The following is a 51,331-nucleotide window of genomic DNA, read 5'->3' as shown; positions in this document are numbered from 1 at the left end:
TTGCGTTGCGCTAACCCATCCAATTCATTAACTTAAGGAAAACTTGACGGTTAATTTAAGCGGACCTAATTAACCCGGGGTGATGAGTTTCATAATTTATTGAAATGCAATTGGAAATCTTTTTATTATGTAAGTGTAACATGTGTGGAGAAGAACCCCTTAGCTATTCTATCATCCATTCATTCCATTTCATCAATTTCGTTTTTATAATCTGTTTTAATTAGAATCTGTCCATTTAGTTTATTTTCGTCCAAACCTCAATCCCCATTTATTTTAAAGTGTTAGATTAGTTAGAAATACTTTTAGTTTGTGTTTATAAGTGTTTTGATTCAATTTGTTAAACAAATTCGTCCAAATTTGTGTTTGTGCTCAAATCTGCCCAGAAAGTGGTTTTTAGGCAGATTTGAGTGTGTTTGTGTTGTTTTGAGTCTTTTGGTTTGTTTGAGTGTTTTAAAGTTTAGTTTTGCATTCTTTGAGTCTAGTTTAGTGTTTTATATTGTGTTTTTACGTTTTTGAGTCAAATCCAAGTGATTAACAATCCCTCATAATCCCCGGTCTAGAACGATCCCTACTTATACATATACTACAATTTGACGAAAAGAGGGTTTAATTTGTGTGCGTATAAATCACGCATCATATAGTTAGTTTTTTTCTTTTTCTTCATAAAAAATGGATTAGTGTTGCGAAAATTAGATAACCAAAATTAACCTTATTAAGTCTCGAATTTTAGTTCTCGCAAGTATACAAATCAAATGATAGTATAGCTTTGAAGCACGAATATTCTAAAAATCTTACTAACTAAATTGAAACAAATTATAATGGAGATTAACCGAAACAAATAAAACTTGTTAATTTAATTATAATGAATATGCAATTGTGGAACATGTTCATAACATACAACTAATCTGAGACACTAAAAAGGAATAATATAAAATTGAATGAACAAGGAGGTGAGATTGTACGCCGAGAGGACTCGAAGATGCCGATGCGGGAATGTCTTGACGTCGGGATTGTACATTTTGATTCTAAGTCCTGAGGGAGCGCAAAATAAAACATGAGTGGACCAAGTTGATGTATATATAAGTAATACTAAAACAGATAATCTTTAACGTACTAACCTCAGGTTTAGAAAACTCGTATAACATAATATGTAATAGGTTTTTCGAAAACCCCAGCATGCCATAAAATTTCATTAAACTATATCGTATATAATGTGCTTAATAATAGCACAAAAGTATGTCAGCACGTGACTATCTTGGTGTTTGAAGAATATTACGTGTCAAGCCACCTCTGCCAAGTTCCAGTCAAGTTTCCCACTTCTGCAACTCCCCAAAATGCCCCTCAAATATAAGACTAATTACTTCCTCCTCCAACTCTTCTCTCTTCTCCTGTTGGTTTGGTTCTGTTGAAGGAAGGAGATGATGGGCTCTGAGAACCGGGGCTCCGACGAAGCCCACCTCCACGCGCCGAAAGAAGAAATGGAAAATCTCGTCCTCGACGATCAATCGAATGGCAATAAATCGTACTCGAATTATCGTAGCGCCATGTCGTCGCTCTCCGATACGACACACCCTCTCTCGTCGTCGCCGTCCTCCTCCCAGATCGTATCCGAAGTCCACGCCACCACCGCCAATACAACGCCACCTGCCGACGCCGATCCCCTGTTCGTTCCCGCACCGTACCGCGACCCCCGAAACCCTAGCTCGGCCCCGGACAACACCACTTACATCGACCCGCCTTCTTACGCCGACGTGATCTACAGCCCCTACGATGCCGAAACCGCCGCCGAAATCCATGGCATCGAGAGTCCTGGTAAGAGCTCCGACAACTCGAGCTCGTACTCTCTCTCGCGATCTCCGTCTTCCACATCCGAGTACATCAAAATCACGGTCTCGAATCCGCAGAAGGAGCCGGAAAGCGGGAATTCGATCGTTCCGGGAGCTAACAATTACGTCACGTACCTGATCACGACTCGGACGAACATTCCGGATTTCGGCGGATCGGAATTCGGAGTCCGGCGGCGGTTTCGGGACGTGGTAACGTTATCAGACCGGTTGGCGGAGTCGTACAGAGGGTTCTTTATACCGCCGAGGCCAGACAAGAGCGTGGTGGAGAGTCAGGTGATGCAGAAACAGGAGTTTGTGGAGCAGAGAAGAGTGGCATTGGAGAAGTACTTGAGGCGATTGGCTTCGCACCCGGTGATCAAGAGAAGCGACGAATTGAAGGTGTTTTTGCAGGTGCAGGGGAAGCTACCCCTGAAATTGACCACTGATGTGGCGTCTAGGATGCTCGATGGGGCCGTGAAGCTTCCGAATCAGTTGTTTGGGGAGAGTGCTCCGCCACTGGCGCTTCACGAGGTGGTTCAGCCTGCGAAAGGGGGCAGGGATTTGTTGAGGTTGTTCAAGGAGTTGAAGCAGTCTGTGGCTAATGATTGGGGAGCTTCGAGGCCGCTGGTGGGGGAGGAGGATAAGGAGTTTTTAGAAAAGAAAGAGAAGATGAATGAGCTGGAGCAACATCTCATTCATGCATCTCAGCAGGTAATGTGTACTGAAGTGATCATATCTGTGTGGTTTGTGAGTATATGTTTCACTTTAGAGTGATTGATTGCTTTGATTTATAGGCCGAATCACTCGTTAAAGCTCAACAGGACATGGGAGAGACGATGGGAGAGTTAGGACTAGCGTTTATTAAGCTGACCAAGTTTGAGAACGAGGAGGCCTTGTTCAACTCTCAGAGAGTGCGGGCCGCCGACATGAAGAATGTGGCAACTGCTGCAGTCAAAGCCAGCAGATTCTATCGGGAGTTAAATGCTCAAACCGTCAAGCATTTCGTAATTTTGTCACCTTTTTGTTTTTCATTGCATTTTGAACTATAAGATTGGTTTGGTTAGTAATGTTTATGTATGTAGTACATTTTCTTCAGCTGTTTTTCATTGTTACTTTAGAAGGAAACCCATCAATTGTATTAATGATTGTTCATACTATGCGTATTGCAGGATACATTTCATGAATATCTTGGGCTAATGTTAGCTGTCAACGGTGCATTCTCGGATAGGTCAAGTGCTCTATTGACAGTGCAGACTCTTCTATCAGAACTGGGTTCACTGCAATCACGGGCTGAAAAACTTGAAGTTCAATCCAATAAAATTTTTGGTGGTGACAAATCAAGGAATCGAAAACTAGACGAGTTAAATGAAACCATAAGAGCCACCGAGGATGCTAAAAATGTAGCAATCAGAGAATATGAGCGGATCAAGGTACCATTGTACTTTTGAAATTATTTTTAATATACTACTGACATCTGTAATCTTTCCAATTCACGGTAATTAAATATGTTAGTAGTTAAGAAATCTCGTAAACTTTGTATGAACTTTTATGTGAAGGGATTTGCATCCCAAATGCTCGAGTGTTTGGTCTTGTGGTTCCTGCCCCTGTTTTAGATCCACAAGGAGTCATTTCTTTTGTTAAATCACAGGTTTCATGTTTGTTTCCCTGTTTTTCTTCCATGTTATGTGTAGCTGTCCCTTTTTTATGCTTTGCGTTAGTGACCTTAAAATGTGTCTAGCCTCACTCCTTTCAAGGAATTTACTCACTCTGATTGTAAATGTGATAATCTCGCAGCATTCAAGCTCACAACATTTTTTATGTGCATGATTCACTTAGTGTTTGATGATCATATTATTTGGCCATTTCGTTCACTAGTTGAGATGGGTTATAAAAAGCTGTGGGAGTGGAGTGCTCCTTATTCGTTTGTGGACTAATATTATGGTTGTCGAAATTGCATTTACGTAACTTTTAAATCCTTGCATCTCTTGGCTTGCCTCCCTGGTCTTGTAATGTGAGGTCTAGCCAGAGCTTTGCACCTCTATGAGGGCTTAGTTAATCTTGTGTGCCAATTCCATCAAAGCTTGCAAGTTGTGGCAGCCAAACTGGGTGTTTGAGGTGAACATTGATGTTAAGTAGTTTAGGTCTCGGATGTTATTCGTTGTTGCATGTACAGGAAGAACTATATGCTTATGGAAGCCTGAGTTTCTCTCTTTGAAAACCATGTTTTGGGAACATGAAACTGATCTTTGTGTTATTACACCATGTCATGATGTGTGTGTATTTCAGTTTTCTATCATGAATTTTTGCATCTTTTCTCTCTTAAAATTGCCGTTTTTTCGTCTATGATAAAGGCTATTCAAAATTTCTCTTGTTTTGAATTCTCTCTTCTAGGGAAACTTGAAATTGTAAACTTGTTTCCCTGTCCAGCTAAAATATATCTGCCCAGTTGTTAGTATCCTCACGAGAACTTAGAATAATTTGATTTTGATGAATGCAGGAAAATAACAGGAGTGAACTTGAAAGACTTGACAACGAGAGGCATGCTGACTTCTTAAACATGTTGAAGGGATTTGTGCATAATCAGGTACTTACTGCTTGCGTTCTTGTTCACCTAGGATCGTTATAGCTCTCTAGAAGAGTCTTCATGTAAACTAATTTCGTTCTTAGGTTGAGTTCATCTGGGTGTTATGAGATGGATAATCTGAAAAATGTTAGACATAATTGCGTCTACTAATGGCTTGTCATATGCAAGTCTTCGGTGTAACATATTGTTCTGTATCATGAACAGGTAGGATACGCTGAAAAGATAGCAAATGTGTGGTCGACTGTTGCAGAGGAGACCCGTTCGTATGCAAAAGAGAGCCTTTGAACCGTGTGTTTGTAAATGAAATTTTCACTCTCTTTCTTTCTTTACATTTTAATTGATACCCGCTTCAAAGTAAATTGCATTGCATTCATAAGAATAAAAGAAAAAAAAAAGAAAAAATGGAGCACCGGGTAGTTTACAAATTTAACTTTTCCGAAAGTTGTATGTATTAGATAGATAATCGCACGATTTTAGAGTTGATGCTGTAAATTGCTTGCTACTTGTTTGATGTGTGGAGCTTTTTAATCCATGAGTTTCTGAATGCGAGTCGGTATTCTGCTCTAAACGGTTGTGGGTTCAATTGTTTGTGTGCTCATTTGCTAATTCCTTAGACGTGACGTAAGATAATTTTGTGATATGAAACCTAACAAACTATGTATTTTCTTTAAGCGGAGGATGTTTATATTGTTTGCTATTTTGGTTTTTGCTTTTGGATTGATGTTTGAGCCTAGGATCAAGGATGTGCCCCTTGGATGATTGGGTTTGCTTGGATTCTTTTTTATGTATTTTTCCATCTAAAACTAGGTGCACGAGTCTGGCTCTGTGCATGACGTCTTGCTTTTAGCGTTTTTAAAACCTCGCTTGTATTCCCTCCACTCCCTTCGAGCTTGGAAAAAAATGGGAGAGGAGAGAATCTAGATCCGGAGAGATGCATCACTTTAGGTTTTAAGTGCTTAAAACCTAAAATGGATGCTCGAATTGATTGACCCTTTACTTTCTTTGGGGAAATTTGTTTCAAATGTTGAATTATAGTTAAGCAAAATAAGTAATCAAATTTCTGGCTCGTGGAATTAAAAGGAAAAATTCTAATACAAATTGCCAACAAACAAACAAATTAAATTGCAAATATCTCAAGTAATGAATAATATTCCTTATGTAACAAAAAAATTCTCTTTCTTCTTCTTCTTCTAAGCAAACCCGACCCGAGGGAGAGCGATACCGTGTAGCTAAGCGGTATGAACGCCTACGGACTTGCACCCACATGCTAGACACGTGACATCATGCTGGCACCTGCCGACGCAAACGAAGGGGCCCCGCCACCGAAAATCGAAGCGATGCCAGAACCCAACGGCTGCGTTTCGTCCAGGAACAGATCCTCAGGATCTCTGAATGCGCCGTGAACACACACGATCCCAACTCCCACCATCACCGCCGTTAGCAGCAGCGACAGCACGCTCGTCACCAAGATCGCGATTAGCGTCGCCACGCCCAGACCGAACAGCGCCTGGGTGTCGGAGAACGTGCGGCCGAGGATCACGAGCGGCTGCTCCGACGATCGGCGCGAGTAGAGGAAGATCCATGCTCCGGCGAGGGCGACGAGGGTGAGGAGGGAGAAGGGGTGGGAGATGAGGGAGTAGGCGAGTACGACTGCGAGTACGATGAGGTAGTTGACGCGGAAGTAGGCGGCGTTCTTGCGGATCCGGGAGGCGGCATCGGTGAGCGAGGTGGGTCTGGTGAAGGCAGTGCGGTCGATGAGCTCGGTCCAGGGGCGGCTGTTGGAGAGCGCGTGGCGGGATACGGCGGAGATGCGCGTGAGGAAGGGGCGGAGGAATGGGAGTGGGTTGGTGCCGGACGGTTGGGATTGCTGGTGAGAGGACTGTTGGGACGAAACTGGGATCGGGGAAGGCGAGGACATTGGTGTTAATACGATGGAAGTTCGGGGTAATATTGGAAATTCGGAAGAACAGAGAGGACTGAAAAGAGACTGTAACGACTTTTCTTTCTCAGAAGAGATATGAAGAAGGGAGGGCAGGTTTTTTGGGTGGATTTTGGTAAAATGGATGGTTTTATAGGATTTGGGGCGAAGAATCTTTGGCCGTTGATTTAGGGATCGACGGTGGTTATTATATTGGATGGATGATTTGTGTGTTTTTGGCATGTGGCTTGCTTTGCTTGCTCAATCCGTTTAGGGAAGCAATCCAATAGGATACAACCACGTGGACAGACTAGGCCTTTGATCATGAACACATTGAGTGGTGCTGGTGCATCATCCGAGCAATAAAATATTATCACAGTGACATTTTCGTAAGTTAGTTACCAAATGTGTCTAAATTAAATTTGACATTTTGCGTCGTGTATAGGGTACAATGGTCCTTTCAATCCATTTTATTGGTTTATGAGCGTACATCCAATATTGGTTTAAACTAAATGTTACCCTAATTCTAAATTTACTAGCTAAAAGACTTGTAGCACTGAAGCATTTCTTAAAAAAACTCTCGAAAACTTTAAAAAGTTACTACATATAAAACAAAAACAGACTAAATTTGATTAAGCCAGAATTTGGAAGTGCTTTTAGTTTTTGTTATTTTTAAACTGTAAACGTGATTCTTATGAACGCAAAGGGTTTAGGAGGGCACACAATAAAAGCAAAACCCCATTTTTTTTCTTTCCAGAGTCTGAAGTGGGATTCAACGTCTTTTCTTTCACGGTACCAGCCGTCTCATTTATGCTTTTGACCAAAGCGGAAACCTCTTTTGTGGGCTTTTACTTTACTTCATTGTCCAAAACAAAATAAAGTCCATTCCTCCAAAAACCCATTCAACCTTCTCCTCTTTCTTATCCATTCTATTTAACCAATTTAAATTTTGCGCTCAGACGTGAGTTAAGTCAGTATTTAAGTACAATGATATTATTAGTAAACTAGATAGTTTGATATTATTAGCAAGTTAGGCGATTAATTGTTAAGAAAAAGAGAAGTTAGTGAGAATTCGCATCATTGTGCAAAAAATGCATAATTATTATCCACCATTGCAATAAAAAGTCATCTACGTGAATTAGGTTAGTAGATCAAACTCGTTTTTTTTCCAATGTTTAAGCTTGAATTGCAATCCAATTATTCAAAATTAGAATGATTGTGATGAGAATAAAGCTCAACTCCCACTACACGAAATTAGAATAATTCAGAAATACTACTTTGTAGGGAATGAAAAATAAGAAAAAATTTGCAGTTCCAAAATTTAGACAAACGAAAAATGGGTAATCCTGAACAGATTAAATATGTAGACTAAATTTTATAAAATAAATGATATAAAAATTAATAATTAAATTATTACTTAAATCATAATTAACATGCTTATTTTTTATTAATTTAATTTATAAATTTAATCCAATTAGCATTATCCTAAAATATGGTTCAGAAAGTCTAAAGGCAAAAACTGCCTGACTCTTTCCCGTCTTCGGTCTTCATCCGTTCCCCACACGAACCGCGTGTTTTCCAGTCACCTTCCACGAACCCCCAAATAATATTATTCAACTGCTTCTGCTTTTAGCTTTTGGATTTTGGCTTACTGCTTATTACCCAAATCGAAATTCTGAAATCCAAAATATTAAAACCAATTTTCGTCTCAATTTCATAACCCTAAAAGTTTGTCTTCACTGAAGCACAAAATCAAGCACTTGGAGGGCAATCTCTGAGACTGCAGTACAATGGCTGAGAACGGCGAAGAGAAATTGTTAGCTATGGCGCGCCACATAGCCAAGACTCTGGGCCACAACGATAACATGGCCGACGATATTTTGCAGATTTTTTCCAACTTCGACGGCAGGTTCTCTCGCGAGAAATTGGCTTCCGACGACGAACGCACTCGCAGCTGCGCCGCCCTCGAGCTCTCGCTGAAGTCGCTGGACCGTCGGATCTCGCAGTATGTTGCTGCTGACCACCCAATCTGGTCCTACTCGGCCGATTCCGCGGCGTTTCTTGACTTGATCGACGACCTCATCGCCACCATCCGGGACTGGACTCCCATGGCCGACGACCAGTCCGTCGGGGTTTGCCTCGCGCGTGCTGAGGATCTTATGCAGCAGGCCATGTTCCGGCTCGAGAATGAGTTCAGATCCTTGGTCGAACGCGGCGGCGAGTCACGAAAACTCAATCCCGCGTTTCGTGGCGAGTCAAATGGCGCGTTGTCGTTTGACTCGGGAGACGACGAAGAAGAAGGGGAAGAGGAGGTAATCGGGGACGGTGAGGAGCACCAGATCCCTACTGCTCAGCCGATCGGCGACTACGACATCGTGATCGATGCGCTGCCTTCTGGAACCATCAACGACCTCCATGAGATTGCCAAGCGGATGGTGGCGGCGGGGTTCGGAAAGGAGTGCTCGCACGTGTACAGCAGCTGCCGGAGAGAGTTCCTGGAAGAGAGCATGTCGAGGCTAGGCTTGCAGAAGCTGAGCATCGAAGAGGTTCAGAAGACGCCATGGCAGGACCTCGAGGACGAAATCGAGCGGTGGATCAAATCCGCAAACGTCGCGCTTCGGATTCTGTTCCCGAGCGAGCGTAGACTCTGCGATCGCATCTTCTACGGCCTCTCCTCCGCCGCAGACCTCTCGTTCATGGAGGTTTGCCGGCGCTCGACGATTCAGATACTGAACTTCGCCGACGCGGTAGCGATCGGAAGCCGATCGCCGGAGCGATTGTTCAGGATTCTCGATGTGTTCGAGACTCTGCGGGATTTGATGCCTGAATTCGAGTTAGTGTTTTCGGATCAGTACTGTTTGTTTCTCAGGAACGAAGCGAATACGATTTGGAAAAGGTTAGGGGAAGCGATCAGAGGCATTTTCATGGAGTTGGAAAATCTGATCAATCGCGACCCTCCGAAAACTCCAGTTCCTGGCGGCGGGTTGCATCCGATCACTCGATATGTGATGAATTATCTCCGTGCAGCATGCCGATCGCGCCAGACCCTCGAGCAGGTTTTCGAGGACAGTGCTGCAGTCTCTCATCAGCCCAAGGTTGATGATCGAGCTTCGTCTTCACCCATGTCGGTGCAAATGGCGTGGATTATGGAGCTTCTGGAGAGCAATTTGGAAACCAAGTCGAAGATTTATGGGGACTCTGCGTTGTGCTGTGTTTTCATGATGAACAATGGGAGGTACATTATGCAGAAAGTGAAGGACAGTGAGTTGGGATCGCTTTTGGGCGATGACTGGATCCGAAAACACACTGCAAAAATCCGACAGTACCTTGTGAATTATCAGAGAAGCTCATGGAACAAGGTGCTTGGAGTGTTGAAGCCCGAGAGCGGCTCATTGTCGCCAAGTGCTGCTGTGAAGTCCATGAAAGAGAAGCTCAAGTTGTTCAACATCTACTTCGACGAGATCTGTAAAACGCAGTCCAATTGGGTAGTTTTCGACGATCAACTCAGAGATGATTTGAGAATTTCGCTTGTCAAAATCTTGTTGCCAGCGTATCAGAGCTTCATCGGGAGGTTTCAGAATGTTCCGGAAATCGGGCGGCATCACAAGTACATTAAGTATGCTATTGAGGACATTCATGCTAAGATCAATGGCTTGTTCCGCGGCAGTAGAGGATCCGCTGGCACTGGTGGTGGCCGGAAGTGAAGACGCTAAAGCTGCTCGGGATGATTTGCCTTGTATGTAGTCGAAAGGAAGTTCACAGAAAGTTTTGTTTATGAATTGAAAGCTTTGTAATGTAGGTGTTTGTTTCTGTTTAGTAGAGTGTTATTTTTTGTTCCCTCTTTTTTTAGCTTTTGTGAATGGAAGCCATGTTCTAGTACTTTGATTAGAAACCATCTCTGGTAACTCGACGTCGAAGCCGAGATGTCGATCTGGAACCACTTTTTCCTGTTCGAAAATCTTCCCAAGCTAACAAGGCTTCGTGCTTTGCGAGGGTTAGGAGGAAGAACGTCTATAGTACGCAGTTTTAATTTTGCTTAGCAAAGAGATTGTTTTCATGATTCTAGCTCGTTTGACAAACAAATGAACCACCTTTCCTAGATAATTACATATAAATCAAGTGGAAGACTTTACAATGTATGTGGAAACTGAAATCATGAAGGTATAGGAAGTGGAACTTCTTTACCAGTATCGATCATCTGCCCGATAGGGATGGTCGGACCGAGTAATCAACGGCTGCGATTGATTACGATAAGCAAGCTTGGGAAGCACATTCTTCTCCAGGTACTTCGAGAGGTACTGGTAAGCTGCTTCCACAAACCCAGTACCACAGCAACCTCTTTTTGTTTCCACAAAACCTTTATAAGAAAGAAAATAAATAAATTTAATATCGATGTTAGCCGCATGTGTAGTCACATTGGTCAGAGCATACATTCTAATTTATGGGAAATGTGATTCGAACTTGGGTGCGCGCGGGTGAGCACATTGCCATGACTAACTGGACTTACCCATGTCCGCAATATCAATGTAATTCTAGACTAAGAATTTAGCATAAATTTTTCTTACCAAATTTTTGTGGATTGTTGATCATGTCAATCGATGGCTCATAGACATCTGCATACACAAACTTGCTCCCTGGAAGCAGTGACTGGATTTTGGGCAATAGTTTTGCAAGCTTTTGGTTGTATATCTGGGAATCTGAATTCTCATCATCTACACATCTTCTCTCATTTGTATTCCCAAATTTTACAGTCACTTGTATGGGAAGGCAAGGTAAGGATGCATACGATAGACATTTACTCCGACCCTCGTAAAGCGGAGAGCCTTGTTGGTTTGAGGTCGCTCGTTTTTTTATGGAAGGCAACCAATAGGAGGAAGCACTGCTATTACCATTTTTCTGCATCCAAGCTCATACAATTCCTACAACATATAGATCTACAAACACTTAAAGAAAGCATTCACTCGGAAGAAGTCATTCACTAAACAAACAAATCGTAGTTTGACATGTGTGCACAAAATGGTATTTTTTGTGATTTTGATGACTTATTTACGCATACATGTCAACTATGATTTTCTACGAGGAATGACTACGCGAAGCTGCCGCAAACTGGTGTTCTTGTGACTATATGCTTCACATGTTTAAGATTTTTCTGAAAGCTCCAAACTGAAGCTATGAAAAAATACAGAATCCATGTGACAGGGATTGGAATTTACGTCAATAAATATATGCAGCTTATTCAGCAGAAAAATCTTGGTACCTGCACTTACTACAACCAATGAACTACTAATCAACTTCTTTGCCTCCTTTTCCCCTTAAATCCCTCAACTCTCACTACATATTTCTTGGACAACACAATCTGCTTCGAAAATGTTATGATCCCGGCTCCAGCAGCGGTTATATCATCGTACCCAGATCCAGCAGACGCCGGTGACTATCCGAAAGGTTGGGATCTAGAAAAGCAGGAACAGCTTGGTTGATGATTAAAGTGGATGCCAAAAAGTCAGGAACTAGTTTTCCACTAGAGAATCTTCCTGTGGGGATTTGGCCAGGAAAGTCTTTGCCATAAGGATAATGGTTGCCTTTGAACAATCACTACTACAAAAGGACCTAATAGTGTCAGTTGTTGCGTCGGTTTAATATTATATAGTGGCGAAAAAGAGATTTGCGACACTCACTGAAGATGACGTCGTATTTACTGTCGCTTATAAGCGTCATAAAATTTCTATGTCGCTTTTAAACCGACGTAAAAATTTAGTGTCGCTTATAACCGACATATATTTTAATATTTTTAAGTACTGGCGTCGCTTTAAATAAAATAGTGTCGCTTTTAAGCAACATAAACTATGGGTGTCGGTTTTAGGCGACACTAATTCTTGTTTTTAATATTTTAAATCCTGCGTCGGTTTTGAGCGCCATATATTTTGAAAACCAGTGTCGGTTGTAAGCGACAGATTGATCGTCTTTATATCCTCTCCCCCGTATTTTCTTTTTCTTCTCTTGCACTTTTCTTATTCGTTCTTCCAATTTTTACAAAGTCTCCCGTGTTCTCTCTCTTTCAGCTTTCTCCTTTGGTTTTCAAACTTCATTTGTTCCTCTTCACAACAGTAAGTTTTTCTTGCTTATAATATTTTTATTTTCTCCTCTTATGTTTAATTTTTAGTTACAATTTATTTTTGTAGGAAATTTATTTGAGTTGGTTGAGTACATAAAGAATTGTTGACGTCGAAATTCTTCAACAAATCAGGTTTGTATCACTAACTTCTTTAATTTTTAAATTGTATAATACACAAGTTTATTTATTCAAAAATTATAATTTAAGCACTTAGATAAAATTCTACTATTTTTGTTAAATTAATAAAAATTTAGTCGAATTAATTAATTTTGTCACTCTAATTGTTATTTTAATTTGTTGTTATTTTGATAATTTTTTGTTGTTATTTACTAGAATGGATTAGATGAACATAATTTGAATTGTTATGAGAAAATGGAATGAATAATATTTATAAGCATTTATGTTAAATTAACAATATTAAATATAACATAAACTTATAATATTGAGTAATATAAGAATATATTATGTTATTTTTTTTTTTTGCACTCTAATTGTTATTTTAATTTGTTGTTATTTTGATAATTTTTTGTTGTTATTTACTAGAATGGATTAGATGAACATAATTTGAATTGTTATGAGAAAATGGCATGAATAATATTTATAAGCATTTATGTTAAATTAACAATATTAAATATAACATAAACTTATAATATTGAGTAATATAAGAATATATTATGTTAATTTTTTTTTTTTTTGCACTCTAATTGTTATTTTAATTTGTTGTTATTTTGATAATTTTTTGTTGTTATTTACTAGAATGGATTAGATGAACATAATTTGAATTGTTATGAGAAAATGGAATGAATAATATTTATAAGCATTTATGTTAAATTAACAATATTAAATATAACATAAACTTATAATATTTAGGAATATAAGAATATAACCTTTCATAAGAATATAACCTAAACTTATAATATAAGAATATCCTTTCATATAAGAATATAACCTTTCATATAAGAATATAACCTAAACTTATAATATTTAGGAATATAAGAATATAAGAATATAACCTTTCATAAGAATATAACCTAAACTTATAATATAAGAATATCCTTTCATATAAGAATATAACCTTTCATATAAGAATATAACCTAAACTTATAATAATTAGGAATATAAGAATATATTAATTAATTTTTTTTGCACTCTAATTGTTATTTCAATTTGTTGTTATTTTGATAAGTTTGATAACTTTTGGTTGTTATTTATTAGAATGGATTAGATGAGCATAATTTTGATAACTTTTTGTTGTTATTTTAATTTGTTTTTACTATAATAGGTGTTGAAAATTAAAAGATTGCAATCGTGATAGAGTTTGAGGGGTGAAAGATAGAAATTGAAAATTTTGATAGTTATGCCTACATGATAGGGATTGAAAGATTGTAGGCATCTTAGTGTCAACGTAATATTTTACCTTCGTAAAGTGGTAAAATATGGACAAGAGTTGGTTGATAATACCCCGAAATTTGAAGCGTATACAACTGGAATTAATTTGTTTTTGGATCAAGCAGTTGCAAATGGTGTTGGTCCTGATAAGTTTAGATGTCCTTGCAAAAGATGTTGTAATCGATATACTTTTGTTAGGAACACCATTGTTGAACATCTCATATTGTATGATATGGATAAAGATTATAAAAACGCTTGTTGGCGACATCATGGCGAGCAAAACATTGGAGAGCAAAATGTGGGAATTGGAGAAGAAGAAACAGGAGATGAGGTGATTGGCATGCATGATTTTCTTAATGATGTATTTGTCCAACCATTAACAGAAGAAGGTGTTGGGCCATCTACTGAGCCCCCTATTGGGGAAAGGCGTCCAGAAGAGGTGCAAACTTTTTTTAAGTTGCTTGAAGAGGCGGATCAAGATTTGTGGCCAGGTTGTAAGGAGTTTAAGAAATTGGAAGCAGTTGTAAGATTGTATCAAATTAAGTGTTTAGCGGGAATGCCTGACGAGATCTTCACCACTTTACTGGAGTTAATTAAAAGAATGTTGCCTAAAGGGGATTGTTTGCCTGAATCCTGTTATAAGGCAAAAAAACTTATAAATGACTTGGGGCTGTCGTATGTGAAAATTGATGCATGTCCCAATGATTGCATGATTTATTGGAAAGATACTTCAGATTTGACCGTGTGCTCAGTTTGTGGTAAATCAAGATATAAAATTACCAATGCAGAGGATAGCTCGAGGAAAAAGGTCGCAACAAAGGTTATGTGGTATTTTCCTTTAAAACCACGATTGCAACGATTTTTTATGTCGAAGCATATGGCTGAACATATGAGATGGCATGCAACTGAATGTCCTAAGGATGAGTTTATGAGACATCCTTCAGATTCTCCCGCATGGAAGCATTTGGATAATTTATATTCGGATTTTGCGTCAGAAATTCGAAATGTCCGATTAGGGTTAGCCAGTGATGGATTTAATCCTTTTGGGAAAATGAGGAATGATCATAGCACATGGCCTGTGGTGCTTTCTGTTTATAATTTGCCACCTTGGATGTGCATGAAGCAACCAAATTTGTTATTGTCTTTGTTAATACCAGGACCGCGCAATCCTGGTAAAGAGATTGATGTATACATGCGTCCATTGATTGACGAGCTGAATGAGTTGTGGGAGGTGGGCATTCCCACTTATGATGCGTATTCCAACCAAAGTTTTACGGTGAAGGCTGCCGTATTATGGACTATAAGTGATTTTCCGGCTTATGGAATGTTGTCAGGATGGAGTACACATGGCTATAAAGCTTGTCCACATTGCATGTATGATAAAGAATCTATTTACTTGCCAGCGAGTCGCAAGATTTGTTATATGGGGCATCGACGTTTTCTTAAAGATAATCATAGGTTTCGAAGGCAAACCACTGGTTTTAATGGTCGTCGAGAGCATCGTAGTGCATCAAGGCAGTGGACTGGTTTACAATGTCTCGAAGAACTTTCTACATTGAGATTTACTTTTGGAAAACCAAACAAGGATGCTTCAGTTGGGCAACGCAGAAGAAGAGCTTCGAGCAGTACAAGTAGTAACAGTCAGTGGAAGAAGAAATCGATTTTTTATGAACTACCTTATTGGAGGCATCTGTTGATTAGACACAATCTTGATGTTATGCATATCGAGAAGAATATATGTGACAGTGTGGTGGGAACATTGCTAGATATAGAAAAGTCTAAAGATGGATTGGCGGCACGTGCAGATCTTGAATACTTGAACATAAGACATAGTGAACACCCACGTAGAGAAGGAAATAGAACATTTCGACCTCCAGCATTGTTCACATTGAAAAGAGAAGAAAAAACTGCGTTTTGTAAAGTATTGTCTACTATTCGGGTCCCAGATGGATATTCATCAAATCTGTCGCGATGTGTGCACGTGAATGAACGAAAAATACATGGGTTGAAAAGTCATGATTGCCATGTTTTAATGCAGCAGTTACTCCCGCTTGCAATACGCCCGGTTTTGCCTAAAGCTGTTACTATGGTTTTATTAGAGTTGAGTGCAATTTTCAGATAGTTATGTAGTAAGAAGGAGTCTGAGGAAGGATTTAAGCAACTGAATTCAAGAATTGCCTGACATTATGTCAACTTGAGAAAATATTCCCTCCTGCATTTTTTGAAATAATGGTGCACCTCCCAGTTCACTTGGCAGATGAAGCAGCTCTTGCAGGGCCTGTTCAATATAGATGGATGTATCCAATTGAACGGTAATGAATAAATTTTTATAATTCTTTTACAATTGTAGTCATAACTTTAATTAATAATTATAATAATTTGTATTTCGTTTTATAATTGTAGGTATTTGCAAACACTTAAGCGCTATGTTCGTAATAAAGGTCGTCCTGAAGGTTCTATTGCTGAAGCATATTTGGTGGATGAGTGCTTGTCATTTTGTTCCATGTATCTTAGAGACGTTGAGTCTCGTCGTACCCGTAGAGGCCGAAATGAAGATGGTATTGGACGTGGAGTATCTGGTGGGTTATCAATTTTTGACTCGAAAGGATGTTATATGGGTTCAGGAGAAAATGTGGAGCTCGATCTAAATGTTCTTGATCAGTGCCATAGATACATTCTAAATAATTGTGATGAGGTTAGCCCATTTAGAAGGTAAGAACGTTTAATCATACGTCTTAATGTTTTATTGGTTTTCTTAACTTTGAAAAAATAATTATCTAAATTGGACATAATTGTGTAGGTGATGAGTATATTTTATATTATATATTTAACCCTATTCTTAGTATATTTTGGTTAATAATTTGGAAGAATTTTGATACTTTGAATTATATTTCCAATATAAGATTTTCGACTTCCTCTGGAGCAAAACATGGTCAAATGGACGAATTTTGGAGTAATTCCAATTGGAGGACGTTCGTGAGTCACTTAGCTTGATCGTGTCAAAATATCAGATTTTTCTACCAAGCGATGATTTTCTGGAAATAAAATAAAGGAGCAATGTGCAGTGCTGGAATAGTGACGTTTCGGGCTTGAATTGCATTTTTGGAGCCCAAGATGACCTCGGATGGGTTTGTGGCCTTCTGGAGATGTGTTCAGAATGTTATTATCTTTAAAACAAGCTATCTTGGGCCGGATTTGAAGAAGATTTGAGGCTAAAACGGGGCTGAACAGTTTCTGTGCAGTTTTTCCTAGTTTAATTAGGCTTTATTTTCTATTTTATTTTATTATTATTTAGTTTCTTAGTGGGAATAAAATACCTTAGGGTTAGGGTTTGTGTTTGAGCTTTTAGGGAGATATTAAAAGGCTCAACCGTTCTAAATCTTGGAGGCTTTTCTCTTATGCAATTTTGGGGAAACAGAGAACTTGATTAGGGTTCTTAGAGATTTTCTACTTTAAGGTGTTTTCATTCCTTTTATTCTTAATAATATGTTCTATGATTTCAATTATGAATATGCGTAACTAATTCCTTTTGCTAGGGTGAAGCCGTAAGCCTTAGCATGAATATGTGATTTTTATTTAATTGCTTATGATTGATTGCATGCATACTTTGAATTATTGATCACCGTGATTAAAACTATCTAATTGTCTTAATGCCTGATCACCATTATGATCTTTAGAAAAGTAATTTGATGCAATTTTGGTCGGAAGGTTCCCTGAAATTGATGTTGGCTTCTTGTGATTAATAATTGTAATTTCACTTAAGATGAACACCACGTCTTAAGGGTTGCATGGTTTTTCAAAGGGTTTTTATAAAGCATAATGAGTCTCTCATGTTCAGATTTGATCCGAACGTCCGGACGGGTTGCATGTTAGATATACGTTCTATGTTGGAGGTTCCAAGTAGAATATAAATTAGGAAAACCTAACATTCAAAGTGGCATTTGTAGATCATAAGTAGTTGATAAAAATACATAGGATTGCAAGGTGATGGTGGAACTCTAGTGTTTTCTTAATTTGATTTTTCCAAAACAGTTTTATTTTCCTTTCATCACTAATATTGCATATTAGTTTATTTTTATTAATTAAATTCGTTTTAATTTAAGTAGGTTATAAAACCAATCATCTCAACTTTTTGCTTTACAATAATTAATTGGAATTAGGTTTGATTTGAATTATTTAATAATCCCTGTGGAGAACGACCTTGCAAGAACCGTTTATACTACAACAATCTTGTCATTCTTGCAAGTAATATAGGAGTTTTTAACCCGGTTACATGTGTGGTAAAATCTCTATCAAGAAAATGGCGCCGCTGCCGGGGATTATTGCAAATAATTCGTTCTAATCAAATTTACAATTAGTTATTGCTGTCTATACATATAAAAAAAAATATTAAATTTCGTTTCTTTTTATTTTATTTTTACAGATTACAGTGGTACAACAGAGCATATTACAACAATCTGTGCATGGTCAGCACTAGATCAGCAGCACAAAAATTGATCCAATTTGATCCGGAACCTGAGCAGATTTTAAGGAGACGCAGGGAGCAAACTTTGCAGTGGATTCCTTCCCTGCAGGGGACTTTTCTACAATCTTTGTTTTTTGAGGATCTGCACAGTGAAAACACAATGGCATTTGTTATTCCAGAGGGTGGTCAACCATTAGGGGATTCATTAACAGCTCATGCCACTAACATACCAAGTTGCATTACTTATCCGGTAGTGGAGGAAGGATCTGCATTCGAAATAAAGAAACACATGTTGAATATTCTACCTACATTTCATGGGTTATCAACCGACGATCCTAACATGCACATTGCAGAATTTTTAATGGGATGCAAGAATATTTTGGTGAGAGGATTTTCAGCCGAATCTATTAAGCTCCGTTTATTTCCATACACTCTGAAAGATCAAGCAAGGAGATGGCTCCTCACACTTCCATCTGGAAGCATTAGCACTTGGAACCAACTCAGTGAAAAATTCTTAAGCAAGTATTATCCAGCTTCAAAGACTCTTGACATGAGAACTCAAATTTTATCTTTTGCACAAAAACCAAATGAAGAGTTTCATGAGGCGTGGGAACGGTTCAAAGAGTTGATTAGAAAATGTCCACATTCGGGTATTAGCAGTACAGATCAAATTCACATATTTTTCAGAGGGCTAAATATGACTACAAAAACTCTTGTCAATGCTTCATGCGGAGGTTCGTACAAGGATAAAAATGCGCAAGAGGCTTGTTTGTTATTTGAAAAAATGGCAACAGATACACAGCAATGGGCAATTGAGCAGCCACAATCTAGGTCAGTTTTTGAGATGTCTAATGGTTCTCCATATGTGTCAGCACAAATTGAAAAAATGGAGAAAAAGCTTGAAAGATTTGATGCAAAATTTGACATGTTATTACAAAGAATTCCAAGTTCACAGGTTGCTGTACCGCAGCAGCCCTTGCAAGCTGCCTGCAGTATTTGCAGCATGACAACCCATGATTTTTCTAACTGTCCACATAAAGATGCTTATCCAGAGTTTACAGCGGAGCAGGTTAATGCATTCAATAATTTTCAGCGTCCCCGATACGACCCATATTCAAATTTCTACAACCCAGGTTGGAGGGATCATCCTAATTTAAAGTGGGATAAAGATCAGCACCCTAGGCCACAATTTCAACAGCAGATGCAGCAACCGACGGCACCTAAGGCTACTTGGGAGGTTGCTATTGAAAAATTAGCAAATACTACCAGTCAAGAAATCCAAAATTTGCAGGCAATGATGAAAAATATGGAAAAACAAATTGGGCAGATTGCTTTGCAGGTTTCAGAAAGAGCACCGGGTACATTTCCAAGTCAAACTAAACCGAATCCAAGGGGAGGTGCAGATTGTAAGGCAGTCAGAGTTTTACGTTCTGGCAAAAGTTATGATAACAGTTTTGATGATTGTGTTGGAAATCCGCGGGAAGCATCACAGCCAAAAACAAATTCGGAAAATGTTGAAATATCTGATAATTTAAAAGATTATGCGCAACCTTTGAACAGTTCCGAAAACAATGCAGATATAACTGCAGAACGTGTTTATGTGCCTCCTATGCCTTATCCCGAAAGGTTGAAGCCTAAAGCTAAAGATCAACAGTTAACAGATTTTATGAAGACGTTAGCCAAAGAACAAATTAATCTCCCATTGATTGATGCAATTAAAAACATTCCATCTTATGCCAAGTTTTTGAAGGATGTTTGCACAAAGAAAAAGAAGCTCGTGGATTTTGAAAAAGTGATTCTTACAGAACAATGCAGTGCAGTTTTACTACACAAATTGCCTCCAAAGAAAAAAGATCTAGGGAGTTTTACAATTTCATGCACAATTGGAAATTCAAATTTTAAACATGCTTTAATTGATTTGGGTGCAAGTATTAATTTAATGCCTTTTTCTGTTTTTCAGAGACTAGGACAAGGAGATATCAAGCCTACATCAGTTATTCTACAATTAGCAGACCGTTCAGTTGCTTATCCACGGGGAATTATTGAAGACCTCATTATTAAAGTGGATAATCTCTATCTTCCAGCAGATTTTGTGATTTTGGATATGGATGAAGATATGCAAACACCAATTATTTTGGGGCGTCCGTTCATGGCTACTGCTCGAACCTTAATTGATGTAGAAGCTGGGACTCTCACACTTAGAGTGCAAGATCAATCTGTTGTTTTCAGTTTATTTGAAGCAACTAAAAGGCCAGCTGATGTGCAAGATTGTATGCGGGTTGACGTGTTAGACAACTTAATGCATGCTAAAATTATGCCTAGTTTGACATCTGATCCGTTGTTAAATGTGTTGCATGGGTTTGAGAATAAAAATACAGAAGATGAAGAGGTTTTTGAGTATGTTTCAGCTTTGGAAAGTGTACCTTTCCAACACCCCCGTTGGAGGCACGTTTTTGAGAGTTTGGGGGAACCGAAAAAACCGCTGCAGCCATCTAAAGTACAACCACCTAAATTGGAGTTAAAAGTGCTCCCAAAACACTTGAAATATGCTTATTTGGGAGCAGATTCTTCGCTGCCGGTCATTATTGCTGCTGATCTATCACCAACAGAAGAAGAAAAGTTGCTGCGCATTTTAAGAAATTATCAAGATGCAATTGGTTGGACTATAGCAGACATTAAAGGAATTAGCCCTACAATTTGTATGCACAGAATTTTGATGGAAGATGGAGTAAAGCCAGCCATTGATGCTCAACGTCGTTTGAATCCAATTATGAAGGAAGTTGTTCGTAATGAAGTTATGAAGCTTTTAGATGCTGGGATGATATACCCAATTTCAGATAGTACATGGATTAGTCCAACACAAGTGGTGCCCAAGCGTTCGGGAATTACAGTTGTGAAGAATGATAATAACGAATTTGTGCCTACACGTTTGACTACTGGGTGGCGTATGTGTGTTGATTATAGAAAGATTAATGCAGGTACTAGAAAAGATCATTTTCCATTGCCATTCACTGATCAAATGTTGGAAAGGTTGGCTGGTCGTGCTTTCTACTGTTTCTTGGATGGATATTCAGGGTACAACCAGATTCCAGTTGCACCTGAGGATCAAGAGAAGACAACTTTTACTTGTCCTTTCGGGACTTTTGCATATCGAAGAATGCCTTTTGGGTTATGCAATGCTCCTGCAACGTTTCAACGATGCATGATGAGCATATTTTCAGGTTTGGTTGAACAAGTTGTTGAGGTATTTATGGATGACTTTTTTGTTTTTGGGGATTCTTTTGATCAATGTTTGCAGAATTTGTCTCTAGTTCTTGACAGATGCATCAAGACAAACCTAGTTTTAAATTGGGAAAAGTGTCATTTCATGGTCAAGCAAGGGATTGTTCTAGGCCACTTGATTTCTCATAGGGGTATTGAGGTTGATAAGGCTAAAATTGATGTAATTGCAAAGCTACCACCACCGACAACTGTTAAAAATGTTCGATCATTTCTTGGTCATGCTGGGTTTTATAGACGGTTCATCAAGGATTTTTCCAAGATTAGCCGACCATTGTGCAATTTGTTGGCTAAGGATGCTCATTTTGTTTTTGATGAGGCTTGTTTGAAGGCCTTCGACAAGTTAAAGACACTCCTCACTACAGCACCCATTATTGTAGCCCCTAATTGGAGTTTACCTTTTGAATTAATGTGTGACGCTTCAGATTATGCAATAGGAGCAGTTCTTGGACAACGAACAGATAGGCTTCCCCAAGTTATTTATTATGCTAGTCGAACACTCAATGATGCCCAGCTAAACTATGCAACTACAGAGAAAGAATTATTGGCAGTTGTTTTTGCGCTGGAAAAATTTCGATCTTATTTAGTTGGGGCTAAAGTGATTGTTTATACAGATCATGCAGCTTTGAAATATTTGATGTCTAAAAAAGATGCTAAGCCTCGATTGATTCGATGGATTCTTTTATTGCAAGAGTTTGACTTAGAAATTAAGGATAAAAAGGGCAGTGAAAATGTGGTGGCTGACCATTTATCTAGATTAATTATTCCAGCAGTTTCAGAAGAGGATTCCCTACCACTGAGCGAGAGTTTTCCAGATGAACAACTATTTGCTGTCCAAATCAATACACCTTGGTTTGCTGATATTGTTAATTATTTGGCTAGGGGAGTGGTGCATCCAGATTTTACATTCCAGCAGAAAAAGAAGTTTTTATCTGATGTAAAGCATTATTTCTGGGATGAGCCATACTTATATAAGTACTGCCCAGACCAGATTATTCGCAGGTGTATTCCTGAAGTCGAACAGGAAAGTGTTTTAAAATTTGCTCATCATTATGCATGTGGTGGACATTTTGGGCAGAAACGAACAGCAAACAAAATTTTGCAGAGTGGGTTATTTTGGCCTACAATTTTTAAAGATGCACATAATTGGTGCAAGGCATGTGATCGGTGTCAAAGAGTCGGCAACCAGTCCAAAAGGAATGAGATGCCCCAACAAAGTATTCTAATTGTTGAATTATTTGATGTTTGGGGTGTTGATTTCATGGGCCCATTTCCATCGTCTAATGGGAACCAATATATTTTAGTTGCTGTAGAATATGTTTCTAAGTGGGTCGAGGCCATTGCAGCACCAACTAATCAAGGATCAGTGGTTCTGAAGTTCCTCCAAGGGGTTATATTTCCACGTTTTGGAATCCCGCGCATTATTCTAAGTGATGGGGGGAAGCATTTTATTAATAAATCATTTGCTAAATTACTGGCAAAGTATGGGATTAATCATCGTGTGGCTACACCTTATCACCCACAGACATCGGGTCAAGTTGAAGTTTCAAACAGAGAATTAAAACGCATTTTGGAGAAAACAGTTAGTTCAACACGTAAAGACTAGAGTTTCAAATTAAATGATGCTTTATGGGCTTACAGGACAGCTTATAAGACTCCTATTGGGATGTCACCATTTCGACTCGTTTATGGGAAAACATGTCATTTACCTATGGAGCTAGAGCATAAGGCTTACTGGGCAATTAAAGAATTAAAATTTTCATACGATTCAGCTGGGGAACAACGAAAATTGCAGCTCAATAAGCTGGAGGAAATTCGTCAGGGTGCTTATGACAGTTCACGCATCTACAAGGAAAGAACCAAGGCATTTCATGACAGTCAAATATTACGGAAAGAATTTCAACCAGGGCAGAAAGTTCTGTTATTTAGTTCAAGGCTAAAGTTGTTTCCAGGGAAGCTAAAATCTCGTTGGACTGGACCGTATCTGGTTTCTAAAGTTTTTTCTCATGGGGCAGTTGAAATAACTAAGGAGGCTCAAGGTAACACATTCAAGGTGAATGGTCACAGGTTGAAACCATATGTGGAGTCACCCTTTGATACTGCAGACGAGTCTTTGACTCTGAAGGAACCAGTGATCTAGCCACCAGACTTCTGCGACGTCTAGCTACAGACTTAAAATAAAGCGCTTATTGGGAGGCAACCCAATTTTTCTAAACTCATTCCTTATTTTACTTTTTGTTTTGAGTTTTTTTTTTTTATTATTAGTGAAATTTCTAGATGCATTTACATACCTAAGTTTCATTTAAAAAAAAAAAAATATATATATATATATATATATAAATTAAAATAAATTCAGAAAACAGATTTTTTGACACACCCCGTCCCGAAGGAGGGCATGCTGGCCGTCACGTGAGAGTGACGTAACCATTTACACAGTATGGAAGCTTTAAAATATACAACTTCTAAAATGAAACACCCGAAGGTGAGTCCTTATTTGGTCCATTCTGTCAGAACACCGTTGAACTTCCTCGTAGTCACCACACCTTTGCATTTCCTTAAACCTGGAGGGGCGCAAAACAAAATTGAGTGGGTCAGCAAAACGAACGTATTCAAAACCTTCTTTTCTCTTTTGCATATACTAACCCCTCGCTGTAAAACAAGTATAGTTTCCCAGAAAATAACATATATACGTATGTATAGATATGCCAGTCATGCTCAAAGATATATCATTCATGCTCATAAATATGCCATTCATGCTCGAGAATATGCCACAACGGAAACTCATAATCAAATGTAAGTGCTCAAGCGTAATTCACATCAATAACATATAATCTGGCAGCCGGGAGTCACCTAACGTGACCTGTACGGCTACAGATAGAGCTCCAATCTCAACTCAATATCTGAATCTGCACACGAGTCGGAACCACCTAACGTGGTCTGTACGACAGGCTGGGTGTAATATATATATGCTATAGTGCTACGATCACGTGAAGCTGTGCGATAAATCGCGGGTCACCTACAAGTCGGAACCACCTAATGTGGTCTGTACGACAGGCTTGCACCTAACTTGGATCCAAGACGAGCATGCGGTGCTGGTGAACATACACGTGAAGGCTGTGCCCTGGCCCTGGACGGGAGCACTAACACCGGGGGTGCAGATTATGAGCTCTCTAAACCTCTCAAACTACCATTGCATAATAAACAGGAATGCATAACCACATGAATACCGCTTACCTGGCACTTACCTGTGCCTCCTCAGCACCATGCAACAGTATGCATAATTATGGTAATGCACATATTAAAATATGATGCATATATGACAGGATATATAATTCGTATTTCTTTTAAAATACGTTTTCTGGGAAATATGTCAAACATACGTATATATATATACTGAAAAATAACTGCCCACTCACTGATCACATCGACGTCTCATAGGTCCCTGAACCTCCCCTAGCTTGGTTACATTCTTCTTCTGTACAATTTTCACCTATACAAAAAGTAACCAAATTGACGTTATTTAACGCACATACACCAAACATTCGTCCATAACTTTCTCATACGTTGCTCAATTTGGGTGTATGAATATACCACGGTGATCTACACGACGTCACGAACGCGTGACAATTTTCAGAACTCAATTTAAAGCTCTCACGCGCCCCCACGCGCACTGTTCACGCGCTGCCCACGCGCGCGTCTTCTTCCTCGCGTCGCCGGACTGGTTTCGCCGGAGATGGTGTTTTGCCGGAATTTCTGGGTAAATTTCAAAGTGTCATAACTTCTTCATTTCTTAACCATTTTCGACGTACTATATATCAAAATGAAGGTATTGACGAGACGAACACATCCATACCTGTCTCGACCCCTAACTCGCCGTGGTTTCGCCGGAAAAAGCCCCGACAGCTCCGGCCAAACTTTGAACTTATCGTTCTCCGTGTTCCTACGTCCATTTTTCACGTAATTTATACCAAAATGAAGCCCTAAACATAATCTACCACGTTGGACTAGTTTTAGGGCCTAAAAACAACGGAATCAAACTTTTCCAAAAATACGAAAATTCGGCCGGACTTACAGTTCGTGATCCCGACGTCCAAATCCTTCAAACGAAGCACTCCGAGCTTCCTTAGGACCTCACCAAGCTTCCTACAAGCTTCAAAATCCCAGAAAACATCAAGTTTTACGTGTGCATGAACAGTGCACACGCACAGTGAAATTGAAATCCATGTTTTCCGAAGTGAAACTCACCTGAAATTGGTACCATCGTGTTCGTGTGGTCTTCAGGAGTACGATGGTGGTCTTAGATCCTTCGTTGGCATAGTTTTGGGGTGGTTTGTGGGTGGTCTGTGTGAGTTCGAAGGAGAGAGAGAGAACTCTCAGAGAATGAGAGATTTGTGAGGGAGGAGAGAGAGAGAGACAAGGTACGGGAATGAGGGAGAGATTTGAGGGAGGTGGGATCCTACCCAATCCCCAAATCATCAAGTTACAACATATTTTACGCCCCTTAGTCCCGTTTAAGGGCATTTTCATAACTTCACGTCCTCGGAATTAAAATTCCGGGACGGGTTGTGACAACCTTCCCTCCTTATAGAATTTCGTCCCCGAAATTCCAACAACCAACTTAATCATCTAAACTCATACAATAGCTTCGGATAAATCTCTCTCAATACATTCTTTTTCCAATCCAAAGTCGTCCTTGGTTCCTCAACCAGTTTAATCCGGATTAATTCTCAACAGTTGCACCGGAACTCCATGTGACGAATCTGCCACCTAGTGACAACACATCGAAATATAATACATTATGCACCTTAGCCGATTCTGAAGACATCACCACTTGTATGCAACTTCATCGATTCCTTTAGTGGTCAAAAACGGTCTGATGTGTTTAAGACTTATTTTGTCTCCTTTCCAAATCTCACTATTTCTTTTCGTGATGAAATTTCTAAAAATGTTGAATCATGAAACACATCATGCTCTTACAATAACTCTGGAAGTAATTCAAGCAACTTCACTTACTCTTCGATGATCACATAAAGTCCGATGTACTTAGGACTTAATTTGCTTTCCTTTCCCAGCCGAATCATACTTTTCTAAAGTGAAAACTTCAAAATTATAAGATCATCTACGTTAAACACTCGATTAGTGACATGTTCAACTCTTAATCACTTTTGCCATTCCTGGCTATTCTCAGGTTAAACTTAATCACTTGAATACTTTGAGAAGACTCACCCATAGTTTCAGGGCCTACCAAAACTCTTTCGTGATCGAATCTTCTCTATCCAGAAGTATTTCTTCCACAAATCAACAAAAATCGCCACATTTCATGGTCCTTATGGCGTTACTTTGGAAACTGTGCAACCAACATACTTAAGAAACTCAGCAGTTCCGTAACCCAAATCTCTTCTCCATAAAACATATAAGTACTGTTGCACTGTGGTTGTTACTCAACACTGGAGTAAATGTACTAACTTGGTACATTGATCAACTATCACTTCAAGTTCAATCTTAACCATCCTATTCTCGAACTCAGCAATCTTTCTTTTTCCCTTCTTTCTTTACCTTGGTTAATTCTTAATTTTCTTCGTTAACCATTTGAGTCTTGAGTATGACCTTACTAAAAAGACTTAACTTGAAAATTAGCAATTACAACTTCTTCTCAATCTTTCATTCTCAACTTTACTTCAGTTGATTTCCAATCCACAAGAAGACAATCTTGGCAAGCGTGCCAGACATCAACTCTTACCACCGTCTTTTCACCAAGTGCATCAGCTAGAACAATTTTACGATCACCCTGGTCGTACAATCATGTTCATTAAACAATTCAATCCACCTTCGCTGCCTTATATCAAAATCCTTCCAAGTAATGGATATTGGAGACTTTTTGGATTCGTAAAAATCTTGCATTCTTACCACAAATAATGTCTTCATAACTTCACAGCAAGAATGGTAATCATGACTTCCAAATCACCAGTAGGGTAATTCATTTCATGAGGTTCCTTTCGTCGTGAAACGTATGTAATCACCCTAACATTTGCATCAACATGCATCTCATACCATTCAAGAAACATCACTAAAATTTATGATTACCACTATCTTCTGGGAATACTAAAATACGTGCATGAGTGAGGAAATACTTCAGTTGTTGAATTCTTTGCTCACAATTTCCTTCCCACTCATACATAACCTCTTTTCTCAACAATCTCGTCAATGACAAAGGAATGACTGAAAAATCTTTCACGAACCGTCCATGATAGCTTGTTAAGCTAGGATAACTCCGAATCCCAATCACGATTCGTGGTTGTTCTAAATTCTCAATTTCTGCTACCTTTTATGAATTCACTTGAATACCTGAAGCAGATATAATATATCTCAAAAATGCTACTTGATTCATCCAACATTGGCATTTGCTAAACTTAGCATACAATCGACATTCCTTCGATCTTTGCAATACCAATTTAAGATGTTTAGCATACTTTGCTCTAGTCTTATCAACCCTTTCAATAGCAACAACAACAAATCGGTCTAGATATCATTGGAATACTTTATTCGTCAAATTCATAAAGTAGTAGATGCATTCGTCACTCCGAATGGCATCACCAAACTTGAAATGACCTTAACGAATCCTGAAAGTTATCATAAGGGCATCCTCACCGATAATCTTCAACTAATAATATCCAGACCTCAAGTCAATCTTAGAAAATATACAACCACCTAGAAGCTGATCAAACAACCATCAATGTGAGGTTAGGAATAACGGTTTTCAATTGTTACTCGATTCAACTGCTTATAATCAAAGCACAGCCTTAATGTCCATTTTCTTTCTCACCAATAAACTGGGGTTCCCCCAACGTAATGTACTAGGTTGAATAAAAACCTTTATCAACCAATTTCCAATTCTCTTAGTTCAAAAGGTAACATTCTATAATATATGGTTTGTACCTGGAGACAAATCCATAGTGAACTCTACATCTTTAACTGGCGGCAATCCAGGTAAATTCTCAGGGAAAACGTCAGGTAAATGTTTGACTACTCCCACTTCTTCCACACTACTAGAAGTGACATCATTTAGTACCACATGGTATAAATATCCTTGGCAGCCTTTTAATAATAATCTCTTTGCTCTCACAGCATAAATAACGGCCTGCCTCACTCCACTTTGCATACTTACAAAAGTAATCTCTAGTCATCCAGACCGATGGAAAATAACTGGTTTCCCGGAATTAAAGTATATACTCATATACGTAATATATCTCAAAAATGCTAGACAATATGAATGTATGTCATGCCAAGTATCATAATAGAATGCTCTAGAATAACATCGAAATCCACAATCTAATGAAACAAAAATAGCTGGCAACAATACATACTCTACTATTACTGAGCACTCTAAATAAGTACGATACTAACATAGGATAACCTACCGGTTTACTTGCTTAACGAATCCACGAATAAGTTATTAATATTACGGTCTGCAGCCCGCAATACTGATAAATCATCGTTGTCTCGATAAGTAAGCAACAAACTCTCGAGGGTGTAATATTACTATTTTGCCACTCATTAGGAAATACATACACACGTCTCAACCGCGGTTATTTACTACTTTCAAGGCAATAACATTAATAACGTAAAATTTCTACATTATTAACAAATAGACTCTAGCTAAGTCATTAAGAATAATTATCGTACCCCTAATCAAATCCAAATAATTCTGAGTATCTTGCAGTGATGTGTGGTTAACACATCCCTGGGCTTGTTGTTGTCTCCCACAACCTCTATTAGTGTAAATACTTCTTTCATGTACACCACGGCCTAACTGACCAATATTAATAGATCCAGGAACTTGCTGGATCGGCGCCAGTTGTGGCAAAGAAGACTGCTAGGGCTTCTGTTGGCTTTGGACATAATTTGCAGTTCTATGTCCCATCTATCCACTTGTAAAGCGTCCAATGCTTTCTTGCCTACATTCTTAAAGGTGTCCATTATTGTACCTACAGCCCAAAGGTACATTTCTTTTACCAAAATCACCTTGTCTCTGAGATCTGGGATTACCAATACATCTATCACTTCGCCTCTGATCAATGGCATTAAAACCTTTGCCAAAAGAACTAGAATTAGCTTCACTTCTTTTGAAGTTCCGAATCTTTCTATATTCTTGATATGACGAATCATTAACTTTATCGTCCTCTTTTGATTCCCATTCTTTTATCATTCTTCTTTACTCTCGCTGAACATGTTCTCAGAATCCTCAAGGCTCAACAACATCTTGTATATTCCTGGTAAGAATTACAATGGATAGTGGTCACCCAAAATACCACTGCCTTATGCCACCCAGCCTAAAACAATATAACACTTCAATCAAAATAGCAGCAATATTCGAATGGGACGAGGCAAGTCTGAGAACTTTTTATAATACTCATTGATCGTCAGCTTTCCTTGTCTCACATTTGCAAACTCTTGCTTTCTACCATCATAAGATGCCGAAGGAATAATTCTTTTCTTTAAACAAGTCCTTAAACAATTCTCAATCGGTTGTTTCCTTTGGTGACAACGAATTATACTCCTGTTTCCACCAGGATACAAGTTCATAACTCAAACCAGGTAATCGTCTCAACCCTTCTGTCAAAAGGAAGATTCCTTTGACTTGCATAATCCAAAACATCTTTTCCAAATGATTAATCCATCACTTTGCTCCCTTAGGTCCATCATTTTTCCATAAGGTGATTCAAATTCAACTCATAACCCATCTTAAAATGTCCCTTTTAGATAATATACTCAATCACCAAAATAACAGTTTCCCCTAACAGCTAAATCAGGGAGACTAAATTCCTCTAACTACGTGGTTTGCTACGAGGCGGTGTAGTTCTGACAGAATTCACTAGAACTTCTCAAGATGTCCAAGATTGAAACTTAGGCTCTGATACCAACTGACACACCCCGTCCCGAAGGAGGGCATGCTGGCCGTCACGTGAGAGTGACGTAACCATTTACACAGTATGGAAGCTTTAAAATATACAACTTCTAAAATGAAACACCCGAAGGTGAGTCCTTATTTGGTCCATTCTGTCAGAACACCGTTGAACTTCCTCGTAGTCACCACACCTTTGCATTTCCTTAAACCTGGAGGGGCGCAAAACAAAATTGAGTGGGTCAGCAAAACGAACGTATTCAAAACCTTCTTTTCTCTTTTGCATATACTAACCCCTCGCTGTAAAACAAGTATAGTTTCCCAGAAAATAACATATATACGTATGTATAGATATGCCAGTCATGCTCAAAGATATATCATTCATGCTCATAAATATGCCATTCATGCTCGAGAATATGCCACAACGGAAACTCATAATCAAATGTAAGTGCTCAAGCGTAATTCACATCAATAACATATAATCTGGCAGCCGGGAGTCACCTAACGTGACCTGTACGGCTACAGATAGAGCTCCAATCTCAACTCAATATCTGAATCTGCACACGAGTCGGAACCACCTAACGTGGTCTGTACGACAGGCTGGGTGTAATATATATATGCTCTAGTGCTACGATCACGTGAAGCTGTGCGATAAATCGCGGGTCACCTACAAGTCGGAACCACCTAATGTGGTCTGTACGACAGGCTTGCACCTAACTTGGATCCAAGACGAGCATGCGGTGCTGGTGAACATACACGTGAAGGCTGTGCCCTGGCCCTGGACGGGAGCACTAACACCGGGGGTGCAGATTATGAGCTCTCTAAACCTCTCAAACTACCATTGCATAATAAACAGGAATGCATAACCACATGAATACCGCTTACCTGGCACTTACCTGTGCCTCCTCAGCACCATGCAACAGTATGCATAATTATGGTAATGCACATATTAAAATATGATGCATATATGACAGGATATATAATTCGTATTTCTTTTAAAATACGTTTTCTGGGAAATATGTCAAACATACGTATATATATATACTGAAAAATAACTGCCCACTCACTGATCACATCGACGTCTCATAGGTCCCTGAACCTCCCCTAGCTTGGTTACATTCTTCTTCTGTACAATTTTCACCTATACAAAAAGTAACCAAATTGACGTTATTTAACGCACATACACCAAACATTCGTCCATAACTTTCTCATACGTTGCTCAATTTGGGTGTATGAATATACCACGGTGATCTACACGACGTCACGAACGCGTGACAATTTTCAGAACTCAATTTGGAGCTCTCACGCGCCCCCACGCGCACTGTTCACGCGCTGCCCACGCGCGCGTCTTCTTCCTCGCGTCGCCGGACTGGTTTCGCCGGAGATGGTGTTTTGCCGGAATTTCTGGGTAAATTTCAAAGTGTCATAACTTCTTCATTTCTTAACCATTTTCGACGTACTATATATCAAAATGAAGGTATTGACGAGACGAACACATCCATACCTGTCTCGACCCCTAACTCGCCGTGGTTTCGCCGGAAAAAGCCCCGACAGCTCCGGCCAAACTTTGAACTTATCGTTCTCCGTGTTCCTACGTCCATTTTTCACGTAATTTATACCAAAATGAAGCCCTAAACATAATCTACCACGTTGGACTAGTTTTAGGGCCTAAAAACAACGGAATCAAACTTTTCCAAAAATACGAAAATTCGGCCGGACTTACAGTTCGTGATCCCGACGTCCAAATCCTTCAAACGAAGCACTCCGAGCTTCCTTAGGACCTCACCAAGCTTCCTACAAGCTTCAAAATCCCAGAAAACATCAAGTTTTACGTGTGCATGAACAGTGCACACGCACAGTGAAATTGAAATCCATGTTTTCCGAAGTGAAACTCACCTGAAATTGGTACCATCGTGTTCGTGTGGTCTTCAGGAGTACGATGGTGGTCTTAGATCCTTCGTTGGCATAGTTTTGGGGTGGTTTGTGGGTGGTCTGTGTGAGTTCGAAGGAGAGAGAGAGAACTCTCAGAGAATGAGAGATTTGTGAGGGAGGAGAGAGAGAGAGAGACAAGGTACGGGAATGAGGGAGAGATTTGAGGGAGGTGGGATCCTACCCAATCCCCAAATCATCAAGTTACAACATATTTTACGCCCCTTAGTCCCGTTTAAGGGCATTTTCATAACTTCACGTCCTCGGAATTAAAATTCCGGGACGGGTTGTGACATTTTTTTTTTAAATAAAAAAAAAAGAAAAAACCAAAAATACGTTGCTTTGTTTATTTACCCAGTTAATTTCATTTTTTTTAACGCATATTGGTTGATTGCAGGTTGCAGCGCATGGAAAATAAAAAGCATCCTATACTGGAATCATGCACCCAGGGCAAATCTACATTAACATCACCACATCTACACTATGCTGGAAATTTAAAGCAATCAGCATGAAGTCATTCACAGAGGCAAGTTTGGGGGTGATTGTTGCAGATCCAGCGCAGAAACATATTTTTGAGCAGTTACTTTTCTGCAGCTCAGTTTTGCGATGCATGGATGAGAGAACCACAGTTAAATCACATATCCATACACCACAGAACTAAGTACAGCTATTATTACCAGATCTACAACAACTAAACTTGCAGGGATTCGATATTTTACCTCCCAGATGCACAGATCTGGGTCATGAGGGCCTTTCCTGTTTTGACCAGCGAGCTTGTGTGTTTACTTCCTTTTTCCTTCGGCTCTATCATGGATCTGCATATCCCTACACACAGCGCATGTATGTTTTCAGTTCTTACAAAGTCATTTTGGGAGTGTATACAGGGTAAATATGGCATCATAAATGAAATGAAGTTGAATCCGTAAATGTTGAGCTGAATGAAAGCAGATGAACGAGATCTTTACCGTCTCATTTTCCGCGGCCGAAGCCTTTGCTGTTTATTTTTTTACTTCTGGGGCCACTGGATCGACAGCTGAAGGGTTGTTTTCTCTCGGCTCTACCCTGGGATTGAGTATTATTTTTTCAGTAACAGTAGTGGTCGTGCAATGTCAGTTCACTTAAGCTTTCGATCCAACCCATGTAGCGAGCTTTAGGTCAATGACTCCCAAACCACTAGGGCTTTAGGGCACTAGGTGTAGAACACCCCTAAGGACTTATTAACCCGAGCTGAAAATGCTACGAAACCAACTAACCACCCTGCCCCATGCCAAAACTCTACTGTTTGACGCGAGAATCACTGCTGATTAGGCAGGACTGGCCCGGTTACTAGGCAAAGTCTCGGGTGAGACAATTATTACTTTATAACACAAACTAACTTTACTTTATGTAGAACAAAAATTAAAAGTGAAACTTAGACTAAAAGTAAGTGTTTCAATCTCACTCCCCACAAGCCATGTTGATGTGAATGTGCAAGTTGTCAAAGTATAATTCATGAATTAGTGTCTAAGCAACAATAAGTAGAAAAGACTCTAAAGAGACAGAAGGCTTTTGCATTTTTGTGAGAAATGAAAGAAAAATGGGAGAGCTATTTTTGATATGGAGGTGTTCTTGGGTTGAGAGAGAGGCCTAGGATTTCTCACAACATAATCTGAAATGAAAATGGGCGGATGAGATGCCTGTGTTATGGGAATCCAAAGAAGTTCATTGCACGACTGCATGCCATCTGTCTAAATCACGTGCGTTCCGTGGTTTTCAAATGGAGAGGTAGAGAGCCGTTGGCTCTGACTGACAGAGATTGAAGACTGATCGTGACTTTTCGTCCTCGGGGTTGAGACATGGGAACCTGCGCCCGCCATTTTCCAATTATCATGCCAGTTGCATGCCATTAAAACCATCTAATGGGGAATCCAATGTTCCCTTGGACCTTTGCTTTGCGGAATGGTAATCAATTGGCCATATGTCTCATGGCCCAACGTTTGTCAAGCCCAGGTGTGTCTTTGCATTTTTTTTTTTTTTTTCTTTTCTTCTATTTTCTATTTTCTGTTTTATTTTATTTTCTTTTATTGTTTCTCTTTCCTATTTTGTTTTCTTAGGGTATTTTCTTTATTTTTGATATTTGTTTTACATTTTCTAGGATTCAGTAGTTTTGTTTATGTTCTTGTCTTTTCCATTTATTTTCCACACCTTGAGGACAAAGTGTGAAATAAGTTTGGGGGTGGGAAATAACATTTTAGGTTTTTAATTTTTGTGTCAAGTTAAAATTTTCATTCTTTGTAAGTTAATATCCATAGATTATTTTAAACGTTATAACAAATGGACATGGTGAAGATTAATTTCACATTAGAGTCTTTTCTACTTATCGTTGCTTAGACACTAATTCATGAATTATACTTTGACAACTTGCACATTCACATCAACATGGCTTGTGGGGAGTGAGATTGAAACACTTACTTTTAGTCTAAGTTTCACTTTTAATTTTTGTTCTACATAAAGTAAAGTTAGTTTGTGTTATAAAGTAATAATTGTCTCACCCGAGACTTTGCCTAGTAACCGGGCCAGTCCTGCCTAATCAGCAGTGATTCTCGCGTCAAACAGTAGAGTTTTGGCATGGGGCAGGGTGGTTAGTTGGTTTCGTAGCCTTTTCAGCTCGGGTTAATAAGTCCTTAGGGGTGTTCTACACCTAGTGCCCTAAAGCCCTAGTGGTTTGGGAGTCATTGACCTAAAGCTCGCTACATGGGTTGGATCGAAAGCTTAAGTGAACTGACATTGCACGACCACTACTGTTACTGAAAAAAAAAAAAAAAAAAAAAAAAAAAAAAGAAGATCAAGAAGAAAAAGAAAAATAGTTATATTTAAAGTTAGTATGTGTGAAATAAAGAAGGACAAGAGGTAAGGGTTTTAGTCGAGTCTCCTTAGCTATGTTGATTCACTTTACACCAAAGGAAGTTCGTGAATTCTTTTCTAATTGATTCTAAATGGCTTAGACTCTGTGGTGGGATTGGTTGGAACTTTTGAAAAGATGTTCTGATTTTTAACATGTTCTATGGATTGCAACTTTGAAGGTGAAAATTTTTGTCAGTTAGTTTTAGTTAAGTTCTAGTTTGTTAGTGTTTATTGTTGTTTTCTAGTTTTGTTTTGCTTGAGGACAAGCAAAAAGCTAAGTTTGGGGGTATTTTGATGAGTATATTTTATATTATATATTTAACCCTATTCTTAGTATATTTTGGTTAATAATTTGGAAGAATTTTGATACTTTGAATTATATTTCCAATATAGGATTTTCGACTTCCTCTGGAGCAAAACATGGTCAAATGGACGAATTTTGGAGTAATTCCAATTGGAGGACGTTCGTGAGTCACTTAGCTTGATCGTGTCAAAATATCAGATTTTTCTACCAAGCGATGATTTTCTGGCAATAAAATAAAGGAGCAATGTGCAGTGCTGGAATAGTGACGTTTCGGGCTTGAATTGCATTTTTGGAGCCCAAGATGACCTCGGATGGGTTTGTGGCCTTCTGGAGATGTATTCAGAATGTTATTATCTTTAAAACAAGCTATCTTGGGCCGGATTTGAAGAAGATTTGAGGCTAAAACGGGGCTGAACAGTTTCTGTGCAGTTTTTCCTAGTTTAATTAGGCTTTATTTTCTATTTTATTTTATTATTATTTAGTTTCTTAGTGGGAATAAAATACCTTAGGGTTAGGGTTTGTGTTTGAGCTTTTAGGGAGATATTAAAAGGCTCAGCCGTTCTAAATCTTGGAGGCTTTTCTCTTATGCAATTTTGGGGAAACAGAGAACTTGACTAGGGTTCTTGGAGATCTTCTACTTTAAGGTGTTTTCATTCCTTTTATTCTTAATAATATGTTCTATGATTTCAATTATGAATATGCGTAACTAATTCCTTTTGCTAGGGTGAAGCCGTAAGCCTTAGCATGAATATGTGATTTTTATTTAATTGCTTATGATTGATTGCATGCATACTTTGAATTATTGATCACCGTGATTAAAACTATCTAATTGTCTTAATGCCTGATCACCATTATGATCTTTAGAAAAGTAATTTGATGCAATTTTGGTCGGAAGGTTCCCTGAAATTGATGTTGGCTTCTTGTGATTAATAATTGTAATTTCACTTAAGATGAACACCACGTCTTAAGGGTTGCATGGTTTTTCAAAGGGTTTTTATAAAGCATAATGAGTCTCTCATGTTCAGATTTGATCCGAACGTCCGGACGGGTTGCATGTTAGATATACGTTCTATGTTGGAGGTTCCAAGTAGAATATAAATTAGGAAAACCTAACATTCAAAGTGGCATTTGTAGATCATAAGTAGTTGATAAAAATACATAGGATTGCAAGGTGATGGTGGAACTCTAGTGTTTTCTTAATTTGATTTTTCCAAAACAGTTTTATTTTCCTTTCATCACTAATATTGCATATTAGTTTATTTTTATTAATTAAATTCGTTTTAATTTAAGTAGGTTATAAAACCAATCATCTCAACTTTTTGCTTTACAATAATTAATTGGAATTAGGTTTGATTTGAATTATTTAATAATCCCTGTGGAGAACGACCTTGCAAGAACCGTTTATACTACAACAACCTTGTCATTCTTGCAAGTAATATAGGAGTTTTTAACCCGGTTACATGTGTGGTAAAATCTCTATCAGTAGGCAACATGAAGAATTCTTGAAAACTAAACATCGTCGAGAAAGGTTAACTATGCGACAAATTAAGGAGCTAAGCAAGAAAGAATTTCCAGAATGGTTCAAGCAACATGTGAGTTGATATAACAATCATATTATTTATTTATTGTTTTGCATTTTAATTATAACATGTTTATAGTTATTGTGTCAATTTTTATCTTCATACTTATTACAGATGAATTCAAGATATGATGTTAATGACACATTGATATCTCAAGACTTGCATTGGCTAGCTAATTATCCTAGTAGGGTTGTGAGTAGATACAAAAGTCACATTGTTCATGGATTTAGATTTCGTATAAAATCTGTGGATGATAAGCATAAGAATCAAAATTGTGGTGTCTTTGTACCTGCAAATGTTCCTGGAGCAATTGGGCAAGTGAATTGTTATGGCAGAGTTGTAGATATGTTCGAGGTCAAATATTGTGGTCCTACTGAAGCAGGAGATAGGGGTCGAGCTGTGATGTTATTTAAGTGCGAATGGGTTAATAGTGAAAGTCCACGAGGAATGAAGACTGATCAATATGGATTTACTATGGTGAATTTCAATCAATTGGGATTTAAAGAGGATCCTTTCATACTAGCATCACAAGCATTACAGGCATTTTACGTGGAGGACACGATTGAAAAAGATTGGCACGTAGTTGTTCGAACTTAGCCAAGAGATTTATTTGACGTGTTAGAGGATAGTGATGCTATTGATGATTATGCCATGCCGAACTTGGATGATCGAATTCTTGATAATGAAAATTTCCATACAAGGGTTGGCGTGGAAGAGACTCCCTTTCTTGAATCATTAGCGTTGCCTACCGGGTTCGTTAATCATACAAATACCGACGATGAGTTAACAGATGATGACAGGGAATAAATATATTAATTATTTTTTGTATTAATTAGACTTTGTTTCATTTTGTATGCTATGATATCCTATCATAAAATTGTATTTCTGTTTTTTTTTTTTTTTTCTTGTTTCCTGTCGCTTTTAACCGACGGCATATGTCATGTGTGTCAGACTTAGCGTCGGTTTTAACCGACGCAACCTTAGCCTAAACCGACGCAATGTTGACCTTACGTCGGTTTTATGTGACGCATTATTATCATATTTCGACGCAATGTTGTGAATCATATGTAATAATTATATATAATTTAACAGTTTTAACAGTTTTAAAAACTATAATAATTATATATATTAACTTAAAAACTATAATAATTATATATTAATTTAACAGTTTTACACCCCTAAAGACTATAATAATTATAATTATTATTATATATAATTATATATATTAATTTAAAAACTATAATAATTATATATAATTATATATTAATTTAACAGTTTTACACCCCTAAAAACTATAATAATTATATATATATATAATTATTATACGAATTCTACGAAACTAATTTCAACGATCCAACCGTCAAACATGTTTGTATATAATTCGAGATCGTATACGAAAAAAATCGCAAAAAAAAAACATTCTGGGATGAAGTAACGGGACAAAAAATTTCGACGGTTATCAACGAAAAATGACGATTTAACGGTTATTTTAAGTCCGATTTTGATGATTTTTTGCAGCTACACACCTTGAACCTATATGAATACAATGAATGAATTCGATCTTCAAATTAAAATATTTATACTAGTGGATACCACAAAATCTTACGTTATACTTAATGAAAGTGTGAATAAACTCTTAAGTCTTAGTGAATCTATCGTTTTGATGGGATACGCATTCTACGAAACTAATTTCAACGATCCAACCGTCAAACATGTTTGTATATAATTTGAGATCGTCAAAGAAAAAAATCGCAAAAAACAAACATTCTGGGATGAAGTAACGGGACAAAAAATTTCGACGGTTATCAACGAAAAATGACGATTTAACGGTTATTTTAAGTCCGATTTTGATGATTTTTTGCAGCTACACTCCTTGAACCTATATGAATACAATGAATGAATTCGATCTTCAAATTAAAATATTTATACTAGTGGATACCACAAAATCTTACGTTATACTTAATGAAAGTGTGAATAAACTCTTAAGTCTTAGTGAATCTATCGTTTTGATGGGATACGCATTCTACGAAACTAATTTCAACGATCCAACCATCAAACATGTTTGTATATAATTCGAGATCGTATACGAAAAAAATCGCAAAAAACAAACATTCTGGGATGAAGTAACGGGACAAAAAATTTCGACGGTTATCAACGAAAAATGACGATTTAACGGTTATTTTAAGTCCGATTTTGATGATTTTTTGCAGCTAAACTCCTTGAACCTATATGAATACAATGAGTGAATTCGATCTTCAAATTAAAATATTTATACTAGTGGATACCACAAAATCTTACGTTATACTTAATGAAAGTGTGAATAAACTCTTAAGTCTTAGTGAATCTATCGTTTTGATGGGATACGCATTCTACGAAACTAATTTCAACGATCCAACCGTCAAACATGTTTGTATATAATTCGAGATTGTATACGAAAAAAATCGCAAAAAACAAACATTCTGGGATGAAGTAACGGGCCATGCATGATCGGCTATTATCAACTAAAAATGACGATTTAACGGTTATTGTAAGCCTGATTTTGATGATTTTTTACAGCTACACTCCTTGAATCTATATGAATACAATGAATGAATTCGATCTTCAAATTAAAATATTTATACTAGTGGATACCACAAAATCTTACGTTATACTTAATGAAAGTGTGATGATCAATGAAAATTGATGATTTTGTAAAAAGAATAAAATGCAAGCTTTGAGTTACATTGGCAAGGTTTAAACTTTTGAGAAATGCTCATCTAATCCATTATAGTAAATAACAACCAAATGTTATCAAAGTTATCAAAATAACAACAAATTAAATGTTATCAAAGTCATCTAATCCATTATAGTAAATAACAACCAAATGTTATCAAAGTTAAACTTTTGAGAAATGCTCATCTAATCCATAATATATACTTATATTACTAAATATTATAAGTTTATGTTATATTTAATATTGTTAATTTAACATAAATACTTATAAATATTATTCATTCCATTTTCTCAAAACAACTCAAATTATGTTCATCTAATCTATTCTAGTAAATAACAACAAAAAATTATCAAAATAAAAACAAATTAAAATAACAATTACAGTGCAAAAAAAATTGATTCAACTTAATAAATTTATTTATTAAAATATTATATGAGATAACTGATTACTTTTTAATATTGGATTAAAATTTTTTAATTTTTTTGTTTCTATTTTTATCCTTGTTCTCTTTTTTTTGTAACTTAAAACTTTTTTTTTTATGTTGGGCGGGAATTTTCCTGGTTTTTTTGCACGGGGGAATGGGTTGGAAGACTTTGTCAGTCATTATCATATCAAATTATGCTTATAGTGGCTTTAACGGATGCAAAATTATACAATTTCGAGAGTATCTGCTACAATGGATTTTCTGTCAGAGACACTACACAAATTTGTTTTTTTTTCGACGCAAATTTTATCTTATTTCGACACAAACTTGTTCTTATTTCGATGTTATAAAAATCTGTCAGTCTAACGTCGGTTTTAACCGACGCAATGTGGCCTAATTTCGACGGTACTGACATAGTATGTCAGCCTATAATGATGGTTGAGTCAGACGGTACTGTCCTCAGTCAGAAGCTATAAGACATAGTGTCGGTTTTAAGCGACACAATGGGTCCTTATTTCGACGCAATGGGTCCTTATTTCGACGCAATGCCACATAACGTCGGTTTTAACCGACGCAATGGTCTGAAAATTATGTCAGGCTTTCTGCCCAAAGTATGTCAAGCCCAAAGTATGTCAGGTCTGTAGCTTTCTGCCCAAAGTATGTCAGGTCTGTGTAGGCTTTCTGTCAAAGTCAGACCTTGTGTCGGTTTTAACCGACGCAAAGTGTTCATATTTCGACGCTATGCAATTAACCACATTTAATCTTCTTGATTTCCTATCTCTGTCTCTCGTCTCTATCCCCCACTTCCCCACCCACTTCCCCACTTCCCCACCCACTTCCCCACTTCTGTCTCTCGTCTCAATCCCCCACTTCAGCCATATTCCTTCCACTTCTGTCTCTCGTCTCTTTCCCCCATTTCAGCCATATTCCTTCTCCTTCCATTAAATTTAGCTATGGATAGTTCTCGTGAAGATCAACGTTCTGAAGAACGTCACTTGGAAGAGGACAAGGGTGATGCTGGTTCTTTTTTGAATTGTTATTAATCTCAGTTTTTATTTTTATTTTTTTGTGTGTGTGTTTGAACTATTATTATTGCTAAACTGAAAATATACATTTGTTTCCTGGTTTTTAATTGTGTGTTTGTATTAACAAGGTACATCTCAACGGAGGCGTGGACCCTCAATTCCTAAATGGACGAAACAGCTTTGTTTGTTTGATTCGTCCGGAAAATGCATTAGTGATAATGCTAGTGCTTTTTCAAAACATGTAGCAGCGGAGGTTAGGGACTATAGAAATCTGCCGTTGGAGAAAGATTGGCATAAGGTTACGGAAGAAGATAAGGAAGCTTTCTGGAATAGAATAAAGGTATATATAGATGTTTTTATTTTTAGTTGAAAATAGAAGAATAGGTCAATGATTGTATTAATATTTGACTAGCGTGATTTTTTTTGTTTTTTGTTTTTATGTATGTAGGGAAATATTTTTTTTGAAGATGCAGATATAGTAAAAATGCCTTTGATCCGTCATATGACGCTTAAGATTGCAGAGCATGCGCACAAAGAGTTTAGAAATAAGTTTAAAAAAAAGTATTATACTAAAAGAGCAGAAGAGGTGCGCAGCGAGCCTCCTCCTGATGTGATTCCTGCCCAGTGGGATGATTTGTTGGCATATTGGAATAGAGACAAAACAAAGGTAAACCTTACACGATTTATTTCGTTGTAACTTTAAAGTTGCCTAATATAATCTTTTTTTTTTCGTTCGTTTTTTTTCAGGAGGTTGCTGAAAAAAAATAAGATTAATCGGGGATTGAAATCAATGAACCATACTACTGGTACAAAATCCTTTGCAAGAGTGCGGGAAGAATATGTATGGATTGTACATTTTGAAGAGATGATTAATTTTAAATAATTATATTTATTTTTAGTATGAGGTTTGCTTAATTTGTTTGTATGAAATTTTATTTTTGATAAAGCGGAAGAAGCATGGGAAAGAAGCAGATCCTGTAACCTTTTTTCATGAATGTCATACACGAAAAGATAAAACATGGATTGATGAAACATCGGAGCGTACAGGGGTAATTGATTTTTTCGTGTTAGTATTTGATTTTATTAGTATTTATTATCTATAGCTTATTTTTCTGTTTTATGATTGAATTTTTGTTTTTAAAAATTGTAATGCAAGTCAACAATGGAGAGCAACCTGCAAACATTGATTGAGTCGGGCCAAGACGATAATGAAGATCTTAGGACCCAAGTTTATGTTGATACTATGGGCCCTGAGAGGTATAATAGAGTCAGAGGATACGGTCATGGTGTGACTCCTGATATGGTGTCTTATGCATCTTCTTCATCTTCTATATCAATTTCCTCCAGGAGATCATCTAAGAGTTCAATGGCGTTGCTGATGACTCAAAATAATGAGTTGAAAATGAGGGACGAAAATAATAATAAACGGATTTCGGACCTAGAGAACAAGCAAAATCAGTTGTTTGCATGGTTTTTTCAAAGCTTTCAGCCACAACCACCGTATAGCCCGGGAACCCAACAATCAGGCCATAGTCAACCTCCTCAACAGTCGGGCCAAAGTCAGCCTCCCCCTGCATATCCGTATGCTGGCCATAATCAGCAACCTCCATATCTTGTGTATCTGATGCCTGCGCAGCCCATGCCATACATGCAGCAGCCGCCCATGCCATACATGCAGTAGCCACCTTATCAAGTGCCAGTATATCGACCTGAGATGGCTGCTCCTAGTGGATCTTTTCCTGAAGTTCCAGTTGGGGGGTTTTCTGGAATGCTTGCAGGTGTTGGATTTGATGTGGACTTGTCGAGGATTTTTGGATCAGATGAAGGATCTCAAGGAGGAGGATCTCAAGGAGAAGGTTCTCAAGCAGAAGGATCTGGACGACGTTCAGGCGCAGATTCGGTTGGGTAGTTTAATTGGTTCTTTTTCTTGTCGGTTAAATACGACAGTATAATTGGTCTATCTTTTTGTTTTCTTATGTTATGTTTGTAATGTCGGATTTAATGTTTGTTACGACGGACGACTTTTTGGATTTTATGTGAAATGTTAGATGTACAGTTTGGCACTATTGTTTTTGTTATTTATTTTCATTAATGTTTATTTAGATCTTAAAATTTATAATTTTGATTATATAATTTACTTTAGTTGGAATTAATTGAAATTGCATGCAGTTGTCTATCTATTTTGATTATTATTAACAAATATAGTGTCGGTTAAGACCGTTACTAGATTTTATATTTAATTTATTTAATTGTTATCTAACGTCGGTTTAAGGAATATTTTATTTATTTAATTTTAATATAATGTCGCTTTAAAGGGACAGTAGACTGCATACTTTATAATTAAATAGCTGATGCACGTGTAAGTATGCGTCGCTTTAAACCGACGTTAAGGTTAGTGTCGCTTTAAAGCGACACTGTGTAGTGGCGGATTAAGCTCAAAAAGCGACACTGAAGCCCTTTCGCGACGCTAGCAATAGTGTCGCTATTGAAAAGCGACATTACATTGTTTAATGTCGGATTTGTGCCAAATTTTCGACAGAAATTTGATTTCTCGTCGGTTTGTCCTCCGCCGGTGATAGCATATATTGTAGTAGTGAATGTTTCGAGGTAATTGTTGTTGCCAGTGCGACTGTTGAATCACCAAATGTTAGAATTGCTGGGAATTTTGGTGCAGGTTGTGGCATTGCATGTGTTGGAATTGGAAATCTGCACTAGTAGAAGAAGAAAAGATGACGAAATATGTTGTATAAGAATGCAAAAATGCTACTGAGAGTACTTCCTACTCAAAAACTGCTCAAAGTTAAGCGTGCGACTCCGTATGAGGACCTCCTTCCCTACTACTCACACGGAAGGGTGGGCAGCAGGCACCACGAGCCCTCTGTCTCACACATCTATCCAAAAGCAAGTGTAGTTCAACGGTTCCATCGAATGCTCATTTCTCTAAGCAAAGATCATGTGAGTGTGCAGTTATGCTTCGGATGAAGGAAAACATTACGAGACTTAATTTGTTTAACTCTTAGTACAAATTTAGTTTCCAAATTAACTAGGCAACAAGCATCGCCATAATATTTCATTTTAAAAAATTCGTTTCATTACTCTCTCGTCAATGCGCTCATTCTATACAAGATTTTTTTTACCAGTCACTTACCACCAATGAAATCAAAGAATCACATTTGAGACCTTGCCACCATTCCCTACTAAATTCATTGAAACTCGGTTTTTCGAAACCTAGAACTAAAATTGTTATCCACAAGATGTGTAGCTTTAAACGGCAAGGTAGTCCTTAAAAACAAGAGGGTTGGTTGAGGCCTGACCTTTGCTAACCTAATTCAACTCAAATGTTGGGTTGGACTTATGGAACAAGTCACCTCACGAACTTGGGCTCTATTGGGTTAGAATTGTGTACTCTTTAAAGATCAACTATGTCGAAGATCACGAAAAATATAAATAGTTCTGTAATTTTAATAGTTATCGAATAAATAAATAAACCATGTAATTCATTTAAACATTAAAATTTTGACAATATTAAAAATATTAACAGTATGATTAAGCGGTTTTCAATTTAGTTCATTTTTTGTATAATTGATCTTTAAATGATGAATTAAAATGTAAACGATTTTCATCGTCAACATTGTAAAGTGTAATTGAGAGTCAAAAAGATAGAACGAGAAAGTCCTATTGAAAAAGGTCGGTATTCAGGAGCATCTCATATGAGGGGCTTATTTTGTTTTCTTTTAGCAAAGTAGTTGAACTAATTAAGGTGTAGTGGTATGCAATATTAAGGTGTAGTTGAACTAATTCAGGAGCAATATAAGTAGTTGAACTAATTATTGCTAATACCATTTATTTTTTTAGAATTGTTATTAGTACTCCAAAAATCTCATTTGACACTTCTCACAAGTGTATTTTTCTTTCTAATTATAGAAAATTTGGAATGCTAAATAAGATTTTTAGAGTGCTAGTAATAATTCCTTTTTCTTTTTTTCTTTTTTTCTCAAAAAAGAGATAGGCTAGGAGCCAACGTTATAGGAATCCACATTTAGATGTTACTGTCACGTATCGTTACTAATTTACATTTCATTAGGAGTGTATGATTAATACTATTTTTGTAACATTGTATAATGATGTGACGGTTGCACCAAACTTATCATGTTGAAAAACATCTGAAGCCCCAGTTATAGCAAAAGTTAACCCTCACCATAAGTGCGGAGATAAGTGTACTACTAACAGACAATTAAAGTTTCTGAGATGAAAAGGAAAAAAAAAAAGAAGCCTTACAGAAACTGGAAAATGTTCACCTGCCCATTTCCAAGTTTCATTTTTAATCTTCGTATAGCATTTGCTCTCAATCCTTGAAGATCTTGTATATGGGAATTGCTGCCGGGCACCATATTATTGCAGGTCAATTCGCATCTCTGCTACTTAATTTTATGCTCAATAGTCAATATGTGAATCGTTCATGCGCTGTCCGGAAACATGAAGCATAGCTTACAACATATTTTAAAACTGGTAGTTGCAGTGACATGTTTCAATTCAAACTCAATAAAATTTCAGCATACATGCATCACGATACAGTGCATATATATATATATATATATATATGTATGTATGTATATGTACACACACACACACATACACACTATTTCACATGCACGGGATATACTGGCCTAGCTACTGCGGATTCATTAGGGATCAAAATGGTTTTATAACGATTTAATCTGCTGACAAAATCTTCATTATCTAAAAACTATACTTCATAAGCAGTATGCATTGCTGATCTTGATGAAGTAAACAACTTCCTGTGGAGATATTTGAACTAACAGATATTCGCCGGATCAAAAAATTTTGGTTGGTTCAGACAAAAAACAAAAGTTCTGGTTGGTGAGACAAAATCTCAAGGTGGAGAGAATTTTCAATGTGACCAGCACATGAGATGGTACATCATGTGTTACTATACAAATGGTGGGATTTGTGTGTTGAAAAATTAATAACTTAAAAAATAAAATTTCCCACCACTTACATAAAAACACATGATGTATCACCCGTATTCTTGTCACAATGAAAAATTTCTCCTCAAGGTGTATGCCTAAAAGATCGAGCAGCCTTTTTCTAATTAGAAGGAAAAGGACAGCAGCTTATAGAGCACATCACTTTGGAAATTGGACTATGTAAGGATATTTTTTATTTGCAAAATAATGTTCTTTCAGGATTTAGGATAAGCTTGAGTTTAGGGTTTATGTTAAAAACATGAACAACGATATATATATAAGTCTAAATAGTGTGAAAATAAGCCATTCTAAAGTTAAACCACTTTGTCATTCTAAAAAATTTCGGTTCTATATAGCAATTATGCATCTCACGTACGTAGAAATCTTTTAGCGTTAATGTAATATGAATGTACATGAATCAATAGTCAGAAATTATTCGGCTGCAGCTGTAGCACAATTCAACAATTATTTATCAAAGTCATTGCACACTTATGACCCCGATAAAAGAAAAGGCCAAAGAAGATACATTTTGGTGTCAGTTGGTCATATGGTGTTTCTTAAGGTCTCCGTGGGTCTTCCATTACCACTTTCTCTAAGGCAGTCCCTTATCAACTCCTGTACAGCCTTTATGGATTGGCCTTTGCATTTAGAGGTTGCATCTTGTTTTAACTCTTGTTTTTTATGTTTTGGGTTGATATATCTTGATTAACTTTCATGTCCCTATCAACTGCAAAGTCTGCAATCTCTCTCATCTATTATGTTTTCTTAGTGCTTAATTAGAGCTGTGTTTGGTGTGCTTTACTGTTACACTATCACAAACTAGTGACCCCTCATGTCCATGTACCATGGCTTCCATTTCTTCCTGGCCCTCTCTGAGCTCTCTCCAATAATATATCATGTAGTTCGATTGGAACAGTGCATCATATGGCATTTTGTACACTATTTGACAAAGTGATTTAATGAGAAGTGGACAGGTCCTTGAGTTTTTGAGTGCTGCAGTTTGAGAGGTGCATGTTAAGAGATATTTGAAACTAAAATCAAACTAAAAATTTAAACGTCACATTGACTTGCTAGTTGTTTAGTAGTACTTCTTTTTCAATATTAGAAGAGGTCTCTGATATATTTGAATTTTTTCTCTATCAATTAAAAACCCTAACCAAACCCCGCCGTATCTAAAAGTTAGCCTTTTCTTTTCCCATCTTCTATTTAGGGTTACTAATTCTCTATGAGAACTCAAAATACAAATTGTTGAAATTAAACCTCAAGTTCCTGCTACGAGCCTCAGACCACAAATGTTGATGGGTCCTTAAAAAATATAAGGCATGCATGATGAAGATCTTAACAATCCTTCATGATTTAGACAGTTCCAATAATCGTGCATTTACCTAATTCTCCTTAGAAATCATGCACATGACATGACTTGACATAACATGACATATATGCACCAAAAGCTATTCACCTAAGTTAATTTCTTAGATAGTGTGACACATTTTATTTGTGTGAAAATATAAACATAGACTAAAATTCAAACAAAAGCCTGTATTGTCAAGGATTCATATGTACATATTCAGCTATCAAATGTACAAAACTAGGTTTTAAACTTTGATTGAACTGCCAGACACTAGCAATTGATGGATTAGGTTTGACAATTAGATCAAATGTACGCACTTAATTTACATATAGGAAAATACAGAAATTAGGGTGTGTAATAGTGGCAAAAAGAACAAACAAGAAAAAAAATCAGCTAGTTCCACCCTTGTACAAGAATGTCCCATAAGATATTATTTCCTAGTTATTCGTATTGTAAACATAAGTACACCAACTTTATACGTAAATATGTGTGCCGCTCTCTATGTATATTAGAGTATAAAAATTCATTTAGGCTATACTTTCGGTTACCAAAATTATGAATCTTGGCCTTTGCAATACGTTGTATATAAAATCCAAAATATTTCAATAAGATTAATCTTAATTAATCCATGAACAGAAATAAAAGGAACTGAAGAATCACTTTTTAGATTCTTGGCACTTCTGATTGGTCGATCGAGACTTGGATGCACTGAACTGAACTTGAATCCTACCCATCCCTAAGTTTTGTATGTGCATCAAATATTGTAGCTTTTGAGCAACAATCCCACAACAATGCCAGCTATCAAATGCGTGCCTAGAGATAATAACCACTAATTAACTAAAATTATATTAATGAAGCATTAGTTATATAAGTTTTTGGATATGTCTTGGAGGTGGTGGGAGCAAGTACAAATGAGAAAATTTTCAGTGTGTCTTGGAACACGGCTTGATACACTAAGTGTTAAAATATAATTGGTTAATTTTTTTTTTTTTTTAAGTTTCTAACTAATTATATTATTACATTTGATATACCGAATCATGTTCTCGGCATATTAAATCATCTCTCAGTACAAAGAGAAGTTTAGGGTAGTAAAGTACTACGGTATCTGTTAGGAGCAGAGGCTTCAATGATACTCCAAAACCAATGATGATCATTTAACAACCATACATTAAGTTGTGTTCTCGATACATTGAATAATTTCTCGATAGAAAGAGAGGTTTAGGATAGTAATTAAAGTACTACGGTATCTGTTAGGAGCAGAGGCTTCAATCGTACTCCAAAACCAATGATGATCATTTAGCAACTATGCATTAGTATATCAAACGATTATTAACCCTTGAATTATATATAAAACAAGTCCTTGATTATATAAATTGGACTTCCACGTTGGCTTCAGTGTAAGGACAGACTTGCCTCACGTTGTTCAATTATGAATAGCCATTTAATGTCAGTACTCTTTGTGTACATGTTGATCAAATTAGATTCAATCGGGACTGGAATTTCATGCCTCGTGCGTCCCTTATTTGCAAACCATTATTATTGTAAATTTTGATTAAGTTAAGGTCGGTGCCTAAATAAGACCTCAGTGCCATGAAGCTTCCTAGTCCAAGCTGTTTCAAGTGGCAGATAGAAAATGCCAATATATAAAAAAGACACAAAATTACAAATTATCCACACGAGCAAGGACAAATACTCTAATCAGTTGTCTTGTCATATATTTGGCTAGGGTTTAAGTACCTTACTGACTAGAATATATGGTCTTGTACTTACATATTGATCTGCAGCCACCAACAAAATATTCGATGGATTTGAGATCGCATTCTACGGGTGAGTCCATTTTGGCAATTGAACGATAAAAAAATTGATGGATTTGGCATATAATGTAGGAGTATTTTTAATGTGAGAAATAGTGCAAACGGCAACATGAAGAAACTGCGCATAATTTTTTTGGATCAAAACTCAAACGAAAAGCTAAAATTATAAGAAAAATGGCGGAGCTGTTCATAGATTGGATGATGCCTTGGCCCTGTTCTTATTCTTCAATTGCTTTAGAACATATAGAGTATAACCATATAATTTTAAACTCGGGGCAAAGATATAAATCCTACCTCTGCCATTGAGAAGAAACAAACATAGATGATGGGAGAGCGAGTAAAAATATGTGAAATATAACTATAGCTAGTAAAAATAGAAACCCATTTAGATTTTTTAATTACCATTATTTGAGATTTAGACCCAAAAAACATGTAGTTTGTTTACATTAGTAGTTGATTTAATATTTAATTGTAACATACCATGGATTTTGCAGTGTTCAAATATATTAAATTACTGTGAGTCACTCGAGGTGGACTTGCACTGAGTGACAAAGAAAAAATTAATATTGATCTTCGATGCTATAAATATTCCAAGATTGTGTTGATTGTATGAATGTGTGTTAAGCCTCCCATGAATTATCCATTTAATCATTCTTAATTAGTCATATAAACAAATGTATAGAACCTAGTTAATTAGGTTTTAGGCATCCCGCAACCCCATTGTGATAACTTAATGGGCGATTATCAACGTACGAGTTTTTGTCATGGTCGGTTTCTTATATTCAATCCAAATTATCAAAAACATAAAACCCAATTAAATTTGAAGGGATTGAAAGGATAGGTTGTCTTGCTTTGTTATTTCAACTTGTTCAATAATCCTTATTTGTGTAGTTTTTCTTATAAAAAATTTGATGGATAGTGTCATGAGTGAAAATCTACCGGTAATCAATACAAGCTGTATGTGTTGCTGAGCTTAAACAAGATTTCGACCGAGCTTAAGACTCCACGTTAGTATTTTGCTCAACGATGAAACAATCAATTAGATTTAGATGGATTTAACCTTTGCAGATTAGGTCGTAATTTCACTAGAGATAATTCTCCATTAGAGCAGGAGTTATGTTCTTTTGGGTGAGCATACGCAAAAGTTAGCTAGTCCTAGTTCTGTCCCTAACCCTGGTTGTGACTGGTTTGATGTAGATTGAGTAGTCGATTGACCTATTTAAGTAAAGAGAATAAGCATAACCCTAATGCCTAGGTCATGGACATAGTATTTAAGATGTTAGAATGGCATACATCTTATATATAAAGCCAACACAAAAGCTAAACAGTGCATTTTGTCTTACTAAGCTTCAACAACCAACACAAAAGGTGAACAGTGATTTTGGTGTCATCAAGTTTCAACAAAAATATTTAGACAAAAATGCCCCCAAGATAAACAACTTCAAAGGCATCCCAAAATAATGCATCAAATAAGGCAAGAGCATTTTTGTCATTTTAACAGTGTTTTTTTTAATAATTAATTTGGGGGTGTGATATCCACACACCCTATTTTACTTCTCACACACCTTTTTAATTTTCGACCGTCGGATCAAATGAATTAAAGAAGATCAACGGACATAAATTATTAAAAGGTGTGTGAGAAGTAAAATGGGGTGTGTGGATAGCACACCCCTTAATTTTTTGGTACTGTCACACCCCGACCTGCGAATAAAGACTATTCACGAGTTAGGGTGTGAGGCATATCTTAGCTATAGAAATAAATTCTACAACCAAGATATGGTGGAAAATAAAATAAAATTATTACTTACACCATACATGAACAAAATCTTACATAAAAATTTATTG

General features: G+C 37.3%; 5 protein-coding genes, 1 long non-coding RNA gene and 2 pseudogenes across 6 annotated transcripts; 5 read left to right on the top strand and 3 right to left on the bottom strand.

Moving 5' to 3' along the window:
- The first annotated feature begins 1,341 nt into the window (after positions 1 to 1,341).
- On the top strand, positions 1,342 to 4,978 carry LOC137715430 (sorting nexin 2B). Its single transcript, XM_068454764.2, has 5 exons — positions 1,342 to 2,537; positions 2,621 to 2,830; positions 2,996 to 3,256; positions 4,324 to 4,410; positions 4,615 to 4,978. The coding sequence occupies exons 1-5, from the start codon at positions 1,419 to 1,421 to the stop codon at positions 4,693 to 4,695; spliced, it is 1,758 nt and encodes a 585-aa protein (XP_068310865.2). The 5' UTR covers positions 1,342 to 1,418; the 3' UTR covers positions 4,696 to 4,978.
- A 481-nt stretch (positions 4,979 to 5,459) lies between these two features.
- Positions 5,460 to 6,477, bottom strand: LOC137715431 (PRA1 family protein B1). The gene has a single exon (XM_068454765.2). It carries the CDS (start codon positions 6,326 to 6,328, stop codon positions 5,678 to 5,680), a length of 651 nt encoding a protein of 216 aa, XP_068310866.2. The 5' UTR covers positions 6,329 to 6,477; the 3' UTR covers positions 5,460 to 5,677.
- Positions 6,478 to 7,815: 1,338 nt separating this feature from the next.
- On the top strand, positions 7,816 to 10,207 carry LOC137715197 (exocyst complex component EXO70B1). The gene has a single exon (XM_068454438.2). It carries the CDS (start codon positions 8,119 to 8,121, stop codon positions 10,030 to 10,032), a length of 1,914 nt encoding a protein of 637 aa, XP_068310539.2. The 5' UTR covers positions 7,816 to 8,118; the 3' UTR covers positions 10,033 to 10,207.
- A 3,854-nt stretch (positions 10,208 to 14,061) lies between these two features.
- Positions 14,062 to 15,951, top strand: LOC148698247 (uncharacterized). The gene has a single exon (XM_088690411.1). It carries the CDS (start codon positions 14,062 to 14,064, stop codon positions 15,949 to 15,951), a length of 1,890 nt encoding a protein of 629 aa, XP_088546537.1.
- Positions 15,952 to 16,124: 173 nt separating this feature from the next.
- Positions 16,125 to 37,192, top strand: LOC148698245 (uncharacterized). The gene is made up of 3 exons (XM_088691528.1): positions 16,125 to 16,141; positions 16,233 to 16,541; positions 37,078 to 37,192. Exons 1-3 carry the CDS (start codon positions 16,125 to 16,127, stop codon positions 37,190 to 37,192), a joined length of 441 nt encoding a protein of 146 aa, XP_088547654.1.
- Positions 18,122 to 23,739, top strand: LOC137710005 (uncharacterized; annotated as a pseudogene).
- LOC137711766 (small nucleolar RNA R71) lies at positions 18,842 to 18,946 on the bottom strand (annotated as a pseudogene).
- On the bottom strand, positions 31,507 to 32,568 carry LOC148698246 (uncharacterized). The gene is made up of 3 exons (XR_015961015.1): positions 31,980 to 32,568; positions 31,718 to 31,879; positions 31,507 to 31,616 (listed from the first exon to the last, which is right to left on the bottom strand). It is a non-coding gene; the product is annotated as an uncharacterized LOC148698246 (long non-coding RNA).
- Positions 37,193 to 51,331: the final 14,139 nt, after the last annotated feature.

The sequence above is a fragment of the Pyrus communis genome, chromosome 3, assembly GCF_041283825.1.
Source record: "Pyrus communis isolate YQ-2024b chromosome 3, ASM4128382v1, whole genome shotgun sequence".
Taxonomy (NCBI): domain Eukaryota; kingdom Viridiplantae; phylum Streptophyta; class Magnoliopsida; order Rosales; family Rosaceae; genus Pyrus; species Pyrus communis.
The sequence above is the reverse complement of the archived record's forward strand: the minus strand, read 5'-3'. Positions and strand labels throughout refer to the sequence as shown.

What these genes read in the sequence shown, in the direction of transcription:
- LOC137715430 (XM_068454764.2), top strand. Translation starts at nt 1,419, where the DNA reads ATGATGGGCTCTGAGAACCGGGGCTCCGACGAAGCCCACCTCCACGCG. An exon ending in GAGAATATGAGCGGATCAAG is followed by an intron (nt 3,257 to 4,323) that starts GTACCATTGTAC and finishes TGATGAATGCAG; the next exon opens with GAAAATAACAGGAGTGAACT. An exon ending in AGGGATTTGTGCATAATCAG is followed by an intron (nt 4,411 to 4,614) that starts GTACTTACTGCT and finishes TATCATGAACAG; the next exon opens with GTAGGATACGCTGAAAAGAT.
- LOC137715431 (XM_068454765.2), bottom strand. Translation starts at nt 6,328, where the DNA reads ATGTCCTCGCCTTCCCCGATCCCAGTTTCGTCCCAACAGTCCTCTCAC.
- LOC137715197 (XM_068454438.2), top strand. Translation starts at nt 8,119, where the DNA reads ATGGCTGAGAACGGCGAAGAGAAATTGTTAGCTATGGCGCGCCACATA.
- LOC148698247 (XM_088690411.1), top strand. Translation starts at nt 14,062, where the DNA reads ATGGATAAAGATTATAAAAACGCTTGTTGGCGACATCATGGCGAGCAA.
- LOC148698245 (XM_088691528.1), top strand. An exon ending in GAGGTTAGCCCATTTAGAAG is followed by an intron (nt 16,542 to 37,077) that starts GTAAGAACGTTT and finishes CTCTATCAGTAG; the next exon opens with GCAACATGAAGAATTCTTGA.